Source organism: Glandiceps talaboti, chromosome 23 (assembly GCF_964340395.1).
Source record: "Glandiceps talaboti chromosome 23, keGlaTala1.1, whole genome shotgun sequence".
NCBI lineage: Eukaryota > Metazoa > Hemichordata > Enteropneusta > Spengelidae > Glandiceps > Glandiceps talaboti.
This window is the reverse complement of record NC_135571.1, coordinates 14,954,013-15,026,101: the sequence shown is the minus strand read 5'-3', so window position 1 is coordinate 15,026,101 and position 72,089 is coordinate 14,954,013. Positions and strand designations below refer to the sequence as shown.

Below are 72,089 nucleotides of genomic sequence, written 5' to 3'. Positions count from 1 at the left end.
CGTATAGTAGTATACCCCTGACGATGTTGGTGAGACGTCAGTATACCCCTGACGATGTTGGCGTGACGTCAGTATACCCCTGACGATGTTGGCGAGACGTCAGTATACCCCTGACGATGTTGGCGTGACGTCAGTATACCCCTGACGATGTTGGCGTGACGTCAGTATACCCCTGACGATGTTGGCGTGACGTCAGCGACAATTTAGGATTCACTACCAAGAATTCTTTTTCCTTGTTCAGTGAGTTTTTTACCCTGTCACTTAAAAAAGTCGTTTCGCAAGAAAATGTATATGTGATGTATAAGTGTCCAGATTTTACTTCGGGGGGGGGGGGCATCAATTTTTCCCAGGAAAGATTAGTGGGGCTAAAGAAAAATTTCACAATTTTCTAGGGGGGGGGGGGTCATAGAAAATACATATAATTACAGGGGTCGAAATAATGGCCTTTTACTTGCCCTGGGCAAGTGATTTCAAGGCTTGGGCAAGTTGTTTTGAAAAGTACTTGTCCCAAGGCCCGGGCAAGGAGAATTTCTTATGATTATTGATCAGGGATGTGTTTTTGCCTGTGTTCATGCTGCACATGTCTGATATGACTTTGGATACATTGTATAACCAAGGTGCCAACAAGTCTGGAAAATTATAACATTGTATCAATATTGAGAAGACGTCTTTCTTGACACTTTTCAAAACAATCTGGACCAGCTGTCCTTGACATACTTTGTTTACTCTATCAAGAAAACATACATGGAATGACCAGTGACTCATTGAATATTGTTCATCAATAGTAAACTACAGCATGATTTTTCAGGTTTTGGGTGTTTGAATCAACTGCAAATTTTACAACAGTCATTTTATTTGAAAATACTACTAGGAAAGTATAAACAAATCATACTGGGAGAAAAATAGTTGGTGTGGATGAGGAAGGAAAGAAAATATATTGACATGGTGGAAAAGGAAATACTTAGAAAGATTTTACATCAGTGTTGAAATAAATGTTAATTTTTATATTGATAGCTTATGAAAGTGCTGAAAAAATTATTTTAACAACTACTTTTTACAAGTGAACAAAAAATTGTATGCTATGCTATAGTATGAATATTAATTAGGCCATGAAAATTAATATTATTTAGGACACCTATTGTGGAGAGAACTTTTCAGTACCCACAGAAACTTTCAAAGTGACATTTTTTGATAATAAACAAAAGAAAGCCCAATCAATCACAACAGTGCATTTGAAAGCCACACAAAAATACCCCACTATTTGGAATGGGCAAGCACTTTTTGATTTGGGCAAGTACTTTTTGTTTTCTACTTGCCCAGTGGACAAGCGAATTTTTTTCATTATTTCGACCCCTGAATTATTTAATGCAACATAAATCGAGCTGCAATTCTGCCATTTCTCAAAGTAACTTGTCCGCTAAGATGTGCAAGAATTGTTTCATCATCACTATCAGTGTTATCATAAGTACATGAATTTTCTGAGCTATCAGTATCACAATTGTCTCCATCACTGCCTAGAATACATATTACAGAATGTAATTAAATGAGTTTCAGCATTGGTAGGCACGCCGCCACCATACAGATGATATTGTGAAATTTATGTTGCGATCAGGTGTGTTGTGATACTATATAGACGCATGTGCAATGAAGATGGGCGCGGTGGGTTGGGCGTGGTGGTCTCGTGACTTCACGACACAGAATCTCGCAATTCGCGATACCACGATTACTGATATTCAATATGGCGTTGAATAGATGGTGCGAATGCAATAGCATTATGACCACCTTTTAATTGAGTTGTCGCAAATGGAAGACGTCAGACAAATTGTTTTATTAATGAGCAATATCAAAGGATTCAGTCTGTGAAAAATAGGTAAGTAATTATGCACATTTCTGTATAAATCAAAATATTTAGCCCTGGCTTCGAACAATAACATACAGCGTACATACTACATGTACAATACGTTGACTGCGACCGATGGCACGTATGTCAGCTGGTGCCGCTACCCTAGTGTGTCCACGACGTGTGTACTTTCACATTATGCCAAAAAGATTGTTTGAGGAGTAGTGTTGAGAAGTCGTGATTTTATTCCATGTGGAATTTTGTTGCGTAAATATAGATTCAGGTTATGTGACCATTTCAAACTTGCCCCTTTTTGTCGAGATTGCGGTCAGTTGACTCATCATACTCAAATATTGATGTATGATGGTATGCGAGATAACGTAAAGGTGTGTGACCACTGGTAATGGTATGATTGTTATGAGACATAATTTGCTTCCTGTGTACTCTATGCGCCACAGAGACTGGTTTCGTTCTGGCAAGCTTCATTAGATTAAAGCAGTTTGGCGCTTTGTTGGTAGGTAGCTCTTACACCATGGATGTGTTAGGATCTCCCGTAATACATCCATGGGTTACACGTACCTTACATAGTGCGCTTGGTCTTATATATATATTCGGCCTTGTGGTATCATGGTCATGGTCGTTAGTTATCAGATTGTAATTATGGTTATTAGTGTGGTGGGGTTAGGAACAGCCCTTTCGAAAATATGAAGACATCATTCATATCAAAAGTGTGCAATTTCTTTTTCTCAGTTTATATACATGCATCCCAAGTCACTTATACATCCATGCCAAGTGTAACCTGTGATGTAATCAGTGACTAACAGGATACAGTGCTTATGTAAAAGCCATTGAGTTATTGATGTCACCCCAAAACAAACCTTTGTTACAGTAATAGTAGATCAATGACAACAAAGCACTTAGATAGCTTCCTTTGTTATTGTAATGCTGTAGACACATTGGATGACATCACAGGATTCACAGTCCTCTGACCTCATCAGTACAATAGTGAACAATGACTCAATGTCCATGCTGCCTAATCCTAGGTCCTAGGTCTATGGCCAACTTGACAACTATGCCAACTGTTTTTACTAGACCTGAAACAAATTTAGCCTCAGTAAACCACCATTTAGAAACAATGGCATGGGTAAGGCTTGAACCACCAACTAGAACTCTAGGATATTTGAGGTAACTACTCCATACAGAAAAAGTACTACTTGTCTACAGGAGCAGTAGGAAGTGAAACAACAACAATTGGAAGCTAACTACTGATATACTAGTATAGTATACACTCAACATATCACTCACACTGTACACTCTGGCTCATGGATGGCACTATTTCATGTAGGGTCTATATGTACCTCATTTCAATGACAAACTAACAGAAGGAAGTTCCATGGAATGACAACACTGTAATATGTACAACTGATACACATGTACTGGGGTGGGTTATGACAGACAACACTGTGATATGTACAACTGATATACATGCACTGGGGTGGGTTATGACAGACAACACTGTGATATGTACAACTGATATACATGCACTGGGGTGGGTTATGACAGACAACACTGTGATATGTACAACTGATATACATGCACTGGGGTGGGTTATGACAGACAACACTGTGATATGTACAACTGATATACATGTACTGGTGTGGGTTATGACAGACAACACTGTGATATGTACAACTGATATACATGCACTGGGGTGGGTTATGACAGACAACACTGTGATATGTACAACTGATATACATGTACTGGGGTGGGTAATATGACAGACAACACTGATATGTACAACTGATATACATGCACTGGGGTGGGTTATGACAGACAACACTGTGATATGTACAACTGATATACATGTACTGGGGTGGGTAATATGACAGACAACACTGATATGTACAACTGATATACATGCACTGGGGTGGGTTATGACAGACAACACTGTGATATGTACAACTGATATACATGTACTGGGGTGGGTAATATGACAGACAACACTGATATGTACAACTGATATACATGCACTGGTGTGGGTTATGACAGACAACACTGTGATATGTACAATTGATATACATGCACTGGGGTGGGTTATGACAGACAACACTGTGATATGTACAATTGATATACATGTACTGGTGTGGGTTATGACAGACAACACTGTGATATGTACAACTGATATACATGTACTGGGGTGGGTTATGACAGACAACACTGATATGTACAACTGATATACATGCACTGGGGTGGGTTATGACAGACAACACTGTGATATGTACAACTGATATACATGTACTGGGGTGGGTTATGACAGACAACACTGATATGTACAACTGATATACATGCACTGGGGTGGGTTATGACAGACAACACTGTGATATGTACAACTGATATACATGTACTGGGGTGGGTAATATGACAGACAACACTGTGATATGTACAATTGATATACATGCACTGGGGTGGGTTATGACAGACAACACTGTGATATGTACAACTGATATATATGCACTGGGGTGGGTTATGACAGACAACACTGTGATATGTACAAGTGATATATATGCACTGGGGTGGGTTATGACAGACAACACTGTGATATGTACAACTGATATATATGCACTGGGGTGGGTTATGACAGACAACACTGATATGTACAACTGATATACATGTACTGGGGTGGGTTATGACAGACAACACTGTGATATGTACAACTGATATACATGTACTGGGGTGGGTTATGACAGACAACACTGATATGTACAACTGATACATGCACTGGGGTGGGTTATGACAGACAACACTGTGATATGTACAATTGATATATATGCACTGGGGTAGGTTATGACAGAGAATAAAATTGTTAATATTTGATTGTATGATTGCATACCTTGCATTTTAGTTCACCCTACTTCACTTGAAGGTGTGATGTTCACTTTACTTGAAGGTGTGATGTATATCTTGTTGACAGCACTGGATTACAATTCACTTTTCAACTCGCCCCATTTTAGCATGTCCCGATTCAACTTGTCCCATTTTCAACTCATACCACTCTTTTAAAACCATGCACATATAGTAATATGCAGATCTTTGCAATATCATAAATTACGTGTGCATGTGCGTATGAAAATCAGGAATGTAGTCATAGAAGGCGACAGGCAAAATATGTAAATGAAGTAAAGCCTATTCCATGCTTATTTGTGCCCATTGTTTATCTTGATTTGCATCCCATCAAAGAGCTTACTATTGTGTCTTCATAGCCTAAGATTCAAATGATAAAGTACAAAGTATAGAGGGACTACCCAGCTACATGTAACCCTAGGATTCTAATACCAGGGGCCGGGCTTGAATGTAGTCTCATGTACACAGACTACCAATTCTTGTCATGGAACTTGGTAGCTAGCCCAGTTAGGCTACCACTGATTATTGTAATGATGGAAAATTTATGGACATGAAAGTATTTTGATAAAACATATATTTCCAATAGAGGAACTCTTTTCAGTTTAGGAATATGAGACTATGGATCAAGATCATCACCATCCTTAAGCTACCACATTCTGAAATTGGTAGCCCACTCTGACTACCCAGGGTACCAAAGAAATAAGATTAATTTCAAGTCCTGAATACCAAGGTCTGCACTCTAAACATTAACCCACTATAGAGAGACTGTATCTAGCCATATACCCTAACCCCAGTCATAGAGAGACTGTACATATCTAACCATATACCCTACCCCCAGTCATAGAGAGACTGTATCTAACCATATACCCTACCCCCAGTCATAGAGACTGTATCTAGCCATATACCCTACCCCCAAAGTCATAGAGAGACTGTATCTAGCCATATACATGTACCCTACCCCCAAAGTCATATCTATAGAGAGACTGTATCTAGCCATATATCCTACCCCAGGAGTCTTTATTGTCTTTTGATTCAGTGTTGGCAAAACTATGATATTAATTTGTTTATCTTGTAAAATAAACAGCAGTTACAGCTTGTATCCATTTAATTTATTTAAGTCTTGCACAAAATTACTGTCTATGAGCACAGACCCAGGCCTCATGGAGGGACTATGGTTTTGAGTTATTGTTCACTATTGTACTGATGAGGTCAGAGGACTGTGAATCCTGTGATGTCATCCAATGTGTCTACAGCATTACAATAACAAAGGAAGCTATCTAAGTGCTTTGTTGTCATTGATCTACTATTACTGTAACAAAGGTTTGTTTTTGGGGGTGATATCAATAACTCAATGGCTATTAGCACAACTGAACGGAGGTTCAGTTGTGTTATAGCCATTGAGAAAGGTGTGTGTGTGTGTGTGTGTGTGTGTGTGTGCATGTGCGCGCGCATGCGCACGCGTGTGTGTGTGCCTATGCGTGAGCGCGCATGCGCACGCGTGTGTGTGCCAGTGCGTACGCGTGGTATGTGTATGTGTGTGTGCATGTGTGTGTGCATGCATGTGTGTGTGTGTGTGTGTGTGTGTGTGTGTGTGTGTGTGTGTGTGTGTGTGTGTGTATGTACAATGTATGTAAATGAATTAAAATCAAAAACCGCCAGACCAATTGGCTTGGTATTAGTGGGGACTTTACTTAGGACATGTAGATTGGAAATTGTTGAAATGAAAATGATCACATCAGAGATGTGTGTTTTGGGTAAAAAGAAAACTGATTTGTGATGTAAGAAAATGCTTTGACTCAGCCTAGAAATAGTTTTTAGCACAGCTGAATTAAATCATAGACACTGTCTATGATTAAAATAGGTTCATTCATGCTACAGACATGATAAAGAGTCTTGTTTGAGGTCAATATGTGTGATTTTTGGTTGAGAAACTTAAACTCAAAAACTACTGGGTAGATCGGTCTTAAATTTGATGGGAACAGTCTTAGGGGTATTTAGATTAAGAAATGTTCAGGACATAATCCCATTTGTGACATGCAAATTAGCTATAAAAATGCGTCGTTTTGATAAAAAATCTTTAATTCCAAAACTACTGAGCAGATTAGGTTGGAATTTAATGGGGATGGATCTATGGGTGTATATGTGAAGAAATGTTAATGATACAGTGATGTCATGAGTGATATATACAAATTAGGTCTATAAATGTGAATTTTGGTCAAAAACTTGTATCTCAAAAAGTACTTGGTCAATGAGACAAACTTGGTGAGATGTTTCTAGAAAAGTTATTCAGCAGATTTTCTTCAAAACATTTTGACACAATTGGCCCTAGCAACCTTGACCACACCCTTAGCAACAACCAGATGGCAGTATATTTTGGTGTACTTGAACCTGAAAGGTATTTATCCTTGAATTGTAGTTCTGGCACATTTCAGATGCTTGTCTTTGTCTTTGGCCATATAATAGGAACGTCATCATGGTATTGATTCTCATAATAGATTGTGTACTACTTGTAACTTAGGGGATGTACTACTTGTAACTTAGGGGATGTACTACTTGTAACTTAGGGGATGTACTACTTGTAACTTAGGGGATGTACTACTTGTAACTTAGGGGATGTACTACTTGTAACTTAGGGGATGTACTATTTGTAACTTAGGGGATGTACTATTTGTAACTTAGGGGATGTACTACTTGTAACTTAGGGGATGTACTACTTGTAACTTAGGGGATGTACTATTTGTAACTTAGGGGATGTACTATTTGTAACTTAGGGGATGTACTACTTGTAACTTAGGGGATGTACTACTTGTAACTTAGGGGATGTACTATTTGTAACTTAGGGGATGTACTATTTGTAACTTAGGGGATGTACTATTTGTAACTTAGGGGATGTAGAAGATGAGTACCACTTTCTGTTAATTTGTCCAGTTTATGGACACCTTGGAAACTAACTCTTACCATTCAATATTCACAACCAACCCAATTACAATAAGTTTAAAATTATAATGAGTACTGCTATTTAAATTCAGATATTTTGCTCAATTTATGTGAATATGAATACAGAGCTATGGAGATGAGAACTTTCAAAGTAAATACTATGTAATATATTTTTCTCACTTTTGTTATCTGTACGACAGAAACATATTTTTCACTATTTTGTAAACTTTGCATATGAAACGTATGGAGGCCTAGAAATGCAATAAACATATAAATATATATACTGAATATACATGTATGAATACATGTATATTCAGTATATTTTGGTGAAATAATAACATCATCTGGTAGGCAAGTGAGTAAACTTTCAAAAATGTATGCAAACTTCCCAAGCAACCATGACCATGCACCCATAGCAACAGCCAAACAGTGGTGTCTTTCACAAAGATAACAACAGGGATTCTTAGACAAGTGAACAAATATTCACAGAGTCTGTCACACTAGTATCACTCGCAGAGTCTGTCACACTAGTAGCACTCACAGTCCGTCGCACTAGTAGCACTCACAGAGTCCATCACACTACTAGCACTCACAGAGTCTGTCATGCTAGTAGCACTCAGAGAGTGTGTCACACTATAGTAGCACTCACAGAGTCCATCACACTAGTAGCACTCATAGAGTCCGTCACACTAGTAGCACTCACAGAGTCTGTCACACTAGTACTAGTAGCACTCATAAAGTCCATCACACTAGTAGCACTCACAGAGTCCATCACACTAGCAGCACTCAGTACATAGGGTTTTGTCACATAATACATGTACATGTACATTTCTACATATGAGTCATACCATATGACATGTTTCATGGGAAACAATACAACTTTATTTACATAACACATAACAGTTGAACTGATAATTATTTACATAACAGTTGAACTGATAATTATTTACATAACAGTTGAACTGATAATTATTTACATAACAGTTGAACTGATAATTATTTACATAACAGTTGAACTGATAATTATTTACATAACAGTTGAACTGATAATTATTTACATAACAGTTGAACTGATAATTATTTACATAACAGTTGAACTGATAATTATTTACATAACAGTTGAACTGATAATTACAAATGTACGTATGCATATCAATTATCATTACTCATACCAAATTATATTATGCTTAATAATAACACAATAATATCTATTAGTCAAGACAGATCAATATCCCTGTATATGATGTATCTCAACATGCATACCAAGGAAGCATGGTGCATTGTATCGCATACAAAATTAACATAGTAAAACTACATGTACATCATGTTAAAGTTTGCAATCTATCAAACTGTTATATAAACCTATGCCTGGTATGGTACATGTACATATACCTGTATAAAGTTGATATGAATAAGACTTAATGGTCATTGCACTGGCCATCATATTGACATCTACATTGTTATGTCACAGTCCAGGAATCTTGTCTTACAGATATACTAGTGCTATCATGCAATAAAATAACTGAATGTTCTCCAATCATTCAAACTGTGGTCTGGCTGGGTAAAATAACTGAATGTTCTCCAATAGTTCAAACTGTGGTCTGGCTGGGTAAAATAACTCAACGTTCTCCAATCGTTCAAACTGTGGTCTGGCTGGGTAAAATAACTGAATGTTCTCCAATAGTTCAAACTGTGGTCTGGCTGGGTAAAATAACTCAACGTTCTCCAATAGTTCAAACTGTGGTCTGGCTGGGTAAAATAACTGAATGTTCTCCAATAGTTCAAACTGTGGTCTGGCTGGGTAAAATAACTGAATGTTCTCCAATAGTTCAAACTGTGGTCTGGCTGGGTAAAATAACTGAATGTTCTCCAATAGTTCAAACTGTGGTCTGGCTGGGTAAAATAACTCAACGTTCTCCAATCGTTCAAACTGTGGTCTGGCTGGGTAAAATAACTCAATGTTCTCCAATAGTTCAAACTGTGGTCTGGCTGGGTAAAATAACTGAATGTTCTCCAATAGTTCAAACTGTGGTCTGGCTGGGTAAAATAACTCAATGTTCTCCAATCCTCCAAACTGTGGTCTGGCTGGGTAAAATAACTGAATGTTCTCCAATAGTTCAAACTGTGGTCTGGCTGGGTAAAATAACTGAATGTTCTCCAATAGTTCAAACTGTGGTCTGGCTGGGTAAAATAACTCAATGTTCTCCAATAGTTCAAACTGTGGTTTGGCTGGGTAAAATAACTGAATGTTCTCCAATAGTTCAAACTGTGGTCTGGCTGGGTAAAATAACTCAATGTTCTCCAATCGTTCAAACTGTGGTCTGGCTGGGTAAAATAACTCAATGTTCTCCAATAGTTCAAACTGTGGTCTGGCTGGGTAAAATAACTGAATGTTCTCCAATAGTTCAAACTGTGGTCTGGCTGGGTAAAATAACTCAATGTTCTCCAATCATTAGTTAAATGATTTACAGAGTTTGTGAAATAGTCCAGTTTGCCTTAGAATTCTAAAAGATGGAAACAGAATGGAAGAAAGGTCAATTTAGTTTTATATTTTTTGTATTTAATGGAATTTAAAAAAAAAAGCTGCTGAACTAGTATGATTGATGAAATGGACTGGAGACAATGTCATGTTACAAATGGGCTACATGTACCTATATGTACCTGTACATGTATATGTGAAGTTACAAGTGACTCAAAGATGTTGTTTTATATTCATGTAGTTTGTCAATTGTTGGCATGGTAGTCAACCAAAATTTTCTCACTGTTTGATTGAGAATTTTGTCAAGTATACTTAATTATCATAAGTCAATTTTTCCTAGTCCAGATACCAACGTGGTATCAAACATTGCTAATCTTGAGATGCCATGAAGGATAGACTAGTGTTTTGAGGTACACATAGTTTGAATATAAGGAGTCTATTGACATTTACAAGGTACTCTTTGGACTGATTACTGTCATCATCATCATCATCATCATCATCATCATCATCATCATCATCATCATCATCTACCAACTTGAATGCAATAGGGTGGGGATGGGGGTGGGAATGTGTGTGTGTGTGTGTGTGTGTGTGTGTGTGTGTGTGTGTGTAAACGAATTAAAATAAAAAACATCAGACAGATTGGCTTGATATTTGGTGGGGACATTACACAGGCGATGTAGATGCAAATGGGAAATTGTTCAAATGATAATGATCGCATCAGAAATGTGTGTTTTGGGTCAAAAAATATGATTCATGGTGTGAGAAAATACTCCCTAGAAATGAAAGTTTATTTATTTATTGATGCCATGAATTCATTCAATCTTTTATGGGCTACTTCACATCTCAATGTCAATGGCATCAAGATTAATCTCTGTTTGAGGTTGCTTGGAAACACTGTTTTTAGCACAGTTAAATTAATAGACACTGTCTATGATTAAAATAGGTTCATTCATGCTACAGACATGATAAAGAGTCTTGTCCATCTATATATCTCTCTGTCTGCCTATCTGTGGTTGACAAACTTAAAGAAACTTAGAAGTCAAGAAGCACTGGGAAGAATATTTTGATTTTTTGTAGGGAGTATCTAGTAAGCACATTGTCAACTAAACTAATGAAGTTCAAGGGCACATGGTGTCGTGTCTGGGTGTCTGTCCATCCATCTGTATGTGTGTTTGTTTGTCTGTACTTGTACCTGTATGTGTGGGATGACTTAAACTCAAAAGTCACCCAATCGATTGCAGGGATGAACAAATCCACTGGTCCTGGGTCCGGGACTAACAATTTTTTGGGTGGACCACTCAAATTTTACCTTGTCTGGTCCATTGGACCAGTACCTTACTGTTAATAACTATGTTAAAAAGTCATCTGAATATACAGATTCATAGGTAAGATTTATTGTTTCACATTAGCGGGACCTTGGACCACTAATTCTTTCAGCAGGACCACTAGATTTTTTAAGGCACTGGTCTGGGGACCACCAGTTCACAAAATGATTTTTTCACCCCTGGATTGCCTAAGAATGTGTCTTTTTGGTTAAAAATATATGATTACAAAACTACTGAGCAGATTGGTCTGAAATTTGGTTGCAGTATTCTTAGGGGTGTTTAGATTAAGAATTGTTCATGACATGATGATCCCTTCAGTGATATGCAAATTAGGTGTAAACATGTGTCTTTTTTGTAAAAATTGTATACATTTGTAATTCCAAAACTAAATGAGCAGATTGGGCTGAGATTTACTGGGGATGCACCTCAAGATGTGTAGATGAAGGTACATGTATGCTTTTTCATTGAAATAAAATCACTTCCATGTTATATTGTCAAACATACAGTAGTATCACACACTTCTCTGATGACTTCAGTATGGTTCTTTGCATCTCAGCCTGTGTTGAATTTTTGATGATTTCACTGTGACACAAAACATACAATTCAAAACTGATGATATTCTTTACTGTTGACAATACATTTGACACTGGAAATGTTGGTTATAGCTGGATTTCTAGTTGTCTGCTAGGTTTGTTTACAAGGTGATGTGCAGTGGTCATGTGATACAACAAGCAAAAATATGGCTGTTGATGAAAAATATGCCTGCCTATCTGCAGGACCCTCAGCAATCAGAATGTGAGATTGGTGAAATGTGACATATAAAACCAGTTGTATAACAATACAGATAGTAATACATGTACATGATAGCAAACACTTATACTAGGTTTTTATGGGCCACCAAGTTGATTTAAGTTTCAGTACATACATGATACATGTGTATTGTAGATTTTTGCATTTTCAAATATTTGTACTTGTTCAACAAAGTTTTTGCATTTAGGTTTTATAGCCGTAGTTACTGGGTATTATATCTGGTGAAATTTTAGGCTGGAAAGCATGTACATTCAAAAACACTTTATATTGTTTGAGAACTTTGACAGGACAGTGTGGCCAGTCCATAGACTTGGTTATCTGGCTTGACAGGACAGTATGGCCAGTCCATAGACTTGGTTATCTGGCTTGACAGGACAGTATGGCCAGTCCATTGACTTGGTTATCTGGCTTGACAGGACAGTATGGCCAGTCCATAGACTTGGTTATCTGGCTTGACAGGACAGTATGGCCAGTCCATAGACTTGGTTATCTGGCTTGACAGGACAGTATGGCCAGTCCATAGACTTGGTTATTTGGCTTGACAGGACAGTATGGCCAGTCCATAGACTTGGTTATCTGGCTTGACAGGACAGTATGGCCAGTCCATAGACTTGGTTATCTGGCTTGACAGGACAGTGTGGCCAGTCCATTGACTTGGTTATTTGGCTTGACAGGACAGTGTGGCCAGTCCATAGACTTGGTTATTTGGCTTGACAGGACAGTGTGGCCAGTCCATTGACTTGGTTATTTGGCTTGACAGGACAGTGTGGCCAGTCCATAGACTTGGTTATCTGACTTGACAGGACAGTGTGGCCAGTCCATTGACTTGGTTATCTGACTTGACAGGACAGTATGGCCAGTCCATATACTTGGTTATTTGGCTTGACAGGACAGTATGGCCAGTCCATTGACTTGGTTATCTGACTTGACAGGACAGTATGGCCAGTCCATTGACTTGGTTATTTGGCTTGACAGGACAGTATGGCCAGTCCATAGACTTGGTTATCTGACTTGACAGCACAGTATGGCCAGTCCATAGACTTGGTTATCTGACTTGACAGGTTAGTGTGGCCAGTCCATTGACTTGGTTATCTGACTTGACAGGACAGTATGGCCAGTCCATAGACTTGGTTATCTGGCTTGACAGCACAGTATGGCCAGTCCATAGACTTGGTTATCTGACTTGACAGGTTAGTGTGGCCAGTCCATTGACTTGGTTATCTGACTTGACAGGACAGTATGGCCAGTCCATAGACTTGGTTATCTGACTTGACAGGACAGTATGGCCAGTCCATTGACTTGGTTATTTGGCTTGACAGGACAGTGTGGCCAGTCCATAGACTTGGTTATTTGGCTTGACAGGACAGTGTGGCCAGTCCATAGACTTGGTTATCTGACTTGACAGGACAGTGTGGCCAGTCCATAGACTTGGTTATCTGGCTTGACAGGACAGTATGGCCAGTCCATAGACTTGGTTATCTGACTTGACAGGACAGTGTGGCCAGTCCATTGACTTGGTTATTTGACTTGACAGGACAGTGTGGCCAGTCCATAGACTTGGTTATCTGGCTTGACAGTCAATCCATAGAAAATTATGGAATTGAATTCTTGGTACCTACTAGTATGCTACTACCTTAATTAAAATGTATCACAAAAGTAATTACATGTACTCCTTTCTGTAAAATTCGTCAACTTCTTGGTTTGCATTAAGGAAAGTACAAATGTATGAGTGAGAAACCAGGCCGAAATTTCCATGGATTAATTATGCATCACAAAATCGCTATAAAATTAGTATTCCTACAAATTATTCCTACATTTTTGTAAATTAATTTTATTGGCACGAAAGGAGACATATCAGTTGAGGTTTACATTTTTACAGCATCTAAAATGGTAGATTCCCTTGAAAGTTACCGTGAGTTGAATATACCCGTACCCTAAAATACGGCCCGTGAGAAGCCATTGAAAGTGAAAAGGTAACGATCTGAAGGATAGACTGTGTGCAAATGAGGATGTTGCGATCTGACTGTTATTACCTTTGATTTTAGCATGTAATCTGGTAATAGCATATTTTGATGATAAAAAGTAGTTATTTTAAAGAATCCTTTAGGGAAGACCGGTGAGGACAGCGACCTGCGAGTTCCAAAACTGTGAGATGCGACATGCGGGTTGGAAAACTGCGACCTGCAAGTTGCAAAATTGCGACCTGCAACATGCGGGTTGGAAAACTGCCACCTGTGACTTGTCAGCCTCGATTTCTCATGTTCTCATAACAAATGTACTAGAGATTAGGGTATTTATTGTCGACAAGGGCAATATGGCCAAATGGAATATACATGTACCATGCAGTTTTGTCCGGACACAAAGGAGCCTTGAAATGCTATTTATTACAACCCCGTGAGCTAGCCATTTACCATACTGTTCGTACTCTGGAAGTGATCTGTGACCTGTGAGTGTGACCTAAATGTACATGTAGTGTTGGGTCAATGCATGCTCTGTAGAAGAATTAATCTTACTAGTACACATGTATGTTTCACTCTTGCAAGTGTTGTGGTCAAAAATAAATAATAGAATGACTACATGTTGGATGATGCACACAGCCTAATCACGGCTTGGCTGCCATCTTGCTTTTCGCTGGACTGGCAAATCATAGTACGCACGCCAGCGCTGTACATGTACATATAATTATAAGGGAACCGTTAGCCAGATTCGCAGGGAATATGCTAACTGACGTGCTGTATCTTGAAGGCGCCCCTAAAATAACCCCAAAATATCCTAAAGTAAAATAGAACAAGTAAGTCGCAGTTTTGCAACTTGCAGGGGCAGGTTGTAGTTTTGGAACTCGCAGGTCGCTGTCCTCACCGGTCTGTGGTACATTCTTTAAGATTCTATGACAGAGACATTGAAACTCTGGTACATATTACATTCTTTAAGAGACAATGACAGAGACATTCCATGATATGAAATGGTTTTGTTATCATTGTGTCAGTCTATGGAATTCCCCCCCCCCCCCACTATGTTAGAATCACTTGGCTGCAATCTACAATAATCTGTACACCCCCTTTTATATCAGTCTTGTCTTAGAAATGTTTGTTCCTGATAGGTAGATGTAGATGTAGATATAGCAGTGAATTCTTTCCTAATCAAACAAATAGATTACAATGTATATTTATAGATCTACTACAGTTGACTTCAGCATGTTCAGTGCCGATCCAGAGATAGAGATGTAGTAAAGATATGCCCTATCCATGTGACTTTTATGCTTCTAATGTAGGTAAAGAGATCATTATGGTAGAGGAGTGACGGTTTTCTATTGTACTACGGCAAGGTTACACAGGAGTGTGGGAACACAAGAAAGGGTAGTCAGGCTGTCTATTCATAGACCTTGTCATGTTAGACGTCCACGCAAGGCAAGGCATGTCAAGTATGCAAACTAGTTCTATTAGTATTAGCATACATTGTACACTGTCATAGCATTACTCAGTGCTGGAATAATGCAAATTATACAGACATTGACATACTACGCAGTTACCAGTAGCGAAATGTTAGCTTTGATGTCAGACAGCTAAGAAATCGTGGTCTACACTTGACTTTGTAATGTTGTTGTGAGTTGGTCACATATCTGCATTTTGTGTGTGTATCATTTCACTGAGAAGTTTAATATAGCTGAGAAATATTGTCTTCCACCTTATGATATTATGTTATTCCACTAATCTGAAAAGAACAACCTTGCTAGTAGTACTAGTTGCTTTCACTCTGAGATTGGTGGTATATTTTGGTGGCTTCAGGACTCAACAAGTCGTGTATAGAATTGACCTACAAAATGAACAGTAGTGACAGTGACAACGAACACAGCAGTGAATTTCAGACAAAACTACTTGGTCTGTGTGCAATGTTATACCAACGTATTCAACGTCTTGAGAAAGTTATGGAATGCTCAGGTACTTCGTACAATGGTCTGTTTCTAGAGGATATTGGTGAAACTTCTACTGATGAGGTCTGTATTAGTAAAAATCTACTTTCCAACATTTCATATCAAACTTTTTAGCCATTCTATTTTATTTATACTTTGGCATGAATAGTTTCATAGAATGTTGACTTTTGGTCTAAATATATTGAATGCATTCTGTTTATCAATTCAAAGTTGTTTAGTAAAGAACTAATTTGTTTTTGAAGTTACACATGTAGAACCTTTAAAATGGTGAAGTTGAATTTGTTGTAGTACTACAGTACATGTATGCCCTACATTTGTAATTATGGTAGGGATGTCAGGGTAGATAATTTATGGTAGTACTACAGTACATGTATGCCCTAAATATGGTAGGGATGTCAGGGTAGATAATTTGTGGTAGTACTACAGTACATGTATGCCCTAAATATGGTAGGGATGTCAGGGTAGATAATTTATGGTAGTACTACAGTACATGTATGCCCTAAATATGGTAGGGATGTCAGGGTAGATAATTTGTGGTAGTACTACAGTACATGTACATTGTATGCCCTAAATATGGTAGGGATGTCAGGGTAGATAATTTGTGGTAGTACTACAGTACATGTATGCCCTAATTATGGTAGGGATGTCAGGGTAGATAATTTGTGGTAGTACTACAGTACATGTATGCCCTAAATATGGTAGGGATGTCAGGGTAGATAATTTGTGGTAGTACTACAGTACATGTATGCACTAATTATGGTAGGGATGTCAAGGTAGATAATTTGTGGTAGTACTACATGTACAGTACATGTATGCCCTAATTATGGTAGGGATGTCAGGGTAGATAATTTGTGGTAGTACTACAGTACATGTATGCCCTAAATATGGTAGGGATGTCAGGATAGATAATTTGTGGTAGTACTACAGTACATGTATGCCCTAATTATGGTAGGGATGTCAGGGTAGATAATTTGTGGTAGTACTACAGTACATGTATGCCCTAAATGTATGTATGTATGTATGTATGTATGTATGTATGTATGTATGTATGTATGTATGTATGTATGTATGTATGTATGCATGCATGTATGTGTGTGTGTATGTATGTATGTATGTATGTATGTATGTATGTATGTATGTATGTATGTATGTATGTATGTATGTAGAAAGAAATGCATAAGGAACTAATAAACCAGTCCGTATATATAGCTGTTAAATCCGACGTTTCGTATAAATATTCTTTTTCAAAGGAAAAATTGGCGAGACAGAGAAATGCCAGGTGAAAACCCGAACATTTCTAAATATAATGGAACAAAACCGCGCGTGATATAAATAAACGGTTATACGTGGGATTAGTTCTTAAATTCGCACGCACCTAATAGAACCCAATAGAATACGCCTGAAATTTAAAAAAATACCCAATAATCATGATAATTAGATTGGGAAAGACGAGAATAATCTATTAATTCCAAGGGGTTCCAGCGTTCCAAGACGGAAAATGATTTCTTCTTCCTTCAACCTCAAAGCTTTCTCATCACCAGAAACCTTACAAATTCCTGAAATGGACATATCTGATACATTATGATCGTTTGTAATGAAATGCATAGATACGGGATAGTTACGATTCTTTTGTCTGGTCAAACGGAGATGTTCCTCGAAACGATCACCAAGACGACGTACAGTTGAACCTATATTTAGAAAACCACATTTTTGACATGTAATGCAATACACTACATTAGTACTAATACAAGTAAATGTACTTGTAACAGGCACACTGTTCTTAGGGCCAAAAACATGATTAGTATTAATAATGAAACGACATGTACAAATGTACCACATCGAGTACGATCGCACGGAAAAGAACCAGCATTAACTTCCAATTCACGTTGTTCTGTACGTACCACCATATCTCTAAGACTGGTATCACGACGCCAAGCTGTTAATGGTACTGCGGGAAACAATGAATTGGTAACCCTATTAGAACGTAAGATATTAAAATGCTTGTATATAATGTTTTTAACTCTAGTTGAAAAGGGATGGTATGTAAGAGCTAGTATGGGACGATCGTTGTTACTCCTCTGATCATGTGATTTGATACAAGCTTCCCTAGACAAAGATGATACTTTATGTAAAGCCGCGTTGGTAACAGACATAGGATAACCACGTTGATGGAAGTACGTGCAAAATTCTGCAGACCTTTTTCTGAAATCCAAATCACTACTATGTATGTATGTATGTATGTATGTATGTATGTATGTATGTATGTATGTATGTATGTATGTATGTATGTATGTATGTATGTATGTATGTATGTATGTATGTATGTATGTATGTATATGTCTGTCTGTCTGTCTATGTATGTATGTATGTATGTATGTATGTATGTATGTATGCATGCATGCATGCATGTATGTATGTATGTATGCACGTACGTATGTACGTACGTACGTACGTACGTACGTACGTACTTATGTATGTATATGTATATGTATATGTGTATGTATGTACATGTATGTATGTATGTACATATGTACATGTACGTATGTACATACATGCACACATCTACATGTATTTATACTAAACCTACTGATTCACATTCATATTTGCAGTATGGTTCATCACATCCTAATAAGTGTAAAGATTCCATTCCCTATTCAGAATTACTTCGTTTACGTCGTACATGTATTTGTAGTAGTGATTTGGATTTCAGAGAAAGGGCTGCTGAATTTTGCACGTACTTCCATCAACATGGTTATCCAGTGTCGGTTACCAATGCAGCTTTACTTAAGGTGTTATCTTTATCTAGGGAAGCTTGTATCAAATCACATGATCAGAAAAGTAACAACGATCGTCCCATATTAGCTCTTACATACCATCCCTTTTCCACTAGAGTTTAATAAGAACATTATATACAAGCATTTTAATATCTTACGTTCTAATAGGGTTACCAATTCATTGTTTCCTGAAGTACCTTTAACAGCTTGGCGTCGTGATACCAGTCTTAAAGATATGGTGGTACGTACAGAACAACATGAATTGGAAGTTAAAGCTGGTTCATTTCCATGCGATCGTACTCAATGTGGTACATGTCATTTTATTATTAATACTAATCATGTTTTTGGCCCTGAGAACAGTGTGGCTGTGTGTGTGTGTAAACAACTTAAACTCAAAAACTGCTGGACCGATTGCTTTGATGATGTTTGGTGGTCATGTTACTCCTGGTATCTAGTTGGGAAATTGTTCAAATGAAAATAATTGCAACAGAGATGTGGGTTTGATGTGTCTTGTTAATAGTTAACAGAGGTTACCATAGGGCATTGTTATGTGGTCATGGTTTATGAACACCGTATTTGTTATTAGTTCAGGTTCAATGAAACCATCTTTAAAACCTCAGTGCTTTCTCTATCAACTTCCATTTCTGAGAGTTAATTTAAAAAGGGGCTTTGCTATTTTGTTTCCCTTACACTGTTAAGGGAGAAATGAAAGGATAAACATACATTGTACATGTACTGTAAAGTATGTTTGTTGCTGCAGTAATCATGTTTATTTATACACGTATACATGTACATGTACTTTAGTCTTTCCAGGAATCCACCTGTTTGTAAAATGTACCTGGCTTATCAGCATACATGTAGTTAACCCTTCCCCTACATGTACTTCCCTCCCCACCAGATGAATTTCTACGTCCTCCCACCCTTCCCCACCAAATGAATTTCTACATCCTCCCACCCTCCCCCACCAAATGAATTTCTACGTCCTCCCACCCTTCCCCACCAAATGAATTTCTACATCCTCCCACCCTTCCCCACCAAATGAATTTCTACATCCTCCCACCCTTCCCCACCAAATGAATTTCTACGTCCTCCCACCCTTCCCCACCAAATGAATTTCTACGTCCTCCCACCCTTCCCCACCAAATGAATTTCTACGTCCTCCCACCCTTCCCCACCAAATGAATTTCTACGTCCTCCCACCCTTCCCCACCAAATGAATTTCTACGTCCTCCCACCCTTCCCCACCAAATGAATTTCTACGTCCTCCCACCCTTCCCCACCAAATGAATTTCTACGTCCTCCCACCCTTCCCCACCAAATGAATTTCTACGTCCTCCCACCCTTCCCCACCAAATGAATTTCTACGTCCTCCCACCCTTCCCCACCAAATGAATTTCTACGTCCTCCCACCCTTCCCCACCAAATGAATTTCTACGTCCTCCCACCCTTCCCCACCAAATGAATTTCTACGTCCTCCCACCCTTCCCCACCAAATGAATTTCTACGTCCTCCCACCCTTCCCCACCAAATGAATTTCTACGTCCTCCCACCCTTCCCCACCAAATGAATTTCTACGTCCTCCCACCCTTCCCCACCAAATGAATTTCTACGTCCTCCCACCCTTCCCCACCAAATGAATTTCTACATCCTCCCACCCTTCCCCACCAAATGAATTTCTACATCCTCCCACCCTCCCCCACCAAATGAATTTCTACATTTACACGTGTGGGAAACCACAGTTCTGAAATGTACATGTGTACATGTATGTATACACAGTGGAAATTCAAGGATAATGTCTAATTTAATGGGATTTAGTCAAGCAGAAAACTAGCTAAACAAAAAATCCATGCTGTCTTTTACTATAATGATATTGATTCATGGCTAGCTAAAAAGATGAACCAGTGAAAATAATAACATAATCCTACATACATGGTAACAAACTTAGTACAGAAACTGTATTTATTACATTGAAATCTCTTTGTAATAAACTTTGGTAGAGTGAACACTTTATTATTATAAACACTTTTACATGCCACCTACATTTTAAGTTATATTTCCAATAGTACTTTCTTTGTAGTCAACACTTCAAACCTTTTCTACATGTATGTTTCACAAAGTTTGCTATATAATTTACTAGAAATGGATACTGTACTTAGCTCCATAAATTGGGTTCTGTCCATCCGTCTGTCTGTCTGTCCATGCATCCTCATATCTCTGGCATGTACTAACCGATTTCAACCAAACCTGGCTCAAATGTAACAATATATATGAGACATATGCTTGTCATTTTGTTTTACAACCAAATCAAATGTGGCTGAATAGCAGCCAAATTGTTGTTAATTTTCACAATATGTATAATAACTTTGTAAGTACATTGTACATGTATGATAGATACATAGTGACTCCATAGTAACATTGTACAAATGTAGGTACATTGTATAATAACTTAGTAGGTACATTGTATAATAACTTTGTAGGTACATTGTATAATAACTTTGTAGGTACATTATATAATAACTTTGTAGGTACATTGTATAATAACTTTGTAGGTACATTGTATAATAACTTTGTAGGTACATTGTATAATTAATAACTTTGTAGGTATATTGTATAATAACGTTGTATGTGACTCCATAGTAACGTTGTATGTGACTCCATAGTAACGTTGTAGGTACATTGTATAATAACTTTGTAGGTACATTGTATAATGACTTTGTAGGTACATTGTATAATAACTTTGTAGGTACATTGTATAATTAATAACTTAGTAGGTACATTGTATAATAACTTTGTAGGTATATTGTATAATAACGTTGTATGTGACTCCATAGTAACGTTGTATGTGACTCCATAGTAACGTTGTAGGTACATTGTATAATGACTTTGTAGGTACATTGTATAATAACTTTGTAGGTACATTGTATAATGACTTTGTAGGTACATTGTATAATAACTTTGTAGGTACATTGTATAATAACTTTGTAGGTACATTGTATAATTAATAACTTAGTAGGTACATTGTATAATAACTTTGTAGGTACATTGTATAATAACTTTGTAGGTACATTGTATAATAACTTTGTAGGTACATTGTATAATAACTTTGTAGGTACATTGTATAATTAATAACTTAGTAGGTACATTGTATAATAACTTTGTAGGTACATTGTATAATAACTTTGTAGGTACATTGTATAATAACTTTGTAGGTACATTGTATAATAACTTTGTAGGTACATTGTATAATAACTTTGTAGGTACATTGTATAATAACTTAGTAGGTACATTGTATAATAACTTTGTAGGTACATTGTATAATAACTTAGTAGGTACATTGTATAATAACTTAGTAGGTACATTGTATAATAACTTTGTAGGTACATTGTATAATAACTTTGTAGGTACATTGTATAATAACTTTGTAGGTATATTGTATAATAATGTTGGAGGTATATTGTATAATAACTTTGTAGGTACATTGTATAATAACTTTGTAGGTACATTGTATAATAACTTTGTAGGTACATTGTATAATAACTTTGTAGGTACATTGTATAATAATGTTGGAGGTACATTGTATAATAATGTTGGAGGTACATTGTATAATAATGTTGGAGGTACATTGTATAATAATGTTGGAGGTACATTGTATAATAATGTTAGAGGTACATTGTATAATGACTTTGTAGGTACATTGTATAATAATGTTGGAGGTACATTGTATAATGACTTTGTAGGTACATTGTATAATAATGTTGGAGGTACATTGTATAATAATGTTGGAGGTACATTGTATAATAATGTTAGAGGTACATTGTATAATAACTTTGTAGGTACATTGTATAATAATGTTGGAGGTACATTGTATAATAATGTTGGAGGTACATTGTATAATAATGTTAGAGGTACATTGTATAATAATGTTGGAGGTACATTGTATAATAACTTTGTAGGTACATTGTATAATAATGTTGGAGGTACATTGTATAATAATGTTGGAGGTACATTGTATAATAATGTTGGAGGTACATTGTATAATAATGTTGGAGGTACATTGTATAATGACTTTGTAGGTACATTGTATAATAATGTTGGAGGTACATTGTATAATGACTTTGGAGGTACATTGTATAATAACTTTGTAGGTACATTGTATAATAACTTTGTAGGTACATTGTATAATAATGTTGGAGGTACATTGTATAATAACTTTGGAGGTACATTGTATAATAACTTTGTAGGTACATTGTATAATAATGTTGGAGGTACATTGTATAATAACTTTGTAGGTACATTGTATAATAATGTTGGAGGTACATTGTATAATAATGTTGGAGGTACATTGTATAATAATGTTAGAGGTACATTGTATAATAATGTTGGAGGTACATTGTATAATGACTTTGTAGGTACATTGTATAATAATGTTGGAGGTATATTGTATAATAACTTTGGATAATGTCATAACATGACATGAATGTTGTATCTTTCACTCTATCAACATCTAGATTTACATGTACATAATATATTTAAATAATGTACATTAGAAAGATCATCAAGTTTCTCCACATTAGAATACATATACATGTATCTGTTTTTTTCTTTTAACAGAAATTTGAAACAAGTATGGAGAATGACTTTGACGATGGTATCCCTCCACCCCCTGATCACATTCCACCTCCTCCACCAATGCCACCCCCATCACCACCAGTATCAGTGGCTAAACTAAATGGTACAGTATTAGAAGGCCAAGATGAATCCACAGAGTCATCAACAGATGATTCCCAAACTGTTTATGTTAGAGTATCTATACCTGAACTAAATTTACAGGTAAGTTATATCACTGTTCATCTAAACAGTTAAAAAACTGTTCTGATAAGAGTTTCAAAGCCATAATAAAATTAACAAGTGAGTGTCACTCTTGATAGGTTGAGTCTCAAATTGTCAATGTTAGAATGATTGTGATAGTTATAGGGTAGAATGATTGTGATAGTTATAGGGTAGAATGATTGTGATAGTTATAGGGTAGAATGATTGTGATAGTTATAGATAGTTATAGGGTAGAATGATTGTGATAGTTATAGGGTAGAATGATTGTGATAGTTATAGATAGTTATAGGGTAGAATGATTGTGATAGTTATAGGGTAGAATGATTGTGATAGTTATAGGGTAGAATGACTGTGATAGTTATAGGTTAGAATGACTGTGATAGTTATAGGTTAGAATGACTGTGATAGTTATAGGGTAGAATGATTGTGATAGTTATAGGGTAGAATGACTGTGATAGTTATAGGTTAGAATGACTGTGATAGTTATAGGGTAGAATGATTGTGATAGTTATAGATAGTTATAGGGTAGAATGATTGTGATAGTTATAGGGTAGAATGATTGTGATAGTTATAGGGTAGAATGACTGTGATAGTTATAGGGTAGAATGATTGTGATAGTTATAGGGTAGAATGACTGTGATAGTTATAGTGTAGAATGATTGTGATAGTTATAGGGTAGAATGACTGTGATAGTTATAGTGTAGAATGATTGTGATAGTTATAGGGTAGAATGATTGTGATAGTTATAGGGTAGAATGATTGTGATAGTTATAGGGTAGAATGACTGTGATAGTTATAGGTTAGAATGACTGTGATAGTTATAGGTTAGAATGACTGTGATAGTTATAGGGTAGAATGACTGTGATAGTTATAGGGTAGAATGACTGTGATAGTTATAGGTTAGAATGACTGTGATAGTTATAGGGTAGAATGACTGTGATAGTTATAGGGTAGAATGATTGTGATAGTTATAGGGTAAAATGATTGTGATAGTTATAGGTTAGAATGACTGTGATAGTTATAGGGTAGAATGACTGTGATAGTTATAGGGTAGAATGATTGTGATAGTTATAGGGTAAATGATTGTGATAGTTATAGGTTAGAATGACTGTGATAGTTATAGGTTAGAATGACTGTGATAGTTATAGGGTAGAATGATTGTGATAGTTATAGGGTAGAATGACTGTGATAGTTATAGGTTAGAATGACTGTGATAGTTATAGGTTAGAATGACTGTGATAGTTATAGGTTAGAATGACTGTGATAGTTATAGGGTAGAATGATTGTGATAGTTATAGGGTAGAATGACTGTGATAGTTATAGGTTAGAATGACTGTGATAGTTATAGGTTAGAATGACTGTGATAGTTATAGGGTAGAATGACTGTGATAGTTATAGGGTAGAATGACTGTGATAGTTATAGGGTAGAATGACTGTGATAGTTATAGGTTAGAATGACTGTGATAGTTATAGGGTAGAATGACTATGATAGTTATAGGGTAGAATGATTGTGATAGTTATAGGGTAGAATGACTGTGATAGTTATAGGGTAGAATGACTGTGATAGTTATAGGGTAGAATGACTATGATAGTTATAGGGTAGAATGATTGTGATAGTTATAGTGTAAGTGTACACTTTTGGTCACATGGGGTGAAATTGAGGACAAATAACGGACAGGTTACCAAAAGTGTCCTTTTACTTACAGTAAATGGCCGTGGACTTGTCCTATAAAGAAGTTCTACTTTGAATTCGACTTTTAGGTTTTTCACCAGAGAGTCAAACTTGTTATCTAAGTTCTGTTATGTAACCTCTTACAGAGTCAAACTTGTTATCTACAGTTCTGTTATGTAACCTCTTACAGAGTCAAACTTGTTATCTAAGTTCTGTTACATAACCTCTTACAGAGTCAAACTTGTTATCTACAGTTCTGTTACATAACCTCTTACAGAGTCAAACTTGTTATCTACAGTTCTGTTACATAACCTCTTACAGAGTCAAACTTGTTATCTACAGTTCTGTTACATAATCTCTTACAGAGTCAAACTTGTTATCTACAGTTCTGTTACATAACCTCTTACAGAGTCAAACTTGTTATCTACAGTTCTGTTATGTAACCTCTTACAGAGTCAAACTTATTATCTACAGTTCTGTTACATAACCTCTTACAGAGTCAAACTTGTTATCTAAGTTCTGTTACATAATCTCTTACAGAGTCAAACTTGTTATCTACAGTTCTGTTACATAATCTCTTACAGAGTCAAACTTGTTATCTACAGTTCTGTTACATAATCTCTTACAGAGTCAAACTTGTTATCTACAGTTCTGTTACATAACCTCTTACAGAGTCAAACTTGTTATCTACAGTTCTGTTACATAATCTCTTACAGAGTCAAACTTGTTATCTACAGTTCTGTTACATAATCTCTTACAGAGTCAAACTTGTTATCTACAGTTCTGTTACATAATCTCTTACAGAGTCAAACTTGTTATCTACAGTTCTGTTACATAACCTCTTACAGAGTCAAACTTGTTATCTACAGTTCTGTTACATAACCTCTTACAGAGTCAAACTTGTTATCTACAGTTCTGTTACATAACCTCTTACAGAGTCAAACTTGTTATCTACAGTTCTGTTACATAACCTCTTACAGAGTCAAACTTGTTATCTACAGTTCTGTTACATAATCTCTTACAGAGTCAAACTTGTTATCTACAGTTCTGTTACATAACCTCTTACAGAGTCAAACTTGTTATCTACAGTTCTGTTACATAATCTCTTACAGTCAAACTTGTTATCTACAGTTCTGTTACATAATCTCTTACAGAGTCAAACTTGTTATCTACAGTTCTGTTACATAACCTCTTACAGAGTCAAACTTGTTATCTACAGTTCTGTTACATAACCTCTTACAGAGTCAAACTTGTTATCTACAGTTCTGTTACATAATCTCTTACAGAGTCAAACTTGTTATCTACAGTTCTGTTACATAATCTCTTACAGAGTCAAACTTGTTATCTACAGTTCTGTTACATAACCTCTTACAGAGTCAAACTTGTTATCTACAGTTCTGTTACATAATCTCTTACAGAGTCAAACTTGTTATCTACAGTTCTGTTACATAATCTCTTACAGAGTCAAACTTGTTATCTACAGTTCTGTTACATAATCTCTTACAGAGTCAAACTTGTTATCTACAGTTCTGTTACATAACCTCTTACAGAGTCAAACTTGTTATCTACAGTTCTGTTACATAACCTCTTACAGAGTCAAACTTGTTATCTACAGTTCTGTTACATAATCTCTTACAGAGTCAAACTTGTTATCTACAGTTCTGTTACATAACCTCTTACAGAGTCAAACTTGTTATCTACAGTTCTGTTACATAATCTCTTACAGAGTCAAACTTGTTATCTACAGTTCTGTTACATAACCTCTTACAGAGTCAAACTTGTTATCTACAGATTTGTTAAGTAACCTATTACCCATTTTCATGGTAATTACAAAATTCACTTAGTCTATAGAAATCTCATCCCATACACAGTGTTCGCCGCTGCCGATAGCCAGATGGTCAAATGGTGAATTGATTTATTGACTAGTGACTAAGACTTGCGCTACTTAAGTCAAACTGGCAACTCTAAATTTTGAATCAATACCATTCCTAAACAAGTGACAAACTAGCAAATGTGTCAAAATTATTCACTGCTTCAGAGTTATCTCAGAGGTCGCCATAATTTACATACTCTGTTAATACTCATCTGTTTACAAAGACGAAGTGTGTACTGACCACAGCTGATGCTATACATTGATATCTGCATGTGGTATGGTAATGTGTGAAGCTAAACATGATGCTGTATCTCTTGACTAGCATACAGTGTTGTCAAAAACGTATAACAGCCTCATATCAAGACATTATTTGTAACACTTAGACAAGTCTAGCGAGTTTCTTGAGACATTAGCACCAAGACAAGTCTAGCGAGTTTCTTGAGATATTAGCACCAAGACAAGTCTAGAGAGTTTCTTGAGATATTAGCACCAAGACAAGTCTAGCGAGTTTCTTGAGATATTAGCACCAAGACAAGTCTAGCAAGTTTCTTGAGATATTAGCACCAAGACAAGTCTAGAGAGTTTCTTGAGATATTAGCACCAAGACAAGTCTAGCGAGTTTCTTGAGATATTAACACTGAGACAAGTCTAGAGAGTTTCTTGAGATATTAGCACCAAGACAAGTCTAGCGAGTTTCTTGAGATATTAGCACCAAGACAAGTCTAGAGAGTTTCTTGAGATATTAACACTGAGACAAGTCTATGGTATCCATAACTGCTAATCCAATAGAACTATATTCTACCATCAAAATAACAAGTGAAATTTTAACCCATTGTGATGTTGGTTTGTACACGGTTTTTAAAGAGCTTTCAGAGCCTGTCAAAGTTTAACCATTATGTGAACAATAGGTCTTACAAATATCTGTCTTCAGGGACACCACTTGAAAGGCAGAGCATACAACAGAACCTTATTTTGTCAATGTTACACTACCTATCATGTGTTATTATGTTACACTTACAGGTCAGCTAGGTCACACTGTAGAAGTTAGAAGTTAGACTACCATTTCAAATACTATTGTTACCCACAGTGTGAACTGAATGTATTAATTCCCCTGTCAAAATAGAGATATACCCCAGTACACCAATATGTAGAGGTACATGTATACCCCAGTATAGGGGCATAGCTACTGTTTTGAGATATACACAAATGTACCCAAGTACAGAGTAGCTAATGTTTTGAGATGTACCCCACTACACTGTGGGCCTTCTTTTGAAAGGTGGTGTAAATGACAAAAAGTTCCCTATCTTAAATAGTATCTACAATGGCATTAAATCTTGTGTAAGGACTGGCAAAGGAAATACTGGATATTCTGATTTGACGTACATGTACATGTACACTAGGATTGTAAGCTTAGCCCATTTTTAGCACAACTGTTAAAACTAGGTTCAGTAGTGCTATAGGCATGGAAAAATGTCTGTCTGTCTCTGTCTCTGTCTCTGTCTCTGTCTCTGTCTCTGTCTCTGTCTCTGTCTCTGTCTGTCTGTCTGTCTGTCTGTCTGTCTGTCTGTCTGTCTATCTATCTGCCTGCCTGTCTGTCCATCCATCTGTCTGTCTGTCTCTGTCTGTGTGTCTGTCTGTCTGTCTGTCTGTGTCTGCCTCTGTCTGTTTGTCAGTCTCTCTGTGTATAAACAACTTAAAGTAAAAAAACAACTAGACTGATTGCCATGATATTTGGTGGGTACATTACCTTTGGTGTCTAGTTGGGATTTTGTTCAAATCAAAATGATCTTACCACCAGTGTGTGATTTGGGTCAAGAAATGTGGTTTTTGGTCAAAAACTTAAACCAAAAACTACATACAGTGTAGATTAGTCTGAAATTTTGTGGGAACATTCTCAGGGCTGTTTAGATTAAGAATTGTTCATCATGATGATCCCATCAGTGATATGCAAATTAGGTATAAAAATGTGTCTTTTTGGTCAAAAATCTTGAATTCCAAAACTACTAAGCAGATTGGGATGGAATTTAATGGGGATGCATCTGGGGATGTGTAGATGAATAAATATTATGTATATAAAGATCTCATAAGTGACGTCCAAATTTGGTGTCAAAATGAATTTTGGTCAAAACTTATATCTCAAAAAGTACTTGTGAGATGTTTCTAGAAGTGTTATTCTGCAGATGTTTTTCGATACATTTGGACACAATTGGCCCTAGCAACTATGACTATGCCCTTAGCAACAACCAGATGGCAGTATATTTTGCTAAAAGAACATCATCTTGTAGGCAAGTGAGTAAACATTTAAAAAATGTATGCAAATATCCCTAGCAACTATATCTACACCCATAGCAACAGCCAAAAAAATGTATTTCACAAAGATAACAATGATTCTTAGACAAGGGAACAAACATTCAAAAAGTGTATGAAAATTTACGTAGCAACAAGACCACACGCATAGCAACAGTCAAATGATCGCATATATTGCAAGGATAACAACTGGGATAAAAAGACGAGTGAATAAACATCTAAAAAATGTATGTAAATGTGCCTATCATTACTACCATGCCCATAGCAACAGCCAAGTGATGTTGTATATTGCAAAGATAACATCAAGGATTCATAGACAAGTGAAAGAACATTTAAAAAATGTATGCAGATATGTCTAACAACATGATCTCACCCATAGCAACAGCCAAATGCATATATTGCAAAAAATATAAACAGGACTGGATATCAATCAATCGTTTATTCAGTACTATTGGCACCGCCCAAAAAATACAAACCTTAAATATACACAAATGAACGGATCACTAGAAAATATCAAATTTGTCAGGCCCTTTGAATCTCAAAGTTTCTACTACCATCTTTTCTAAGTTTAGTAGCATAAAATATATATCTACTAAGTTTTCTGAGAGTGTCAACCTTTCGAGACGACAAAAGTAATACAAATTTGTGTTGCAGTGCAGGATTATAAAAGTAATTAGCAATATATTTTGACCTTATACAAGTATAAAATGGACATACAAGTAAAAAGTGGAATTCATCCTCTACTTGATTTAAATTACACATATCACAAAGTCTCTCTACTCTTGGAGTATCATTCTAACGACTTTCAAAGTATGTGTAGAGGTTCTAAATCTACAAAGCATCACTTTGAATATTGGTTTATCAAGAGAGGTTAAATAAGGTTCCAGAGACAATTCCTTTTTAAATGAAGCATAACAATCAAGTTTTCTAGACGTAAGCTTACTAATACAGCGATCAACTTCCTCAATGACAATCATGGCATTCAGAATATCATGGTCATCAGTGAAATTACCTCCCTCAACGTCTACACTGTCAACAAAACGCTTGATTTCTTCATAGTACTCGGTATTACCATCACTACTCATACCTGGGGTATTCAATAAATTTGAAAAATAATCAAACCAGTTATCATTAGATATATTACTAGAAATGGGAGACGACTTCGCCTTTACCATAGACCAAAAAGAGTTTGAGTTTGGTTGCTCGGCGGCAGTAACTAACTTTTCCAAATTGCAAGAGTAATATTCTGCTTTCTTTTGCTTAATCAATTCTCTATACTCACGTTTACCCTTCTTTAGTTCATCTAAATTAATGTATGGTCTGTTATTTCTATAGTTATTTAACTTACAATTCACTGTACGTTTAAACCTTTCACAATCACTATCATGCCAAGAGTTACGTGAGTGCCACCGATGATTACATTCAATTGTTTGCTTCATCTCACAATCAGCACTCTTTAACATATTCAGCAAACAGTCAGTTGCTTGATTAATATTCAAATTACTGATAAATGTGTCAAAACTATGCATCTGTTGTCTAGCATCAGCAGAGTTCCAATAGTTTAAAAATGTAGGTTGCAAATTACTATTCCATACATACTCAGTATATGAAGTTACACACCCGGCATCTTGAGTTCTAATTCTATCGGAATTGTTTACATTAACAGACTGGTCGCCATCAAGGCCTTTAAAAATGAAAACTAGAGGTTGATGATTGGATTCTACCCTCTTGTCAATATAAAATTGTCGAATATTGAGAAAGTTACACGACTCTGTCAAAAGATAGTCAATAACTCTTGTTCCAATTTCATTCACAAAGGTGAAATCCCCACTACCCAATTATATAAATAATCTACCATGGACAATCCGTAAGTTGGTACTTTTACAGAATTGAAGAAGCTCCCTACCGGCAGGATTACAAATCTTATTACTCGAGATTCTTGTTGGAAAATTATTCTTATCATTTATAAGGAAATCATCTGGAAATACAAATCTAGCTATATCGTCATCTGAGTTATCAGGCTCATTTGCACAGCGGGCATTGAAATCACCACAAATATAAAGTTGTGCATTTGGAAATTCGTCATTAAATTTTGCCAACTTATGTTCAAGAACGTCTAGTGTATGTTCCGTATACGAATTAGAAGACTTTGCGTTAAAGGGGGTAATATATACAATTGCAAATATAGCAACAGGTGCATACATGTAGTCCATGGCCTTACTGTAAAAGAATAGCCAAACAATATTTAACTGAAGAGCTTAGGATATGTTTGACCTTGAATAATAGCAATTCTATATAAAATACGGTGATTCCCCCAGGATGTCTTCCATATTTCGATGTTTTCACTCTCGACTTATGAACAGATTTAAATCCCTCGATCTCACAGGTTTACTTGTTAGAGACCCAAGTTTCAATCAAACAGATTACATCAAATTCTTTAAAGTATGAAATTAAGCCTCGGTCACACATTTTTGCGACTAAACCATGAATGTTCCAACAAAGACTGTGAAGATCTATAATATCTGGTATGAATTGTTCACTAGAATTGTTTATGTCTACATAATGTGGCCGCTATCCTAGCTCCCAGTTACCCTTGTTTCATGTAAAGGCCATATGTCGTCCCTTACATTATCATAGACATATGTCATCCCTTACATTATCATAGACATATGTCATCCCTTACATTATCATAGACATATATCGTCCCTTATATTATCATAGACATATGTAGTCCCTTACATTATCATAGACATATATCGTCCCTTACATTATCATAGACATATGTAGTCCCTTACATTATCATAGACATATATCGTCCCTTATATTATCATAGACATATATCGTCCCTTATATTATCATAGACATATATCGTCCCTTACATTATCATAGACATATGTAGTCCCTTACATTATCATAGACATATGTAGTCCCGTACATTATCATAGACATATGTAGTCCCTTACATTATCATAGACATATGTCGTCCCTTACATTATCATAGACATATGTAGTCCCTTACATTATCATAGACATATGTCGTCCCTTACATTATCATAGACATATGTCGTCCCTTACATTATCATAGACATATGTAGTCCCTTACATTATCATAGACATATGTAGTCCCTTACATTATCATAGACATATGTAGTCCCTTACATTATCATAGACATATGTCGTCCCTTACATTATCATAGACATATGTCGTCCCTTACATTATCATAGACATATGTTGTCCCTTACATTATCATAGACATATGTCGTCCCTTACATTATCATAGACATATGTCGTCCCTTATATTATCATAGACATATGTCATCCCTTACATTATCATAGACATATGTCATCCCTTACATTATCATAGACATATGTCGTCCCTTACATTATCATAGACATATGTAGTCCCTTCAATCTTAAGTTTATCAAATGATAGAAAGGCTCTTTTATTCTGTTTGCGTGTCGTTACTAAGTGACGACCAAGTTTATGTTTGATGTCTCTCATTCTCTTTGTAAAATTTCTTAGCAGGGAATTTCTGCTAGCAGTGTATAGACCCAAACAGTAATCTTGTATACTCTCTAGCAGTGTATAGACCCAAACAGTAATCTTGTATACTCCCTGGCAGTGTATAGACCCAAACAGAAATCTTGTATACTCCCTAGCAGTGTATAGACCCAAACAGTAATCTTGTATGTTCTCTAGCAGTGTATAGACCCAAACAGTAATCTTGTATACTCCCTAGCAGTGTATAGACCCAAACAGTAATCTTGTATGTTCTCTAGCAGTGTATAGACCCAAACAGTAATCTTGTATACTCCCTAGCAGTGTACACGTATAGACCCAAACAGTAATCTTGTATACTCCCTAGCAGTGTATAGACCCAAACAGTAATCTTGTATACTCCCTAGCAGTGTATAGACCCAAACAGTAATCTTGTATACTCCCTAGCAGTGTATAGACCCAAACAGTAATCTTGTATACTCCCTAGCAGTGTATAGACCCAAACAGTAATCTTGTATACTCCCTAGCAGTGTATAGACCCAAACAGTAATCTTGTATACTCCCTAGCAGTGTATAGACCCAAACAGTAATCTTGTGTACTCCCTAGCAGTGTATAGACCCAAACAGTAATCTTGTATACTCCCTAGCAGTGTATAGACCCAAACAGTAATCTTGTATACTCCCTAGCAGTGTATAGACCCAAACAGTAATCTTGTATACTCCCTAGCAGTGTATAAAATATAAACTGAATTAAATCACTATACTATTTTCCCCCCCAGAAATGTGTATGTTTTCATCTTGATAAGACAGTATGGACAGCCAAACAACAGTTACTACTGACTTTACCTAGAGAACTTCAAGATGGTGGTAACTATGGTTTATACCTACCTCCAGAAAGTGGTAAAGCTGGCAAATTTCTAGATGAAGAACGCTTAGTCAAAGATTACCCTCTATCAGGACCTATCGGTTTCTTAGAAGTAAGTGAACAGTCTTTGATTTATAATGTCCATGGTGTTTTCACACCAAATTTACAAAGTGAAAATTGTAAATTTTCTGTTGCTGTATTTTAAATAGGACTTAAAGAATGAACATACTTACTTTATCTTAACATACCGAGAATGTATGTTAAAAATCTGTTTTTCTTGTTAATAGTTGTTGATCACCCAGTACCAGCAGTAAGCAAAGCTAGTCAAAAACCTTTCTTTCAAAATTGTTAAAAATATGTCAATATCTCAAAAAATATCACACATGTAATGAAATCATAAAATGTACAGTAAGAGTTGAATGTATAACAAGATAAAATATCACACATGTAATGAAATCATAAAATGTACAGTAAGAGTTGGATGTATAACAACATTAAAATGTACAGTAAGAGTTGGATGTATAACAAGATAAAATATACAGTAAGAGTTGGGTGTATAACAAGATAAAATATACAGTAAGAGTTGGATGTATAACATTTATTGAGCTTTCAATCTGTCTTGGTGGACAATAAGGATCATCAACCAAGACAGATTGAAAGCACAATGCTGAAAAGTTTGCATCCAGAATGGCTTTATCAAATTTGATGAAACTTGCCACAGATATTGATCATACAGAGATATGATAGTTCTTAATGAAATTAAGTGTTGTCAAATAATTGGTCATTTGCATAATTAACAAACTTTCGCAATTAGGGCCTATAAAAAGAAAGTGCACCAAATTAGATAAAACATGCCATAGATATTGATCATACAGAGATATGAAATCAGGTGCTGTCAATTAATTACTCATTTGCATAATTAATGAAGTTTGACAATTAGGGCCTATACCTAGGAAGACTATAGTACCGATATGTATTTGGTCTTATAGTACTGATATGTATTTGGTTCTATAGTACTGATATGTATTTGGTTCTATAGTACTGATATGTATTTGGTTCTATAGTACTGATATGTATTTGGTCCTATAGTACTGATATGTATTTGGTTCTATAGTACTGATATGTGTTTGGTTCTATAGTACTGATATGTGTTTGGTTCTATAGTACTGATATGTGTTTGGTTCTATAGTACTGATATGTGTTTGGTTCTATAGTACTGATATGTATTTGGTTCTATAGTACTGATATGTATTTGGTCCTATAGTACTGATATGTATTTGGTTCTATAGTACTGGTATGTGTTTGGTTCTATAGTACTGATATGTGTTTGGTTCTATAGTACTGATATGTGTTTGGTTCTATAGTACTGATATGTATTTGGTTCTATAGTACTGATATGTATTTGGTTCTATAGTACAGTGATATGTATTTGGTCCTATAGTACTGATATGTATTTGGTTCTATAGTACTGATATGTATTTGGTTCTATAGTACTGATATGTATTTGGTTCTATAGTACTGATATGTATTTGGTCCTATAGTACTGATATGTATTTGGTTCTATAGTACTGATATGTATTTTGTCTTAAAGTACTGATATGTATTTGGTCCTATAGTACTGATATGTATTTGGTTCTATAGTACTGATATGTATTTGGTTCTATAGTACTGATATGTATTTGGTTCTATAGTACTGATATGTATTTTGTCCTATAGTACTGATATGTATTTGGTCTTATAGTACTGATATGTATTTGGTTCTATAGTACTGATATGAATTTGGTCCTATAGTACTGATATGTATTTGGTTCTATAGTACTGATATGTATTTTGTCTTAAAGTACTGATATGTATTTGGTTCTATAGTACTGATATGTATTTGGTCTTAAAGTACTGATATGTGTTTGGTCTTATAGTACTGATATGTATTTGGTCTTATAGTACTGATATGTATTTGGTCCTATAGTACTGATATGTATTTGGTTCTATAGTACTGATATGTATTTGGTTCTATAGTACTGATATGTATTTGGTTCTATAGTACTGATATGTATTTGGTCTTATAGTACTGATATGTATTTGGTCCTATAGTACTGATATGTATTTGGTCCTATAGTACTGATATGTATTTGGTCTTAAAGTACTGATATGTGTTTGGTCTTATAGTACTGATATGTATTTGGTCTTATAGTACTGATATGTATTTGGTCTTATAGTACTGATATGTATTTGGTCCTATAGTACTGATATGTATTTGGTTCTATAGTACTGATATGTATTTGGTCTTATAGTACTGATATGTATTTGGTCCTATAGTACTGATATGTGTTTGGTTCTATAGTACTGATATGTGTTTGGTCTTATAGTACTGATATGTATTTGGTCTTATAGTACTGATATGTATTTGGTCCTATAGTACTGATATGTGTTTGGTTCTATAGTACTGATATGTGTTTGGTCTTATAGTACTGATATGTATTTGGTCCTATAGTACTGATATGTGTTTGGTTCTATAGTACTGATATGTATTTGGTCTTATAGTACTGATATGTGTTTGGTTCTATAGTACTGATATGTGTTTGGTTCTATAGTACTGATATGTATTTGGTTCTATAGTACTGATATGTATTTGGTCTTATAGTACTGATATGTATTTGGTCCTATAGTACTGATATGTGTTTGGTTCTATAGTACTGATATGTGTTTGGTCCTATAGTACTGATATGTGTTTGGTTCTATAGTACTGATATGTATTTGGTCTTATAGTACTGATATGTATTTGGTCCTATAGTACTGATATGTGTTTGGTTCTATAGTACTGATATGTATTTGGTCCTATAGTACTGATATGTGTTTGGTTCTATAGTACTGATATGTATTTGGTTCTATAGTACTGATATATATTTGGTCCTATAGTACTGATATGTATTTGGTCTTATAGTACTGATATGTATTTGGTCTTAAAGTACTGATATGTATTTGGTCTTATAGTACTGATATGTATTTGGTCCTATAGTACTGATATGTGTTTGGTTCTATAGTACTGATATGTATTTGGTCCTATAGTACTGATATGTGTTTGGTTCTATAGTACTGATATGTGTTTGGTTCTATAGTACTGATATGTATTTGGTCCTATAGTACTGATATGTATTTGGTCTTATAGTACTGATATGTGTTTGGTTCTATAGTACTGATATGTGTTTGGTCCTATAGTACTGATATGTATTTGGTCCTATAGTACTGATATGTATTTGGTCTTATAGTACTGATATGTGTTTGGTTCTATAGTACTGATATGTATTTGGTTCTATAGTACTGATATGTGTTTGGTTCTATAGTACTGATATGTGTTTGGTCTTATAGTACTGATATGTATTTGGTTCTATAGTACTGATATGTATTTTGTCCTATGGTACTGATAATGTATTTGGTCTTATAGTACTGATAATGTATTTGGTCTTATAGTACTGATATGTATTTGGTTCTATAGTACTGATATGTGTTTGGTTCTATAGTACTGATATGTATTTGGTCTTATGGTACTGATATGTATTTGGTCCTATAGTACTGATATGTATTTGGTCTTATAGTACTGATATGTATTTGGTCCTATAGTACTGATATGTATTTGGTTCTATAGTACTGATATGTATTTGGTTCTATAGTACTGATATGTATTTGGTTCTATAGTACTGATATGTGTTTGGTTCTATAGTACTGATATGTATGTGTTCACTATAGTACTGATATGTATTTGGTTCTATAGTACTGATATGTGTTTGGTTCTATAGTACTGATATGTGTTTGGTTCTATAGTACTGATATGTATGTGTTCACTATAGTACTGATATGTATTTGGTTCTATAGTACTGATATGTGTTTGGTTCTATAGTACTGATATGTATTTGGTCTTATAGTACTGATATGTATTTGGTTCTATAGTACTGATATGTATTTGGTTCTATAGTACTGATATGTATTTGGTCCTATAGTACTGATATGTATTTGGTTCTATAGTACTGATATGTATTTGGTTCTATAGTACTGATATGTGTTTGGTTCTATAGTACTGATATGTATTTGGTTCTATAGTACTGATATGTGTTTGGTCTTATAGTACTGATATATATTTGGTTCTATAGTACTGATATGTATTTGGTCTTATAGTACTGATATGTATTTGGTCCTATAGTACTGATATGTGTTTGGTCCTATAGTACTGATATGTATTTGGTTCTATAGTACTGATATGTGTTTGGTTCTATAGTACTGATATGTATTTGGTTCTATAGTACTGATATGTATTTGGTCCTATAGTACTGATATGTATTTGGTTCTATAGTACTGATATGTGTTTGGTTCTAGTACTGATACAAGTTTCCTTGTATTACAGTTTAAATATAAAAGAAAAGTGTACAAACAACTGAAGCTGGATAAATCTCAAATCCGTAGACTGCATACTAAAGCTAATTTAAAGAATTTCATGGACTTTGTAAAGGCAGGTTCTGTAGACAAAGTTAGTAAATTACTGGATAAAGGACTAGATCCTAACTATCAAGATGACAAAACAGGAGGTAAGTTATCACTCTCCCCTCAAGCTTGTCGTTCCTAGTGCAGTGTTCATGGTGATTTATTTTCATTGTGTATGTTGTATTGTAGTGTGGTGAGTCTGTATGTGAGCATAACTGTAGTGTGATGAGTCTGTAATCTAAGGTGAGTGTAACTGTAGTGTGGAGAGTCTGTAATCAAAGGTGAGTGTAACTGTAGTGTGATGAGTCTGTAATCTAAGGTGAGTGTAACTGTAGTGTGGAGAGTCTGTAATCAAAGGTGAGTGTAACTGTAGTGTGATGAGTCTGTAATCTAAGGTGAGTGTAACTGTAGTGTGGTGAGTCTGTAATCTAAGGTGAGTGTAACTGTAGTGTGATGAGTCAGTAATCTAAGGTGAGTGTAACTGTAGTGTGGTGAGTCAGTAATCTAAGGTGAGTGTAACTGTTGTGTGGTGAGTCAGTAATCTAAGGTGAGTGTAACTGTAGTGTGGAGATTCTGTAATCAAAGGTGAGTGTAACTGTTGTGTGGAGAGTCAGTAATCTAAGGTGAGTGTAACTGTAGTGTGGAGAGTCAGTAATCTAAGGTGAGTGTAACTGTAGTGTGATGAGTCAGTAATCTAAGGTGAGTGTAACTGTTGTGTGGAGATTCTGTAATCAAAGGTGAGTGTAACTAGTGTGGAGAGTCTGTAATCTAAGGTGAGTGTAACTGTAGTGTGGTGAGTCTGTAATCTAAGGTGAGTGTAACTGTAGTGTGGAGATTCTGTAATCAAAGGTGAGTGTAACTAGTGTGGAGAGTCTGTAATCTAAGGTGAGTGTAACTGTAGTGTGGAGATTCTGTAATCAAAGGTGAGTGTAACTAGTGTGGAGAGTCTGTAATCTAAGGTGAGTGTAACTGTAGTGTGGAGAGTCTGTAATCTAAGGTGAGTGTAACTGTTGTGTGGAGAGTCTGTAATCTAAGGTGAGTGTAACTGTTGTGTGGAGAGTCTGTAATCAAAGGTGAGTGTAACTGTTGTGTGGAGAGTCTGTAATCTAAGGTGAGTGTAACTGTAGTGTGGTGAGTCTGTAATCAAAGGTGAGTGTAACTGTTGTGTGGAGAGTCTGTAATCTAAGGTGAGTGTAACTGTTGTGTGGAGAGTCTGTAATCTAAGGTGAGTGTAACTGTAGTGTGGAGAGTCTGTAATCTAAGGTGAGTGTAACTGTAGTGTGGAGAGTCAGTAATCAAAGGTGAGTGTAACTAGTGTGGAGAGTCAGTAATCAAAGGTGAGTGTAACTAGTGTGATGAGTCTGTAATCTAAGGTGAGTGTAACTGTAGTGTGGAGAGTCTGTAATCTAAGGTGAGTGTAACTGTAGTGTGATGAGTCTGTAATCTAAGGTGAGTGTAACTGTAGTGTGGAGAGTCTGTAATCTAAGGTGAGTGTAACTGTTGTGTGGAGAGTCTGTAATCTAAGGTGAGTGTAACTGTAGTGTGATGAGTCTGTAATCTAAGGTGAGTGTAACTGTAGTGTGGAGAGTCTGTAATCTAAGGTGAGTGTAACTGTAGTGTGATGAGTCTGTAATCTAAGGTGAGTGTAACTGTAGTGTGATGAGTCTGTAATCTAAGGTGAGTGTAACTGTAGTGTGGAGAGTCTGTAATCTAAGGTGAGTGTAACTGTAGTGTGGAGAGTCTGTAATCTAAGGTGAGTGTAACTGTAGTGTGATGAGTCTGTAATCTAAGGTGAGTGTAACTGTAGTGTGGAGAGTCAGTAATCAAAGGTGAGTGTAACTGTAGTGTGGAGAGTCTGTAATCTAAGGTGAGTGTAACTGTAGTGTGAACTGTAATCAAAGGTGAGTGTAACTGTAGTGTGAACTGTAATCTAATGTGAGTGTAACTGTAGTGTGGAGAGTCAGTAATCTAAGGTGAGTGTAACTGTAGTGTGAACTGTAATCAAAGGTGAGTGTAACTGTAGTGTGAACTGTAATCAAAGGTGAGTGTAACTGTAGTGTGAACTGTAATCTAATGTGAGTGTAACTGTAGTGTGGAGAGTCAGTAATCTAAGGTGAGTGTAACTGTAGTGTGGAGAGTCTGTAATCTAAGGTGAGTGTAACTGTAGTGTGGTGAGTCTGTAATCTAAGGTGAGTGTAACTGTAGTGTGATGAGTCAGTAATCTAAGGTGAGTGTAACTGTAGTGTGGTGAGTCTGTAATCTAAGGTGAGTGTAACTGTAGTGTGGTGAGTCTGTAATCTAAGGTGAGTGTAACTGTAGTGTGATGAGTCTGTAATCTAAGGTGAGTGTAACTGTAGTGTGGTGAGTCTGTAATCTAAGGTGAGTGTAACTGTAGTGTGGTGAGTCTGTAATCTAAGGTGAGTGTAACTGTAGTGTGATGAGTCTGTAATCTAAGGTGAGTGTAACTGTAGTGTGGTGAGTCTGTAATCTAAGGTGAGTGTAACTGTAGTGTGAACTGTACTTTCATTTCTTTACATTTTACAGAAACTCCTTTGTCAGTGGCTGTTACAATAGACAAAAGTCACCCCCTCATTCCAGTGTTAGTGAATGGAGGTGCTCATTTAGATTACAGAGGCTTAGATGGTATGACACCACTTCATAAAGCAGCCAAGAAAGCTAATTGCAAAGGATTGAAGGTAAGCAGTGGGTATGCATGCACACGTGGAGTCAACATAAGGAAGGTGTTTTACAAAATGTATAGTAAACAAGCATGGAATTGTATGATGTACATGTATGAAACTAGGCTTGCTACATTATCTGCAGTTTCTTCAAACAACAAGCATCTTGTGACCATATATACTGTACCTTAGCTGGTTCTTGTGGGGTAGAATACATTATAAGCCTCCAAAGGTGGGGGGGGGGGGGGGGGGGCTATTGCAATGGGCTCTGTCTGTCCGTCCATGTGTCTGTCCATAAAACATCATTTCTCAGACATCCAATATCCCATTTCTTTCAAATGTGGCACAAAGGTGACATATCATATGGGACATATGCACATCACTTTGTTTTTTGATATATGCGAATTTTACCAAATGGCTGCCATATTTGTAGTCAAAATGGCTGCCATATTTGTAGTTAAAATTCAATATTTGGTACATAACTGGAAAACTGTAAGACACAAACACTCCATTGAAATGTCTACCCCTATATTATCAAATATAAGCTATCTTTTGAGACCTTGCCCTTGACCTTCAGGACCTTGACCTTCAGGGTCAATTATCAAAATCAATCCTATTCCTACCTATCAAACACACATTGTAGTACTTACATCTTGCCAATTTCTTTTGAATCATGTCAAGTAATATTGAAGAAAGGAACTTGACACAAGTATTATTTTTGTTGCTCATATCACTTTTACTGAATAGCAGCCATATTTGTTGTTAAAAATCATTATTTACTGCATAACTCAAAAACTGTAATACATAGTATGTAGAGACTCCACTCAGGCTCCCAGTACGATGAAGATCAAGATTATTGCCCCACCAGAACGTAAATACTCTGTGTGGATCGGCGGCCCCATCTTAGCTTCACTGTCCACCTTCCAACAGATATGGATCAGCAAACAAGAATATGATGAATCTGGTCCATCCATCGTCCACCACAAGTGCTTCTAAACTCTGGTCCTTTACTAACATTACATTTGCAACCACTTAGACGACAATGAACATTACAACACAACAATGACCAATCATTCTTTACATAACGTATTTCAAAATGGCTGCCATTGAGTGCACCAAAGATTAGATTAGTCATTTCTGTGTCTATAATAATAATAATAATAATAAACATTTATATAGCGCCATATATCCACGACAGTGCTCATAGGCGCTTCACATTTGAAATAAATCAAAAGCTACTGCAATTACAAGTATGGCTGTAAAAAAATGGCAACGTTATAATGATTTAAAATTATTTAAAGAGTACATCTAAATCGACTAAATCTAAATAAATAATTGGTAAGAGTAATTCAGTTTAGATTACACACTGTAAATCTGGGTGAAAAGGTGAGTTTTCAACTTGCGTTTGAAAGTGTCAATTTCTGTGCATTGTCTGATGTGACATGGGAGATTGTTCCAAAACATCCAATATCCCATTTCTTTCAAATGTGGCACAAAGGTCTATACCCATACCATATGCAATCTATCTTTTGAGACCTTGACCTTTGACGATGATATTGACCTTATGTTTATTACATAGCTTAAGATTACATGGTATGTTTATTACATAGCTATAGACTACATGGTATGTTTATTACATAGCTATAGACTACATGGTATGTTTATTACATAGCTACAGACTACATGGTATGTTTATTACATAGCTATAGACTACATGGTATGTTTATTACATAGCTATAGATTACATGGTATGTATATTACATAGCTACAGACTACATGGTATGTTTATTACATAGCTACAGACTACATGGTATGTTTATTACATAGCTACAGACTACATGGTATGTTTATTACATAGCTATAGACTACATGGTATGTTTAGTACATAGCTATAGATTACATGGTATGTTTATTACATAGCTACAGACTACATGGTATGTTTATTACATAGCTACAGACTACATGGTATGTTTATTACATAGCTATAGACTACGTGGTGTAATAATTTTTGTTGCATCTTTGTATGTCTGTGATTATTTTCAGGTTATGTTAGATTTAGGTGCATCTCCAAATCACAAGGACAACAAACGTTTAACACCACTATACTACACTATGCTGTATGGGGGTAATGCACAATGTGCTCAACTCTTACTACATGATAGAGCTGATGTCAATGTTACTGATGACAGAGGTTGGACTGAAATACACCAGGTAAGAATTTGACATAGTCTTTGATCAGCAAAGGGAAATACACCAGGTAAGAATTTGACATAGTCTTTGATCAGCAAAGGGAAATACAAGTTACACATCAAACCTTGCAATTACTTTCCAACAAGTAAATAGATTCCATAGGGAAATTGAGAAATGTTTAAATTGTCAATAGTTGTTAAAACAAGTTTTCCCTGACTACTCCGGTTCCCTGCTTCTTCAACACTGGGGCACTAGGGCACTGCTCCTGTGGCGACTTTTCAACAAATTTCCAAATTTATTTGGACGAATAAAGATTATTATTATTAAGTTCTATTCCACAAGTGATTTATTTAAATACAGAACTGAGCGAAATAAATGTATACCAAATAGATATTCATAACTACATGGTTGGAAGTTGACTATTATTTGTACTAATAAGATAATTTATAACAGTATCCATTAGGAAGTGAAACCTAAATTTGAGGATTAGCACACTTAGTGGAGATGACTATCACACAGTTTCACAATCTTTCTTATACAGGCCAGTAAATTAAATGCACAGAAACCAACTTATGGACTTCTGTGTAGGTATGACAATGATCACATCAGAAATAATTTTCTGTGAACACAATTTTAATTAATGATTTGACATTGTTTTGTATACAGGCATGTCGATATGGTAGAGTACAATTAATGATTTGACATTGTTTTGTATACAGGCATGTCGATATGGTAGAGTACAATTAATGATTTGACATTGTTTTGTATACAGGCATGTCGATATGGTAGAGTACAATAAATGATTGACATTGTTTTGTATACAGGCATGTCGATATGGTAGAGTACAATTAATGATTGACATTGTTTTGTATACAGGCATGTCGATATGGTAGAGTACAATAAATGATTGACATTGTTTTGTATACAGGCATGTCGATATGGTAGAGTACAATTAATGATTTGACATTGTTTTGTATACAGGCATGTCGATATGGTAGAGTACAATAAATGATTGACATTGTTTTGTATACAGGCATGTCGATATGGTAGAGTACAATTAATGATTGACATTGTTTTGTATACAGGCATGTCGATATGGTAGAGTACAACATCTGGAGTTATTACTGTATTATAAAGCTGATATGAATATACAAAATGAGGCAGGCAATACGGCATTACACATATGTGCCTTATACAACCAAGAGGCCTGTGCTAGAGTTGTTTTATTTCGGGGTGCTAATAAAGATACCAAGAACTATGCAAACCAAACAGCTTTCCAGGTATTGTAATTTTGTATTGTTTTACTCAGTACTTCATCTATTTACTAGCCTAGAGACTTGTTATGGGGTGACTATGGCCCCAGCACTATTACTAGTCTAGAGACTTGTTATAGGGTGACTATGACCCCAGCACTATTACTAGTCCAGAGACTTGTTATGGGGTGACTATGGCCCCAGCACTATTACTAGTCTAGAGACTTGTTATAGGGTGACTATGACCCCAGCACTATTACTAGCCCAGAGACTTGTTATGGGGTGACTATGGCCCCAGCACTATTACTAGTCTAGAGACTTGTTATAGGGTGACTATGGCCCCAGCACTATTACTAGCCCAGAGACTTGTTATAGGGTGACTATGACCCCAGCACTATTACTAGCCTAGAGACTTGTTATATGGTGACTATGGCCCCAGCACTATTACTAGCCTAGAGTCTTATTATAGGGTGACTATGGCCCCAGCACTATTACTAGCCCAGAGACTTGTTATAGGGTGACTATGACCCCAGCACTATTACTAGCCTAGAGACTTGTTATAGGGTGACTATGGCTCCAGCACTATTACTAACCTAGAGACTTGTTATAGGGTGACTATGACCCCAGCACTATTACTAGTCCAGAGACTTGTTATGGGGTGACTATGGCCCCAGCACTATTACTAGCCTAGAGACTTGTTATAGGGTGACTATGGCCCCAGCACTATTACTAGCCCAGAGACTTGTTATAGGGTGACTATGACCCCAGCACTATTACTAGCCTAGAGACTTGTTATAGGGTGACTATGGCCCCAGCACTATTACTAGCCTAGAGTCTTATTATAGGGTGACTATGGCCCCAGCACTATTACTAGCCCAGAGACTTGTTATAGGGTGACTATGACCCCAGCACTATTACTAGCCTAGAGACTTGTTATAGGGTGACTATGGCTCCAGCACTATTACTAACCTAGAGACTTGTTATAGGGTGACTATGGCCCCAGCACTATTACTAGCCTAGAGACTTGTTATAGGGTGACTATGACCCCAGCACTATTACTAGCCCAGAGACTTGTTATAGGGTGACTATGGCCACATCACTATTACTAGCCCAGAGACTTGTTATAGGGTGACTATGACCCCAGCACTATTACTAGCCTAGAGACTTGTTAGAGGATGACTATGACCCCAGCACTATTACTAGCCTAGAGACTTGTTATAGGGTGACTATGACCCCAGCACTATTACTAGCCCAGAGACTTGTTATAGGGTGACTATGACCCCAGCACTATTACTAGCCTAGAGACTTGTTATAGGGTGACTATGGCTCCAGCACTATTACTAGCCTAGAGACTTATTATAGGGTGACTATGGCCCCAGCACTATTACTAGCCCAGAGACTTGTTATAGGGTGACTATGACCCCAGCACTATTACTAGCCTAGAGACTTGTTATAGGGTGACTATGGCTCCAGCACTATTACTAACCTAGAGACTTGTTATAGGGTGACTATGGCCCCAGCACTATTACTAGCCTAGAGACTTGTTATAGGGTGACTATGACCCCAGCACTATTACTAGCCTAGAGACTTATTATAGGATGACTATGACCCCAGCACTATTACTAGCCCAGAGACTTGTTATAGGGTGACTATGGCCCCAGCACTATTACTAGCCTAGAGACTTGTTATAGGGTGACTATGACTCCAGCACTATTACTAGCCTAGAGACTTGTTATAGGGTGACTATGGCCACATCACCATCCATGTCACTTGTGGTGTTATTTATGGTAGTGTAAACAGTTGCATGGCACCAACTCCATCAGTGTCATTAGTCCCCGTGGACGAAGTCCGGAACGGGGACTTATGGATTGGGTTCCGTCTGTCTGTGCATCCGTCCGTCCGTCCGTCCGTCCATCAGTCCGTCTGTCCGCAGCTGTTTCTTGGAGATGCCTGGACCGATTTTTTTCAAACTTGGTACAGGGGCAACATACTATGGCATACATATGCACGTCAATTTGTTTTATGATACGATCCAATATGGCCGCCTAGCAACCATTTTGTTTGCGAATTTTCCCTGTCTAAAGCCATAACTCAGACATGCTTTAACAGATCTCATTCAAAGTTGGCATTAGGACAGTGTTCTATGACATACATGTGCATATTCATTGTTGTCATGATACGATCCAATATGGCTGCCTAGCAGCCATTTTGTTTGTGAATTTTCATGTCCAAAGCCATAACTCAGACATGCTTGAACAGATCTCATTCAAAGTTGGTATTAGGACAGTGTTCTATGACATACATGTGCATATCCATTTTCATTGTGATACGATCCAATATGGCTGCCTGGTAGCCATTTTGTTTGTGAATTTTCATGTCCAAAGCCATAACTCAGACATGCTTGAACAGATCTCATTCAAAGTTGGTATTAGGACAGTGTTCTATGACCTACATGTGTATATCCATTTTCATTGTGATACGATCCAATATGGTTGCCTGGCAGCCATTTTGTTTGTGAATTTTCCATGTCCAAAGCCATAACTCAGACATGCTTAAACAGATCTCATTCAAAGTTGGTATTAGGACAGTGTTCTATGACATACATGTGCATATCCATTTTCGTTGTGATACGATCCAATATGGCTGCCTGGCAGCTATTTTGTTTGTGAATTTTCCATGTCCAAAGCCATAACTCAGACTCCATTTTCATCGTGATATGATCCCCCATACCCAACCAATCCTTTATTGTTGTAGGCATATACATGTCCAACAAGCACACACAACATATCTAAGTCTGTTTGATTTATGTTCACAAATGTTGTTGTGTGATCAGAGTATTGATAATTCCTTAAAAACCAATTATAGCGGGGAGTATGTCATTCTCAATGACTTGTTTAATCATTGATTCCTATTGTTGACAGGTTGCTATTGTAGCCAATAATTTTGAAATGGCTGAAATGATCAGAAACCACAAAGTACAAGATGTTGGTGAGTAGTAACAATTGTCTTTTGTACCTTATTGACTTCTACTCATGTTTTGTTCATTTCTTCTTTCAGTGCAATTGCCCATTTACTATAAGTGTCTATTCTTGTTCATTTATTTTTAGTCCCCCCCCCCCTGTAAGGCTACTACAATGGGCCCTATCCTTGGGGGTTCTGTGCAGAATTGTTCCTGTACTTTCCCATTCATTCATTTACTCAGTCATTCATTCATTCATTCATTTATTAGCACAACTGAACTAGGTTCAGTAATGCTATAGGCATGGTGAAATGTCTGTGTGTGTGCGTGTGCGTGTGCGTGTGCGTGTGCGTGCGTGCGTGCGTGTGTGTGTGTGTGTGTGTGTGTGTGTGTGTGTGTGTGTGTGTGTGTGTAAGTGATTTAAAGTCAAAAACCTCCAGACTGATTGGCTTGGTATGTGGTGGAGATGTTATTTAGGGCATGAAAATGAGAAATTGTTCAAATAAAAATAATCACATCAGAATTGTTCATTTTGGGTAAAAAAAAAATGTAATTTTTGGTCAAAAAACGCAAACTCCAAAACTACTGGGCTTATTGGCCTAAAATTTGGCAACAACGTTCTTTGGGGTTTGTATTAAGATTTGTTCATCAGTAATATGCAAATTAGGGCTGAACATTTGTATTTTTGGCCAAAAACCTTTTATTCCAGAACTACTTAGCAGATTGGGCTGAAATTTAATGGATATGCATCTGGGGGTGTATAAAGCATATATTGATCTCATGAGTGATATGCTAATTAGGTGTATCAATATGAATTTTGGTCAAAAATTTATATCTCAAAAAGTACTTGGTCAGTGAGACTGAAACTTGGTGAGATGTTTCTGGAATTCTGCAGACTTTTTTTCAAAACATTTTGGCACAGTTGGCCCTGTCAAACATGACTACACCCTTAGCAACAACCAAATCATTAATGGCAGTATATTTTGGTAAAATAACATCATCTGGTAGGTAAGTGAGTAAACATTCGAAAAGTGTAGCAACAAGACCACTCCCATAGTAACAATAAAATGATCATGCAAAGTGCAAAGATAACATCGGGGATTCATAGACAGGTGGATGAACATTTAAAAAATGTATGCAAATATGTCTAGCAACATGACCACTCCCATAGCAACAGCCAAATGATCATGTACATTGCAAAGATAAAAACAGGGTTGAATAGGCAACTGGATAGTCATTTAGCAAATGAACACCCATACCTAGCATGGATCAGCATGTGGGTAAACATTTTTAAAATCATACAGTTGTGTTACAATGCTATTGGCACTGATTTTTATTTATTCATTCATCCATCTATCCATCTATCCATCCATCCATCTATCTATCTATCTATCTATCTATCTATCTATCTATCTATCTATCTATCTATCTATCTATCTATCCAACCACACACACATTATCCATCTATCCATCCATCCAACCACACACACATTATCCATCCATCCATCCATCCAACCACACACACATTATCCATCCATCCATCCATCCATCCAACCACACACACGTTATCCATCCATCCATCCATCCATCCATCCATCCATCCAACCACACACACATTATCCATCCATCTATCTATCCATCCAACCAACCACACACACATTATCCATCCATCCATCCATCCATCCATCCATCCATCCATCCATCCATCCAACCACACACACATTATCCATCCATCCATCCATCCATCCATCCATCCATCCATCCATCCATCCATCCATCCATCCAACCACACACACATTATCCATCTATCTATCTATCCATCCATCAATCACACACACATTATCCATCTATCCATCCATCCATCCAATCACACACACATTATCCATCTATCCATCCATCCATCCATCCAACCACACACACATTATCCATCTATCCATCCATCCATCCATCCATCCATCCATCCATCCAACCACACACACATTATCCATCTATCTATCTATCCATCCATCCAATCACACACACATTATCCATCTATCCATCCATCCATCCATCCATCCAACCACACACACATTATTCATCTATCCATCCATCCATCCATCCATCCATCCAACCACACACACATTGTCCATCTATCTATCCATCCAACCACACACACATTATCCATCCATCCATCCATCCATCCATCCAACCACATGCACATCATCCATCCATCCATCCAACCAACCAACCAACAAACCAACCAACCAACCAATCTATCTATCTATCTATCTATCTATCTATCTATCTATCTATCTATCTATCTATCTATCTATCTATCTATCTATCTATCTATCTCTCTCTCTCTCTCTATCTATCTATCTATCTATCTATCTATCTATCTATCTATCTATCTATCTATCTATCTATCTATCTATCTATCTATCTATCTATCTATCTATCTATCTATCTATCCATCCAACCAACCAACCACACACACATCATCCATCCATCCATCCATCCACACACACATCCATCCATCCATCCAACCACACACACACATCCATCCATCCATCCATCCATCCACACACACATTATCCATCTATCTATCCATCCAACCAACCACACACACATTATCCATCCATCCATCCATCCATCCATCCATCCATCCATCCATCCATCCATCCATCCAACAACACACACACACACACATTATCCATCCAACCAACCACACATACATTATCTATCCATCTATCTATCCATCCATCCAACCAACCACACACACATTATCTATCTATCCATCCATCCATCCAACCACACACGCATTATCCATCTATCCATCCATCTATCCATCCAACCACACACACATTATCCATCCATCTATCCATCCATCCATCCAACCAACCACACACACATTATCTATCCATCCATCCATCCAACCACACACACATTATCCATCTATCCATCCATCCATCCAACCACACACACATTATCCATCTATCCATCCATCTATCCATCCATCCATCCAACCACACACACATTATCTATCCATCCATCCATCCATCCATCCAACCAACCAACCAACCACACACACATTCTGTCAGCTAGCAATTTCATAGATGTAAATCTGTATTGCTATCAGTAGAAGCCTTACACAACAATATTTAAGATAGGCAAATGAAAAAATGTAAAATGTGTTGTTCATTTTGTGAATATTTGTGGCATACTATATTCCAAACATAATTATTTTTCATTTTCTTCTTCACATATGCTCAATAGATGCCTGTAAGTATTGCTTGATTTATATATTTGGATGTAGTTGTTATTCCTATTCCAACATGTAGAGATCTTTAGAATGTTTTCAGTATAGAGATCTTTAGAATGTTTTCAGTATAGAGATCTTTAGAATGTTTTCAGTGTAGAGATCTTTAGAATGTTTTCAGTATAGAGATCTTTAGAAGGTTTTCAGTGTAGAGATCTTTAGAAGGTTTTCAGTATAGAGATCTTTAGAATGTTTTCAGTATAGAGATCTTTAGAATGTTTTCAGTGTAGAGATCTTTAGAATGTTTTCTGTATAGAGATCTTTAGAATGTTTTCAGTGTAGATATCTTTAGAATGTTTTCAGTATAGAGATCTTTAGAAGGTTTTCAGTGTAGAGATCTTTAGAATGTTTTCAGTGTAGAGATCTTTAGAATGTTTTCAGTATAGAGATCTTTAGAATGTTTTCAGTATAGAGATCTTTAGAATGTTTTCAGTGTAGAGATCTTTAGAATGTTTTCAGTATAGAGATCTTTAGAATGTTTTCAGTATAGAGATCTTTAGAATGTTTTCAGTGTAGAGATCTTTAGAATGTTTTCAGTGTAGAGATCTTTAGAATGTTTTCAGTGTAGAGATCTTTAGAAGGTTTTCAGTACAGAGATCTTTAGAATGTTTTCTGTATAGAGATCTTTAGAATGTTTTCAGTATAGAGATCTTTAGAAGGTTTTCAGTATAGAGATCTTTAGAAGGTTTTCAGTATAGAGATCTTTAGAATGTTTTCAGTGTAGAGATCTTTAGAAGGTTTTCAGTATAGAGATATTTAGAATGTTTTCAGTATAGAGATCTTTAGAATGTTTTCAGTGTAGAGATCTTTAGAAGGTTTTCAGTGTAGAGAACTTTAGAATGTTTTCAGTGTAGAGATCTTTAGAAGGTTTTCAGTGTAGAGATCTTTAGAATGTTTTCAGTGTAGATATCTTTAGAATGTTTTCAGTGTAGAGATCTTTAGAATGTTTTCAGTGTAGAGATCTTTAGAATGTTTTCTGTATAGAAATCTTTAGAATGTTTTCAGTGTAGAGATCTTTAGAATGTTTTCAGTGTAGAGATCTTTAGAATGTTTTCTGTGTAGAGATCTTTAGAATGTTTTCTGTGTAGAGATCTTTAGAAGGTTTTCAGTATAGAGATCTTTAGAATGTTTTCAGTATAGAGATCTTTAGAAGGTTTTCAGTATAGAGATCTTTAGAATGTTTTCAGTATAGAGATATTTAGAATGTTTTCTGTGTAGAGATCTTTAGAATGTTTTCTGTATAGAAATCTTTAGAATGTTTTCAGTATAGAGATATTTAGAATGTTTTCAGTGTAGAGATCTTTAGAAGGTTTTCTGTGTAGAGATCTTTAGAATGTTTTCAGTGTAGAGATCTTTAGAATGTTTTCAGTGTAGAGATCTTTAGAATGTTTTCAGTACAGAGATCTTTAGAATGTTTTCAGTGTAGAGATATTTAGAAGGTTTTCAGTATAGAGATCTTTAGAATGTTTTCAGTATAGAGATCTTTAGAAGGTTTTCAGTGTAGAGATCTTTAGAATGTTTTCAGTATAGAGATCTTTAGAATGTTTTCAGTGTAGAGATCTTTAGAAGGTTTTCAGTGTAGAGATCTTTAGAATGTTTTCAGTATAGAGATCTTTAGAATGTTTTCAGTATAGAGATCTTTAGAAGGTTTTCAGTATAGAGATCTTTAGAATGTTTTCAGTATAGAGATCTTTAGAATGTTTTCAGTGTAGAGATCTTTAGAAGGTTTTCAGTGTAGAGATCTTTAGAATGTTTTCAGTGTAGAGATCTTTAGAATGTTTTCAGTGTAGAGATCTTTAGAATGTTTTCAGTATAGAGATCTTTAGAATGTTTTCTGTGTAGAGATCTTTAGAATGTTTTCTGTATAGAAATCTTTAGAATGTTTTCAGTGTAGATATCTTTAGAATGTTTTCAGTATAGAGATCTTTAGAATGTTTTCAGTATAGAGATCTTTAGAATGTTTTCAGTGTAGAGATCTTTAGAAGGTTTTCAGTGTAGAGATCTTTAGAATGTTTTCAGTGTAGAGATATTTAGAATGTTTTCAGTATAGAGATCTTTAGAATGTTTTCAGTATAGAGATCTTTAGAATGTTTTCAGTGTAGAGATCTTTAGAAGGTTTTCAGTGTAGAGATCTTTAGAATGTTTTCAGTATAGAGATCTTTAGAGTGTTTTCAGTATAGAGATCATTAGAAGGTTTTCAGTGTAGAGATCTTTAGAATGTTTTCAGTATAGAGATCTTTAGAATGTTTTCAGTGTAGAGATCTTTAGAATGTTTTCAGTGTAGAGATATTTAGAAGGTTTTCTGTAGTTGAAATCCATCCAACCAACCACATACACATTATCCATCCATCCATCCATCCATCCATCCATCCATCCATCCAACCAACCACATACACATTATCCATCCATCCATCCATCCATCCATCCATCCAATCAACCACATACACATTATCCATCCATCCATCCATCCATCCATCCATCCAACCAACCAACCACACACACATTATCCATCCATCCATCCATCCATCCAACCAACCACACATTATCCATCCATCCATCCATCCATCCATCCACACACACATCCATCCATCCATCCATCCAGGTTTTCAGTATAGAGATCTTTAGAAGGTTTTCAGTGTAGATATCTTTAGAATGTTTTCAGTGTAGTATGTGCCTCACAATATGTATATTTGATATTTGATAGGGATGTTCCGTTTGGTGTCTATTTGGGAAATTGTTCAAAGCAAAATGATCGCATCACTAGTATGTGATTTTGGTAAAAAATGTTATTGTTGGTAAAAAAAAAAAAAAACTTGAACTCAAAACGTACCGGGCAGATTGGTATGAAATTTAGTGGGAACAGTCTTAGGGGTGTGTAGATTAAGATTTGTTCATGCATGACATGATAACCCCAATAGCAATATGCATATGAGGGCTAAAATGTGTCTTTTTGGTCAAAAACCTTAGATCCGAAACTACTGAGCAGATTGGGCAGAAATGTAATAAGGATGCATTTGGGGATGTGTAAATGATGAATATTAAAAGCATATGTAATGATCTAATCAGCAATATGCAAATTAGGGCTAAATATGTGAATTTTATTACTTATATCTCAAAAAGTACTTTGTCAATGAGACTGAAATTTGGTGAGATGCTGCTAGACGTGTTTTCGGCAGATGTTTGTTTAAAAAATTTTTGACAAAATTGCCCTATCAACCATGACCATGCTCTTAACAACCAAATAGCAGTATATTTTGGTCAAATAACAACATCATCTGGTAGGCAAGTGAGTAATCATTCAAAAAATGTATGCAGATATTCCTAGCAACAAGACCATGCACATAGCAACAACCAAATGATGGTGTATATCACAAAGATAATGGGGATTCATCGACAAGTGAACAAATATTCAAAAAATGTATGTAAATATATCTAGCAACATGATCATGCCCATAGCAACAACCACATGATCATGTATATTGCAAAGATAACAATAGGGTTGGGTAGGCAACTGGATAGTCATTCAGCAAATGAAGGATCAGCATGTGGGTAAACATTTTAAAACATGTACAGTTGTGCTACAATGCCATTTGCATTATTTTCATTTTAGGGGGTCTATTATCTATTATATCTACCTTACCATAATTGTAACTCCCTAGCTAGATATAAATATGTAACTCAGTCCACTGTTCTACATTATTGTCAAACTCATACTGTGTAAACAGACCTGAAGTGAAGACATGGCCTGATACCTGAATGTTTGTTTGTTTGTTTGTTATTCCAACCAATTATTCATGTAGAACTAAAACAAACTAAACAGCCTATCATTATCTTATCATGTATGAAACTTGGATAATCTGCACTTGTGTGTTTACACAATCAGATTATATCAAATTTTACAATTAAGCTGCTATCAATACATGTGATTGGTTTATTAACACCACTTCTGCTTTTTACATCACTATCTGTTGCTAGTTATTTTGCATTCAGTTGCATTTCTGTGGTTGGAAGTCTAGTATTGTGTCTTGGAAGATAACCAATCTCAAGGCTACCTAGAATCTAATGTACACCATAGTTGTGAACATCAATCTCAAGGCTACCTAGAATCTAATGTACAGTGTAGTTGTGAATGTCAAGCTCAAGGCTACCTAGGACCTAACACACAGTATGTCTTCCTAGATCCTAGCTATAAAGACCAGATAGGATAGACTTTGAAGACTAACTCCAAATCTTGATGTTCCTAGTTTAATATCATATTTCATATTTATTGTTTTCTAGTACCTTTCCAAGATTTACCAAAGTATAATGTACATAGAAGACCATTGTCTAGCTATTCTGCAATGCATAGAACATGGAGTGATACCCATTTACAACACGAGAATGCCAAAACTGTCTTAACTAACAATGGATCTCTACGTAGCCTACCACCACAGTCTATATTTACTAAGAACACATCACAGACAGCTGTCAGTTTACCAAGGAAGACAGAAGGTATAGTGAGTCCAGGTAGCCATGCATCAAGTACATATACACTACCTAGAAGCAATAAGATTGCACACTCTGTTAATACAGGTGATATGATGAAACATAAACCATACAGTGTAGCTGCCACCTGTACACTACCCAGGACCAAAGGTAAATCATTTTATCATATCCTAACACCAATTTTGAGAATGTGAGATCAATTTGATCATAATAGCAGTTTTGAGAGTGTACACCATAGTTGTGTAAGATTATATTAATCTTACCTGCCTCTAATTACTCTGATGTGAGATGTCAATGTATTTTTTGTTGGTGTTTCTGTCCAACGTGAGATGTAACGTTTGTTGTAATCTAATTAATGGACCTTCTGTGCATTTCAGACATCAAAAAATGTATTGAATCCAGTAGAGTGATGGCACATCGTAAGTTATATGAATGTCTACCAGGGAGAGTATATATAGCTATTAAAAACTATACAGGTCAAGAAGCTGGAGAATTAACACTACATGAAGGTGACTGTGTTGAAGGTATGCAACAATAATACTAAGTATTATCAATACTCACTACTTTTCTTGCTCATTTTCATTTTTTCTCTGAAATTGTTCAATGACACTAATTTGTAATATGTCCAATTCCAGACATTGTGTGATGACACGTCATCATATGTGTCATCAAATTTAACACCAGTCCTTCATGAATGCCAATTATTGCATAGTTTGTACAAGAATATGAGTCCTCAAAATGCATGCAAAATGATTTCACAAATATTACAATGTTGAAAAGAAATAAAGCGTTAACTGTCTGAACCAACTAAGAATACCAGAGACTTTAGAAATGAATTCCTGTGAAAGGAAGATTTACAAATTACATTTGAATACAGAACAATTCTAACATACATAAATAGCGCCACCTAGTGGTCAAACTTTGTAATATTTTGTCCTTATGATAAGTGGCCTGTTACTGTCCCATTGTATCTTTATGTATCAACATTGTCTTTCAGTTCTTAGTATTGGTGAACATAACTACTGGGAAGGTAAAGTTAGGGATACCACTGGTTGGTTTCCTTCGTATTGTGTAGAAGAAGTCAAGATGAGAGAAAAGAAAAACAAAGGTAGTGTTGTAATACTGATCATGGTGTGAAGTGCATATCAATGTATTCTAGTTAATCCCATTGTCTAAGAATACCATGTATTGTATGGCTATGATGTCAATGTATTCTAGTTAACCCCATTGTCTAAGAATACCATGTATTGTATGGCTATGGTGTCAATGTATTCTAGTTAACCCCATTGTCTAAGAATACCATGTATTGTATGGCTATGATGTCAATGTATTCTAGTTAATCCCATTGTCTAAGATAAGAATACCATGTATTGTATGGCTATGATGTCAATGTATTCTAGTTAACCCCATTGTCTAAGAATACCATGTATTGTATGGCTACGATGTCAATGTATTCAAGTTAACCCCATTGTCTAAGAATACCATGTATTGTATGGCTACGATGTCAATGTATTCTAGTTAACCCCATTGTCTAAGAATACCATGTATTGTATGGCTATGATGTCAATGTATTCTAGTTAACCCCATTGTCTAAGAATACCATGTATTGTATTGTATGGCTATGATGTCAATGTATTCTAGTTAACCCCATTGTCTAAGAATACCATGTATTGTATGGCTACGATGTCAATGTATTCTAGTTAACCCCATTGTCTAAGAATACCATGTATTGTATGGCTATGATGTCAATGTATTCTAGTTAACCCCATTGTCTAAGAATACCATGTATTGTATGGCTATGATGTCAATGTATTCTAGTTAACCCCATTGTCTAAGAATACCATGTATTGTATGGCTACGATGTCAATGTATTCTAGTTAACCCCATTGTCTAAGAATACCGTGTATTGTATGGCTATGATGTCAATGTATTCTAGTTAACCCCATTGTCTAAGAATACCGTGTATTGTATGGCTATGATGTCAATGTATTCTAGTTAACCCCATTGTCTAAGAATACCATGTATTGTATGGCTACGATGTCAATGTATTCTAGTTAATCCCATTGTCTAAGAATACCATGTATTGTATGGCTACGATGTCAATGTATTCTAGTTAATCCCATTGTCTAAGAATACCATGTATTGTATGGCTATGATGTCAATGTATTCTAGTTAACCCCATTGTCTAAGAATACCGTGTATTGTATGGCTATGGTGTCAATGTATTCAAGTTAACCCCATTGTCTAAGAATACCATGTATTGTATGGCTATGATGTCAATGTATTCAAGTTAACCCCATTGTCTAAGAATACCGTGTATTGTATGGCTATGATGTCAATGTATTCTAGTTAACCCCATTGTCTAAGAATACCATGTATTGTATGGCTATGATGTCAATGTATTCTAGTTAACCCCATTGTCTAAGAATACCATGTATTGTATGGCTATGATGTCAATGTATTATTATACAATCTTTATTTTATCTTTGATTCTCTATTAGGTTCTATTAGAAGGAAAGATGATGTCATAGTTGTGAAAAGGTAAGTTTCACATCTGTCTTTACCTTGTCTGTGTCAGTAACTAATCTCAGTATGTTTGCTAAAATTTAGAAGTCTTGTTAAGATAGAGGGTACAGTGTAGAAGTCTTGTTAAGATAGAGGGTACAGTGTAGAAGTCTTGTTAAGATAGAGGGTACAGTGTAGAAGTCTTGTTAACATAGGGGGTACAGTGTAGAAGTCTTGTTAACATAGGGGGTACAGTGTAGAAGTCTTGTTAACATGGAGGGTAAAGTTGAAAGTCTTGTTAAGATAGAGGGTACAGTATAGAACTCTTGTTAACATAGAGGGTAAGTGTAGAAGTCTTGTTAACATAGGGGGTAAAGTTTAGAGGTCTTGTTAACATGGAGTGAAGTTTGGAAGTCTTTTTAACATAGGGTGTAAAGTTTGGAACTCTTGTGTAAAGTTAGAAGGCTGTTAACATACTATTAGGATTTTTTTTTTACTTTATTACCATAATTATAGTATATAACTATTTGGATACTTTTCACTTTATTAAGCCAGGTACAAACTAGAGCAATCAGCTGAGCAAAATCTCACTTGTGGCGATTTCCTTACGCTGATTCCTCACGTATGCGGGCAAATTTTCATGAGATTTTGTCATTACAGCTATCTGATGCCATTACTTTCATTACAGCTATCTGATGTCATTACCTTCATTACAGCTATCTGATGTCATTACTTTCATTACAGCTATCTGATGTCAATACTTTCATTACAGCTATCTGATGCCATTACTTTCATTACAGCTATCTGATGTCATTACTTTCATTACAGCTATCTGATGCCATTACTTTCATTACAGCTATCTGATGCCATTACTTTCATTACAGCTATCTGATGTCATTACTTTCATTACAGCTATCTGATGTCATTACTTTCATTACAGCTATCTGATGCCATTACTTTCATTACAGCTATCTGATGCCATTACTTTCATTACAGCTATCTGATGTCATTACTTTCATTACAGCTACCTGATGTCATTACTTTCATTACAGCTATCTGATGCCATTACTTTCATTACAGCTATCTGATGTCATTACTTTCATTACAGCTATCTGATGTCAATACTTTCATTACAGCTATCTGATGTCATTACTTTCATTACAGCTATCTGATGTCATTACTTTCATTACAGCTATCTGGGGTGCGTTAGGTAGTCAAAACGTTTTGTCATTGTCTGGCCAGGGCGCCCTGGCCCTGCGCCGAACTGTATCTTGCATGTTGCGCGTGAAAAACAAAAGATGGCAGCACATTCAAACAAAAGATTGTCACATTTTGTGTACATTCAGCACTCATCACTGAAAAGACACCTTTGCAGTACTGTCAGGATGCTAGAATGCCTAAAAAAGGCCTGTTATTTATGCATACACTATTTTTACACTAACGAAGTGATCTTTGACCTGTGATCTGACCCCAAGTTTATCTTGCATCGCTCAATGTTCGTCAAATTGACCGTACCATTATCCAGACGGGTATTCGTATTTCTGAATACCGTTGCCAATTGTAAATGACCAATTCCATGAACTTTTTTGCAGTGCTGAATCAAAACTAATGTGCACTAAGTAATCCTACACAAAAACTCAAGTTCGCCGATGAAGTGAGAATTCGTGGCCGCCATCTTGGCTTTTGGCGAGTCACCTCATTCTTCCGCCTTCCTTCGTCCCGGGTCACCCGCGAAAAACTATGACAATTAGTCGTTCGGGAACAAAACGTTTTGAAACGTCCGCGGGCCCTTGTCTACCGAACGCGCCCCTGATGTCATTGCTCTCAGTACCCTCCAAGATGATAACATTTTTTTTCTTATAACTGTTCTTTCAGTCATCCGATGTCATTATTGGCAGAACCCCCTAAGATGATAGAGAATGACATCAGATGTGTGGTTCTAGAGAAGAGCAAGAAAGGTTATGGCTTTGTATTACGCGGAGCTAAATCATATACTAATGATACTAATGGTACATTTGAACCATCAACGCAATTCCCAGCTTTACAATATTTAGATTCTGTAGACAAAGGTGGAGTGGCACACAAAGCGGGTCTACAAGCTGGTGATTTTATCCTAGAGGTGAGAATTATACACTTTTTATGTAGACATGCCTGAAAAGATCTCATTCAAAGTTGGCATAAGGACAATGTTGTATTACATAGATATGCATGTCAATTTATGGTGGGCTATGATACAATGTGGCCACTGGGCAGCCATTTTTAAACAATTTTTTCATGTTCAGAACCATTAGTTGGACATGACTGGACCAATTTGTATCAAACTTGGTACAAGGACAACACATTATGACATACATATGCATGTCAATTTATGTCTCGATACAATACAATATGGCTGCCATTTTGTTACCTTTTGTTCATGTCCACAGAGCCATTACTGCGCTGTGTCTAACCGATTCCCGTAAAACTGGGTACAGGGGTATATATTGTACCATATTCTTCATATGCACGTCAACTTGTGTGACGATAAGATCCAATATAACGACTGGGTGAACATGAACAATTCCATAAAAATTTAAACAAAGACATTGTACAATGATGTATATATATGTATGTCAACTTGTGTCACGATATGATCCAACAGGACTGCTAGGCAGCCATTCTGTTCTGATTTTTTATGTCTGGAGCCATTTGGCAGGCATGTCTGAGCAGATCAATTTCAGTCAATCTTGGTATAAGGGTAGTATACTATTAGGTACATATGCATGTCAATTTGTGATTGCACCTATTGCACAGACAAGAAGTGTTACAATCAAAACAGGGATCAACAGCTCCCAGACAGTGGGGATTATGTCATGTATGATGACTTGTTTAAATAGAGGGGCACATATTGTAGCCCTCTAATGACACTTTCAGACAGACAGACAGACAGACAGACAGACAAAGACAGACACAGACAGACAGACACAGACAGACAGACAGACAGACAGACAGACAGACAGACAACGACAGACACACACAGACAGAGAGACAAACAAACAGACACATAGAAAGACAGACACAGATGGACACACAGACAGACAGACACACACACACACACACACACACACACATACATACATACATACATACATACATACATACATACATACATACATACATACTTTTGTATGATATGTTGACATTCTTTTTGTAGATAAATGGTGAAAATGTGATATATGCAACTCACAGACAAGTTGTGGATTTGGTTAGAAAATCAGGTGATACTCTAAGATTGAAAGTTGCCACGGTGATAGTCAAGAGACCATATACCTGGACAGATGGCAGTGTTGATATGAAGGGAACTAAAGGAAAGAAAGGTAACCAATCTGTACTTTACGGACACTGTATGTAAGGTTAAAGTCTTTAGCATGGAGACTTGGCAAGACACTTGTATTGGTGCTACCATCTCAAGAAGCTCTCGACATCTAGAGACTTGTCTTGGTGTTACTATCTCTCAAGAACCTCGCTACACCCAGAGACTTGTCTTGGTGTTACTATCTCAAGAAGCTCTTTCTGACATGCCAAGGTGTTTGCCCTTGGAAGCACAGAAATCTATTTTGAAATTAGAAATTAGCCATGGTGAATCTAAGAAGATCTTCAGACACTTGTCATTGGCTACCCACCCAATTTAAGTCATGTGACTTGCAGTTGCATCATTAGTTAAAATATAAGATCAACATTGATTCAACACAGCTGTTGGTAGCAATTTCAAATTCAGAACAGATTTCTGTGCTTCCAAGGACAAAAGTCATGGTGTAGAAAGCTTCTTCAGATAGTAACACCAAGACAAGTCTCAAGACTAGACAGCTCCTTGAGATAGGAAAACCAAGACAGGGAAGTCTCTAAGCTAGAGGGGTTCTTGAGATAGTAAAACCAAGACAAGTCTCTTGGCTAGGGAGATTCTTTAGATAGTAACAAAGTTGACATTGCTTTGAAATTGAATTATCTACAAAGAGAACTATGATGAGTGATAGTGTGAATGAATTGAATGACAATTGTGATGGAATTATTGTAATAGCTAATTGATACGTAATAATGTACTTAAGCTGTCAGTGACTACAGTGGACAAAATATCTGACGTGTCAGCGACTACAGTGGATAAAATATCTGACATGTCAGCGACTACAGTGGACAAAATATCAGGCATGTCAGCGACTACAGTGGACAAAATATCTGACATGTCAGCGACTACAGTGGACAAAATATCTGACATGTCAGCGACTACAGTGGACAAAATATCTGACATGTCAGCGACTACAGTGGACAAAATATCTGATGTGTCAGCGACTACAGTGGACAAAATATCTGACATGTCAGTGACTACAGTGGACAAAATATCTGACATGTCAGCGACTACAGTGGATAAAATATCTGACATGTCAGCGACTACAGTGGATAAAATATCTGACATGTCAGCGACTACAATGGACAAAATATCTGATGTGTCAGCGACTAATAGTGGACAATATCTGACATGTCAGCGACTACAGTGGACAAAATATCTGATGTGTCAGCGACTACAGTGGATGATTAAGATAATATGTGTTTAAGTGTATGTGATAAAGTATATGTGATAAAGTATATGTGATAAAGTGTATGTGATAAAGTGTATGTGATAAAGTATATGTGATAAAGTATATGTGATAAAGTGTATGTGATAAAGTGTTTGTGATAAAGTATATGTGATAAAGTAATGTGATAAAGTGTATGTGATAAAGTATATGTGATAAAGTATATGTGATAAAGTATATGTGATAAAGTGTATGTGATAAAGTATATGTGATAAAGTATATGTGATAAAGTGTATGTGATAAAGTATATGTGATAAAGTGTATGTGATAAAAGTGTATTTATGAGTGATGTGGTAATAAAATGACTACAAATACACCTTTTAAGAATTCTTGAACAGTACTTTCTGTTGCCATGGAAACATAGCATGGTGTTTTTCCTAGAATTGTGAATGTAATGTTAAGTGTGTTTGATGTGTTTACAGTACATTTTGATCCTCTGATGATGTACCAAGTATCACCCTATCACTATGGCAACTCTGCTAAGATTCTAGATCTATTTGGTAAGGTGAATAGCATGCTGCATGAAATGTGGGCAGTGTGATATTGTCTGCTATTTGCATATATCTCATTACTGTGTGATATTGTCTGCTATGTGCATATATCTCATTACTGTGTGATATTGTCTGCTATTTGCATATTTCTCATTACTGTGTGATATTGTCTGCTATGTGCATATATCTCACTACTATGTGATATTGTCTGCTATGTGCATATATCTCACTACTATGTGATATTGTCTGCTATTTGCATATATCTCACTACTATGTGATATTGTCTGCTATGTGCATATATCTCACTACTATGTGATATTGTCTGCTATGTGCATATATCTCATTACTATGTGATATTGTCTGCTATGTGCATATATCTCACTACTATGTGATATTGTCTGCTATGTGCATATATCTCACTACTATGTGATATTGTCTGCTATGTGCATATATCTCATTACTATGTGATATTGTTTGCTATGTGCATATATCTCACTACTATGTGGGCAATGTGATATTGTCTGCTATTTGCATATATCTCATTACTATTTGGGCAATGTGATATTGTCTGCTATGTGCATATATCTCATTACTATATGGGCAGTGTGATATTGTCTGCTATTTGCATATATCTCATTACTATGTGGGCAATGTGATATTGTCTGCTATTTGCATATATCTCATTACTATATGGGCAATGTGATATTGTCTGCTATGTGCATATATCTCATTACTATATGGGCAGTGTGATATTGTCTGCTATTTGCATATATCTCATTACTATGTGGGCAATGTGATATTGTCTGCTATTTGCATATATCTCATTACCATGTGGGCAATGTGATATTGTCTGCTATTTGCATATATCTCATTACTATGTGGGCAATGTGATATTGTCTGCTATGTGCATATATCTCATTACTATATGGGCAGTGTGATATTGTCTGCTATTTGCATATATCTCATTACTATGTGGGCAATGTGATATTGTCTGCTATTTGCATATATCTCATTACCATGTGGGCAATGTGATATTGTCTGCTATTTGCATATATCTCATTACTATATGGGCAATGTGGTATTCTGTGCTATGTGCATATATCTCATTACTATATGGGCAGTGTGATATTGTCTGCTATGTGCATATATCTCATTACTATGTGGGCAATGTGATATTGTCTGCTATTTGCATATATCTCATTACTATATGGGCAATGTGATATTGTCTGCTATTTGCATATATCTCATTACTATATGGGCAGTGTGATATTGTCTGCTATATGCATATATCTCATTACCATGTGGGCAATGTGATATTGTCTGCTATATGCATATATCTCATTACTATATGGGCAGTGTGATATTGTCTGCTATTTGCATATATCTCATTACTATGTGGGCAATGTGATATTGTCTGCTATTTGCATATATCTCATTACCATGTGGGCAATGTGATATTGTCTGCTATGTGCATATATCTCATTACTATATGGGCAATGTGATATTGTTTGCTATGTGCATATATCTCATTACTATGTGGGCAATGTGATATTGTCTGCTATTTGCATATATCTCATTACTATATGGGCAGTGTGATATTGTCTGCTATATGCATATATCTCATTACCATGTGGGCAATGTGATATTGTCTGCTATATGCATATATCTCATTACTATATGGGCAGTGTGATATTGTCTGCTATTTGCATATATCTCATTACTATGTGGGCAATGTGATATTGTCTGCTATTTGCATATATCTCATTACCATGTGGGCAATGTGATATTGTCTGCTATGTGCATATATCTCATTACTATATGGGCAATGTGATATTGTTTGCTATGTGCATATATCTCATTACTATGTGGGCAATGTGATATTGTCTGCTATTTGCATATATCTCATTACTATGTGGGCAATGTGATATTGTCTGCTATGTGCATATATCTCATTACTATTTGGGCAATGTGATATTGTCTGCTATGTGCATATATCTCATTACTATGTGGGCAATGTGATATTGTCTGCTATTTGCATATATCTCATTACTATATGGGCAATGTGATATTGTCTGCTATGTGCATATATCTCATTACTATATGGGCAATGTGGTATTCTGTGCTATTGACCTTGAAGTTACTAGAATCCTATGAGTACTAGTATTAACACTTGACTACATAATTGTAGCAAAGTATTTGGTTAATGCTGGCTACCATGGTAGCATTATGGTTGATGCAGTTTACTATGTTACCTTGGTAGCCTGTATAGTTGATGTTGTTTACTGTGTTACTATGGTAATATGAATATGCATGGTTGATGAAGTGCTGTTTGTTGCCATGCCATGATGTTAGTGCAGATTTAGTGTTACCATAGTAGTAGTGAATTGTTGATGAACTTGTATGTTACCATAAGAACATTCTTGGTTGATTTTCTTTACTGTCTAACCATAAACTGCAGGTATTTTTGTCTTTTGGCCATATTTTGGTATATTTTTTATGAGAAATTATCACAATACATTAATTTAAGTGTGTTAGATATAATTGTTGAAAATAAGTGCATACCTAAAAAGTAAACATTGTGAAATACTCCAATGAATAAAATGACAAACCCATGACAACAACGTAAGAAGACATTAAAGATAGGAAGAAGTTTTGTTCAGTGAATTTTTTTTTCACAGCATGGTATGTTTATTGGCTAGACTTCAAAGCATGGATGAAGTTGTCAAGAAAAAACTACATAAAATGCAGAGAAGGAAACTGACTTCACTTTGTCTCTAATTCTAGCATGTTATTCTGTGTGTTATGCGCAGCCCTGCTTCTTGACATTCTCTGTGTTATGTGCAGCCCTGCTTCTTGACATGCTGTGTGTTATGTGCAGCACTGCTTCTTGTCAAATTTCCTAATGCAATCTGAATTCCTTAGCCATGTGTATCAGTTTGGCAGATTTCTCTGAATCATTATTTTTTATTCTTGTATGAGTTGTTGTCAAGGTGATAGTTTCTCTCTTTGTTCATCAGATGCTCCTAAACCTCCTCAAAGGTCAGCAGAGACTAGACTTTCAACAAATGTAACCATGGGACCAGATGAACTAGAAGCATTGGGTATGGCTTACATTATACATCTTTACTCTGAGTGCTGCTCACTTTAGCTTTAAATCACTTTATTATCGACTAACTTTAATCAATTTCAATTTTTAAAATTGAAATTAAACATGTCAAAGTTTGGGACATTGAAGTTGAGCTGGGATGGGGGTGGGGGGTGGGAGGGCTGATTGAAATACACCATTTTTTCCCCACAAAGATAATGTCAGGAAGTAAAATCACAAAATCCTGATTTCCAAAAACTCAAACTTTCCCGCCATACAGTGTTTAATAGTAAACTTGCCATTCAGTGTTAGTAAACTTGCCATTCAGTGTTAGTAAACATGCCATTCATTGTTTGTAAACATGCCATTCAATGTTTGTAAACATGCCATTCAGTGTTAGTAAACATGCAAATCAGTGTTACTAAACATGCAAATCAGTGTTACTAAACATGCCATTCAATTTTAGTAAACATACTATTCAGTGTTAGTAAACTTGCCATTCATTGTTTGTAAACATGCCATTCAGTGTTAGTAAACATACCATTCAGTGTTTGCTAACATGCCATTCATTGATTGGTGAAATAACTGTACATTATTGTCGTTGTTTTTTCTTGACAGAGGAGCTTGATGATGCCATTAGAAGGCACAGTTCTGTTAGTGATTTGTCAGCATCATCCAATGCAGGTCGATTAGCTTCAATCAAAGCAAGACCAACATCAAAACGACTCAGTCAGGCAGAGATCTATGAGATATTTAAACGCCAAGGTTCTACTGAAGATATAACACCTGGTTCAACAAACACAACCAAACCTGTTATACCAGGACCTGTTAGTGTTAAAAGTTCACCAAATGCATGCCATGGTAGTCTTAGAAGTGCTTTGTCAACACCTAATTTAGTAATGTCATCACATCATGGTGTATACCAAAGGAGAACATCATCACCATCAGGAACTGTTAAATCAGATAGTCATTATAGACCAAGTATTGGACAGCCTGTTTTGGTAGACTCTACTTCAGAACAAGAAGAAGTCAGGGAAAGTATTAGTGAATATAGACGTAGTTGTTCTATGAGTGGATCTGAAAGTACAGCTTCATCACCCAGTACCATGGAGACTGCCTCATTTACATATCATTTACCAAGTGTCGATGACAGTACAGATGACGTTGATGCTAGATCAGATTACAGAAAGTCATCCTTGCATCATAGCACCATAGAGGGGGCTATATCACAGTCACCAACTAAAAACTCTAAGATACCATCTAGTTTTAATCCTGATAATGCTGCTAAGTTTCACATGTTACCTCCACCTATCAGTCAACATGGTATAAGAACTAAACTCAAACAACACCAACGTACAAATAGCTTAACAGACCGATGTACCAATCCCATGCCAGCAACTCAACCTGTACAGATACTACCACAACCTGATTATATGGATGTATGGATCAAAGGCAACAAGGAGGTCAAAGGTCAGAGTGCAGAGGTTAAAGGTCATACTGAAGAAGTTAATAGGGGTGAGGCTTCAAGCAGTGCAGGTCATGGAGGCTATTTGACTGCTGCAGTTGAAAAGGCAGCACTAGAACGACAACAGTCAACGGAGAGATGTAGCTCTGACTTGCAATTATCATCAGATACACACAAAGAGAATGACAGTATGACAGCTTTGCATCTTGCTTTGGCAGCTAAAGAAAGGAGTCTGAAAGAATCCTCCAAGACAGAATTAGTTGAAAGTGTTGATCCAAGTACAGCGTTGAAGATTGCTGTAGAAAGGAGGAGAATTGAGATTGAAACAGATGGTTATAGAGGAAGTAACATTGATGACAAAATACAGAAGTATAAACGTGGGGATGTAAAAATTGATAAAAATGAAAAGAAAGAAGACACAGGGGTTGCATTGAGAGGTGAAATACAACTTGCTGCAGCTGCCATGCAGCAACGACTTGCAACTAAAACACCAACAAAGAGAAATTATGTGATACCTTCAAAGTCTGCTGCTACAACACCAAATGTTAACAACTCCCAAAAGACAGTGGTTATAATTAACCCATCACAGAACAAAATGAAAAAAGATGATATGTCTGATAAAAAAGCTGCACAGAATGCTAGACTTAAAGCCAGTCTACAAAGCAAGAAGACAATACTTGTTAACAAAGATATGAAAAGTAGTGCACTCACACAAGTGTCTGAAACTGAAAGCGATCTGCCAACTTTTTTACCGCCACCACCTATTGATACAGACTTTGATACTGTCAATAACCATAGTATGATTATGCCAGAGACTTTGCCACCACCACCAGCTGAATTCTCAAACCTAAATGATAATACCGTCGGTAAAACACAAAAAGATCACATTCCAAACCGTTTTATGGATGGCAAATATCTGACTGAGGAAGAGAAAAACCGAATGAATCAACAGAGAATATTAAGTCAAGACATGAATTATGATAATCATAAACCTGGATTCAATTCTATCAGGAAAAAATTTGAAATGACACAAAAAGGAAAACCTACTGTTGACAAAACATTTGAAAGAAGTAGTAAAGTGATAGGCATGCCAGTAGAGCCATGTCAACTACCACCACCACCAGTCCTATTTGATGATGATAGAGTTGTCAGTTTGAGTCCGCACAGAGAACGTAATTTTGATACAGCAAGTACAGTGTCATCAATATCAACACTGTCAACATTGTCCAGTCTGAGTGCAGTATCTGGTGACAATAGTGACAGTTGTGCTACTATCCTAGAAGATGATGAATCAACAGATACCTTGAAATCTAATCGCAGTGTATTATCTCAAAATACTAGCAATAATCAACATTCATTGTTTGGTGGCGCTGTACATGGACCACATGATGATTTCCGTGTCTCTACACCACCTCCTCCATCAGAATTCTCAGATACAGCCTACAGTTCTGCCAATAGTGAGGCTGGTGGCAGTGAAGATGGACGAGACCAATGGAATTTCCACTCAGGTTAGTCAATGCATTTCTTTATACTTCCCTATGTGATGGTGATGGTGTTTGGAGTGGATGGGGTGGGTAGACTGAGAGATACAATCTAACAAGAAACTTTGCAATACTTGTGTATTTAGTTTGACTGTGTGTCTGTCTCCAAGTCATACATATCAAATTACACATACAGACTGTTATGTCTTTATTTTGACAGCTCCACATGGTGTCAGGTCTGACCACAGAGGATACCAAGACAAGATAGTTGATGAGTGGAATGTACACGATGTAGCAGAATGGCTACAAAGTATCAACATGTCAGAATACAAACAAGCATTTATTGACAATGAGATATCGGGGGAACATTTATCTGCCTTGACAAAAGAGGAATTCATAGAACTTGGAATAACAAGAATTGGACATCGTATGACCATTGATAGAGCACTTAAAAAGGTACTTCAAAGTTTTTGAAAAGTTGTCTGGTTGTCAATGTATTGAGACCAGTATGATATGATTTGAAATGACATTTACTGATTGTATATTTATTATAAACTTTGATAAAATGACGTTTATAATTATTGTAATGTTTATTTGACACTTTAACATTTTATTGTATGAAGACCTTATTACCTTGTATGATGTCATGACCTTATTACCTTGTATGATGTCATGACCTTATTACCTTGTATGATGTCATTATTTTATTATTACCTTGTATGATGTCATGATCTTATTACCTTGTATTTTATCATGACCTTATTACCTTGTATGATGTCATGACCTTATTACCTTGTATGATGTCATGATCTTAATACCTTGTATTTTATCAGGACCTTATTACCTTGTATGATGTCATGACCTTATTACCTTGTATGATGTCATAACCTTATTACCTTGTATTGATGTCATACCCCCCTAGGTACATAGATGCATGTGTCATATCTCTACACATGGCAGGTCATAGATATGTGACAAGTCAGACATGTGGCAAGTCCATAAACATGTGAGATAGGTATGTGACAAGTCAGATGTGTGGCAAGTCCATAAACATGTGAGATAGGTATGTGACAAGTCAGATGTGTGGCAAGTCCATAAACATGTGAGATAGATATGTGACAAGTCATAGCTATCACACAGATTGAAAATCACAGATAAGGCTAGTCGTATGTAGAAAATCATATTTGACATGTTGCATATAAGACAAACTTTTGATTCGTCACAGACATATGGCAAGTCTATGAAATTGTACCATAGAAACAAGTGAGATGGTAGTACATGTGACGAGTCATGTTGTGGAGTTGGAAGTTGTATTGTGATGTGACAAGTCATATTGTAATATGGCAAGTCATATTGTAGTATGGCAAGTCATATTGTAGTGTGGCAAGTCACATTGAAAGTCACATTACAGTGTGGCAAGTCACATTGTAGTGTGGTAAGTCACATTGTAGTATGGCAAGTCACATTGAAAGTCACATTACAGTATGGCAAGTCACATTGCATTGTAGTGTGGCAAGTCACATTACAGTGTGGCAAATCACATTGTAGTGTGGTAAGTCACATTGTAGTGTGGCAAGTCACATTGAAAGTCACATTACAGTATGGCAAGTCACATTGTAGTGTGGCAAGTCACATTGTAGTGTGGCAAGTCACATTGAAAGTCACATTGTAGTATGGCAAGTCACATTGAAAGTCACATTTGTAGTGTGGTAAGTCACATTGAAAGTCACATTTGTAGTGTGGTAAGTCACATTGTAGTATGGCAAGTCACATTGAAAGTCACATTACAGTATGGCAAGTCACATTGTAGTATGGCAAGTCACATTGTAGTATGGCAAGTCACATTGAAAGTCACATTACAGTATGGCAAGTCACATTGTAGTATGGCAAGTCACATTACAGTATGGCAAGTCACATTACAGTATGGCAAGTTACAAATATATGTACTAAATCTATGAAACAATGCTATTGTGTCATGCTACTGTGTCATAATTTGTCATAAGCATTTTACATGTACTAGTTATTATTTTCACTATTATTTTAGTGTCACCTTTACTGTAAGATATGAATTACTTGTAGACAGAAGAGTGTTTTTTGTTGCCATTGTTGCAAGACATTGTGAAACTTGCAGACAATGAATTGTGAGAATTTACCATTTTGGTAGAATTGTTAACTAAGACATTACACAGTAACTTATTTTATATCAGTTTGACTATTTCCTTAAAGTGCTTATTTCTCCTTCTGTTTAATGTTCATCCATACCAAGATTAGAGGCTATCCGTGGCTTTGAATATCTTGGAAAAGATTCATGCCATGTATAGCCTGTAGACTACACCAAGATAGACATGGTATGAACCTCAGACCACTCTAGCCTGTACGCTACACCAAGATAGACATGGTATGAACCTCAGACCACTCTAGCCTGTAGACCAAGAGAGACATTGTATGAACCTCAGACCACTCTAGCCTGTAGACCAAGAGAGACATTGTATGAACCTCAGACTACTATAGCCTGTACACTATACCAAGATAGACATTGTATGAACCTCAGACCACTCTAGCCTGTAGACCAAGATAGACATTGTATGAACCTCAGACTACTAGCCTGCATGTATACCAAGATAGACATTGTATGAACTTCAGACTACTATAGCCTGTACACTACACCAAGATAGACATTGTATGAACCTCAGACTACTATAGCCTGTAGACCAAGATAGACTACTAGGAGAATTCTTTTAGTGATCTGAATATGAACATTTCAATAGAATCAATCTATCTAATAACCTAGAAATAATAAAGTACACTACATCAAATTAGACTGTCATTCTATTAGACACTACATTAAATTAGACTGTCATTCTATGAGACACATCATAATATACCATCGCTCTATTAGACACTCCATCATATTAGACTGTCATTCTATTAGACACTCCATCATATTAGTCATTCTATTAGACACTACATCATATTAGACTGTCATTCTATTAGACACTACATTATATTAGACTGTCATTCTATTAGACACTACATTATATTAGACTGTCATTCTATTAGACACTACAT

At 36.2% G+C, this 72,089-nt stretch overlaps 1 protein-coding gene across 1 annotated transcript; it reads left to right on the top strand.

Annotated features, from left to right (window-relative positions):
• The first annotated feature begins 16,115 nt into the window (after window positions 1-16,115).
• On the top strand, window positions 16,116-69,494 carry LOC144452787 (uncharacterized). The gene is made up of 18 exons (XM_078143941.1): window positions 16,116-16,289; window positions 23,612-23,830; window positions 33,962-34,159; window positions 38,444-38,624; window positions 41,065-41,216; window positions 43,242-43,409; window positions 44,474-44,668; window positions 47,563-47,629; window positions 55,177-55,533; window positions 55,761-55,907; window positions 56,381-56,491; window positions 57,885-57,924; window positions 59,764-60,007; window positions 61,082-61,211; window positions 65,629-65,638; window positions 65,987-66,090; window positions 66,693-69,047; window positions 69,241-69,494. The coding sequence occupies exons 1-18, from the start codon at window positions 16,116-16,118 to the stop codon at window positions 69,492-69,494; spliced, it is 5,106 nt and encodes a 1,701-aa protein (XP_078000067.1).
• The last annotated feature ends 2,595 nt before the right edge of the window (window positions 69,495-72,089 follow it).

Coding starts and splice junctions, on each gene's coding strand:
- LOC144452787 (XM_078143941.1), top strand. CDS start 16,116: ATGAACAGTAGTGACAGTGACAACGAACACAGCAGTGAATTTCAGACA. Junction 43,410..44,473: donor GTTGGACTGAAATACACCAG/GTAAGAATTTGA, acceptor TTTTGTATACAG/GCATGTCGATATGGTAGAGT. Junction 57,925..59,763: donor GATGTCATAGTTGTGAAAAG/GTAAGTTTCACA, acceptor CTGTTCTTTCAG/TCATCCGATGTCATTATTGG.